Source organism: Eulemur rufifrons, chromosome 16 (genome assembly GCF_041146395.1).
Source record: "Eulemur rufifrons isolate Redbay chromosome 16, OSU_ERuf_1, whole genome shotgun sequence".
Classification (NCBI taxonomy): domain Eukaryota; kingdom Metazoa; phylum Chordata; class Mammalia; order Primates; family Lemuridae; genus Eulemur; species Eulemur rufifrons.
In genome coordinates, this window is record NC_090998.1 from 53,676,511 (window position 1) to 53,748,599 (window position 72,089).

A 72,089-nucleotide genomic window follows, 5' to 3' on the forward strand; every position below is an offset into this window, starting at 1 on the left:
AGTGTTCTGTGGCATTGCCTGGTGGTAGACCAACCTATCTAAGAAAACTCACACCTTTAAAATAAATATATAAGCTGAGTGCAGTGGTGCACACCTGTAGTCCCAGCTACTTTAGAGTCTCAGGGGGAGGATCGCTGGAGCCCAGGAGTTTGGGGCTGCAGTAAGCTATTAATATGATCACACCTGTGAATAGGTACTGCACTCAAGCCTGGGCAATATACTGAGACTCCATCTCCAAAAAAAATTTTTTTAATGTTTTAAAAAATAAAATGTGTTTGCACAACTACATCAAGAACCAAAATCAAACAAGGTGTAGACAAGGAAGTTATGTGTCAAAGCGTGGGAATTGGGTCTCAGTAGAATTTATTCCCTTTCCACTTCAATTTATAAGAGGTTCTGTGGGGAACTGAAAGAGGTTGGAGCTGACCTGAATCCAAACCCCAGCTCTGGTGCTTACTAGCTATATTCTTTTGGGTAAGTTACTCTACCTCTCTGGGATACAGATTATTCACCTGTAAAATGGAAATAATACTTACTCTGTAAGAATTATAGATAATATTTGGAACTGAAAGAGGTTGGAGCTGACCTGAATCCAAACCCCAGCTCTGGCACTTACTAGCTATATTCTTTTGGATAAATTACTTTACCTCTCTGGGATACAGATTATTCACCTGTAAAATGGAAATAATACTTACCCTGTAAGAATTATAGATAATATTTATTAAATGACTAGCACTTTGTAAGCATGCAATTAACAGAAGCTAGTACTGTTTCCTTTCCTTTTATCCTGTATCTCCAAATAGTCTGAGTAATCATGAAGTCTTGACAATTCCTCCTCCTAAATGTCTCTTGAACCCTCTCAGTTCTCTCCATACCCAGTCATCACCTGCTCTCTGGATTATTTGTGAGTTCTCTAGCAGCTCTCCCTGAAGCCAATCTAGTGTAATTTTTAAAAAACATTTTAAGCCTGCTACTCTCCACTTTAATACTCATGAATACTTCCCCATTGTTTGGGGGGTTAAGTCCTAAATCCCACTGTTTTGGGGGTTAAGCACCTAGGTGTGGCCCTTTTCCCCCACTGCCAAATCTCATTTCTCTTCACCATTTTTTCCACCAGACATCCTTGCACTTCATTCAGTGTCTACATCAACCTATTCTTCAAAACCTCTGGGTTTTAGAGCTTGTTGTTTCAGCTCCACTCTCTCACAATTGCCTCCCCTCTTTTGTCTGGCTAACTACAGCTCATCATTCAGGTCTCACCTAGAGCCTCCTAGACAGGTTTATCACCTCCGTTAATTTCTTCCATCGATACTGTGCTTCTATTTCTGTGGTACTCACCACACTTAAAATTACTTGTTTTCAATAAGCATGACTTACTATTCTATAAACTCTATAAGGGCAAGGATATTATTTGCCTAGTTCCTACCAGAACCTGAGTTCCTAGCACAGTGCTTGCCTAGCAGATGGTAGCCACTGGATAAACAAATTGTTTCCCGATAAATACACGGAAGTATGGCACATGACAAAGACAGCTACTATAAGAAGCATATTAAAAGCAATTTAAGAGCTTAAATGCCAGGATGCCTTTTACAAAAGTGTTTTTAAACTTTAAACATCCCTCTAGAAGAGTCTTAACTTTAAATATCCCTTTAACAGCAACGTTCTTACTTTTAAAACCATTTTCAGTGATTCCTCCGAATGTGTCCTACTCTCTTTTCTCCCTGCCTTTGCTCACATTACTTCCTCTCTGCCCACCCAACTCCGCCGGCTGGCGTGCACGTCTTTAAGACTCAGGTGGGCCTCACTCTCCTCCATGCTCACTCTGTTGTCTCAGAATTCACTGCACTTAGCTCATGGTGGTCCAGTAGGCGCTCAGTTTTTGTTTGGTAAGTGAATGAATCCAGGATTGATGAAACACTGAGTCTTTCTTGTTAAGGGATTTGTGCCCTGATGATAAAAATTAGACCCATGATTACAGATATGTTTTTAAAGTCTTCTTCCTAGCTTTAAATCTCCTTAGTGTCTCCAACTCTACCATGATAGCCACTCTAATAAGTGGTTGCCATGCAGGCCTCCCATGTGCCAAGGACAGGGCTAGGTGCCAGGGGAGAGGGAGATAAATTGGAGGAGCTTCTAGTCTAGTAGGAGAAGCAAATAGGTAACCAATTAAATGTAACAGAGATTTCCTGAAAATGTTAGTAGAGTACATAGGAAAGAATATTTTATCCTGACGGCATTCAGTTGAACTTTATAGAATTAGTAGCATTCCACAGGCAGAGTAAATGGGGGAAGAGCACAGCAGATTAAAGAAACAGCAGGAGTGAAGGCAAAGAAGAGAGTGGGTGCACAGCAAATACCAGGAACAGCAAATTCTCCTCTGTGGCTGGAGGTAAAATGTAGGGCAGGATCTTGCTATGCTAGTCCTGGTTATCAGGCTAAGTGATTGAGTGATGGGTTTCAAACACAGTATCTTGTGGCTCTTGCCAAAGACTACTGTAGCCTAGTACTGGCACAACAGTAGAAATAATTCCTGTTGCCCAGCCCCCTGGCGTATGTTGAATAGTATTATTTCCTCTCAGTGTTAACCAGTTACCTGACTCAAAATGCAACAACAGCAAGACCATAGCATAAATTAAAGCTAGATGATTTCTGGAGTTTGGATCACGTCAGAAAACCCAGGAAGGAGATTATCTAGCTTGTTTGATATATTTTGCAATGAGCAGGAGCTCAAATTATAGGGATATTGCATGCTAAAAGAACAGAATGTGATCACTAATCCTTGGGGAAAAAATACACTGGGGTCTCAATTAGGCAAGCCTAAATTACTTACCATTTCCTAGCAACCCATGCACCTCAGGGGCCAACAGAATACCACCTTTGGATTGGGGTCAAGCCCTCCCCCTTGGACCTGTGGCCAGGCTGCTGGACTTGCAGGGGGTAGCTGCTAGGGGTGCTAGTCCTTTTTCACAAGACTGGTACACAGCTAGATAAAGACTAGTTCCACTAGTTGAGAAAGGAATTACTTTACTTTAAACTTTCCGAATCTAGGCTCCCCTGGAGAGCCAGAGAGTATGGTCCCACCCCACTCCAACTTCCCACCCCGCACATATTCTCCTAGCAGCCAACCTGCCACAAGAGAGATGACACCAGGTCCTCTGCACCCCTGAGCCAAACCCCACAGGGGTGGCATCAGTTGAGTACTGAGTGCAGTGCACCTGCCCTACCCACAGGATCCCAAGTTCTTCAGCAGCTTCAGGGAAGCTGCACAACTTCAATGGCAAGTGGTTATTTGTGCCCTTGGACAAAATCCATGTCAATGCCTCCTTCCATTCATACAATTTTGATTTACCTGCACCAGTGACTTTCTGAGGCTATTTTTTTCATGTCTCTCATATACTGACACAAGTAGATTTCAATTATTTAATACTAATAGAGAAAGGAAGCTTGCAGGAGCCAAAGAAATAGTAGCATAAATTATAGTGAAACAAGATTATAAACACAGAGAGGTCTGTCTCACTAGTCTGAGTCACTGAAAACTAAAACACCTAGAATTACATCTGGGGTTAACAGTATCCGAAATTGTGGAAACAAAGAGCCATTTTCAGAAAAATAGTTTAATCTCTAGGGCTACCAGGAACCATCTCGCTTCCTACTTTCAATCACATTGTAATCAAAACAAACAAAATCTAGATCAAACAGTGTAGTGAGTTTACATTTCCTATATCACTAATGGATACAAGAAACATCACATGGCTTTATTTTTCAAAATCAAACAAGATTTGTCTCTAAGCCCCACTTCCCCCTACGTGGTAAGGCAATGATAGTCTTTTTAAAACTTTTCTAGCTGATCCCCTGTCCGGGAGCTTCAAAAAGTCTCAAGAAACTGCAAAGTCCAGAAAAGCTGGGGAAGACATTAGAGCTTCAGTCTGTCATGGTCACACCTGAGATGTGCATACAGTGGTTGTTGCCCAAACTGATGGAGTCATTTAAAGGCAGGAGGCTCCTTTTCCAAGCTTTGTTGACTCCCAAGGCAGGGCAATTAGTGTTCGATTTCCCCAGCAGCTACCTGGCATCCAAGAGACCTCTTGCCATTGCCCTGAGCCCCACATGGAAGTGGGATGCAGAGAGCTGCCATTCTTGGAATCTGCTGCCACTATCACCTTAGATCTGGCCAAATTTGCCCCATCAATACCCACAGCCTCAGAAAATCCCCTCCCTGGCTCATCCCCCCTCAGTGGACTTAGTTTCCCAAACAAGAGCCTGGAGATAGTATTCTAGAAGCTTGGCAACTTGTGTTCTATTCCAGGAAATATAAATGCTATTCTCAAACTCCTGGCCTCACGTGATGCTCCCACACCGGCATCACAAAATGCTAGGATTACAGGCATGAGCCGCTGCATCTGACCATAAATGCTTTCTTGTAAGAGTATTTTTTTGTCTTTAAAAAAAATCATAGCCAATAAAAATGATCCTACCAAAAGAGCATTGTACCAGGATGTTCTCTCTGGTTACTGTTTATATATCTTATCCATCATTTGAATGCAGCTCATAAAACTCTGTGCAAATATCTAACTACTTTCCACTGGACCCACAGATCTGGGTCCAGATGAGTGGCATAGGAGAAAGATGATCATAAAGTAACATGACTGTCTCACAAACATGACAGAGCTCATACATACAGATGAATAATGAAGACTTCAAAATAATCACACTTATTCTGGTAATTCTGCTATTGATTAAAATATTTTTGGAGCTCCTTTCTCAGAGTTCCCTTCAAGGCCTAAAACACATTCCTCTCTTTCTCCCTGTCTCTCTTTCTCTTATCTTTCTGAGATATTCATTATACTTTACATCTTATTTTGGAAGGCAGCTGTGCTCACCACTATACCACCAACGCTGGCACTACATCTTATTTTGTTTTGCCTGTGTTCCTCTGAGTTCCTCTTCTCTAAATGTTTATTTTGATTTGTCTTTCATAATAGGGGCTTTCCTCAAGTATCTGGTGATTGTTGGCTGATTATATAAGAGGAAACACTAAGGAGCTGAGTAGAAAATATGAGCCTGGGTGGGTCTCACTACAGGCAATTGAGCAAGACTGGCCGTTTCACTGTGGGCTCCAAATATTAGTATCTATAGGTCTTTTCTCCTATTTCAGACATTTAGCCCAGAAAGGGTCCTACTGGCTCCTGCCTGGGAGGTAACTTTGGCAGTCGGAAATCAAGGAGCTCAGTAGGGACAGGATGAGAACTAGGGGACTGGCTTACTGCTCAGAATGCAGACTTTTACTTAATCTCCCTATCTTCTTTATGGCCTGGTCCCTTGCCGTTAGCTGTGCCTTGAGTCCCAAGTCCAGTGTCTCTCTGGTTCTTCTCCAAAGAGTGATCTTCCCATCCTTCTTCTGGGGTTGGGAAGGGGCTGCAGCCTGGTTTCCTGGCCTGGAGGAGAAGGTCTGGGGTTTAACTGCTCCACAGATGGACTTCCATCCTGTGTTCCTGTGCATAGCACTGCCATGCAGTCCTGCCCTAGAATTACCTGGTCTTTTCCAGGTTCTAGGGCAGAACCAACTTGCTTTTTATTGGTTTCCCATTTTGCAGGCACTTGGGTGTCAGCGTTCTCCATTATCCTAAGTTAGTTACCATTCATCCACTCTGTATTACAAAATATTGTTAGCATTTCTCATCTATTATCATTTCTTCTGCTTTTCATTTGCTCTTGTGGGTTTAACATACCTTTTAAAACTTCTTTTGCTGATATTTTAATGAGATTTGCGAAGGGAACAGAGATAAACTCGTGTGCCTAATTCACTACTGCTGTTAGAGGTCCTGTAGCATATTTTAAGTTGAATAGAATGTCTTAAATTGTGAAAAATCTTTGTTTTTTAAGGATAGTTTTAGTTTTGGAGAATAGTCAAAAGTCTGAGAGACCCTTGGCCAAATTCCCTTTCCTAGGCCTGAAGCCCCTAACACTTATCATAAATAATTGTTTTTCTCTATTTTGGTAAACAAGCTGAATAAATTATGACTATTGTCCATTGTAATACAACAGAATAATCTTGGATCTGTAAGCAACCTTTCTAAAAAGATAGAATGCACATATGTATATATATTTCTTTTGTTTGTTTGTTTTTTGAGACAGTGTCTTGCTCTGTTGGCTGGGCTAAAGTGCCGTGGTGTCAGCCTAGCTCACAGCAACCTCAAACTCCTGGGCTCAAGCAATCCTCCTGCCTCTGCCTCCCACATAGCTGGGACTATAGGTGTGGGCCACAATGCCCGGCTAATTTTTTCTATTTTTAGGAGAGATAGGGTCTTACTCAAGCTGATCTCGAACTCCTGAGCTCAAGCAATCCTCCCTCCTCAGGTTCCCACAGTGCTAGGATTACAGGCATAAGCCACTGCTCCTGGCCAGAATGCATATATTGTATCAAGTAGAACTTGCAGTATGTCCAAAATTTCTAGGGGAAAACAATCTCCACCCAAAAATCATGCTTACTTTCCATTTTATTTTTAAATAGATTGCTCATTAAACATATCTCAAATGGAAAAACAGGATTATAATTGGACATTATAACTGCCCATAACTTCTGCCTCAAGGGAGATAATTAAGGGGATCAAAAACACCTCTTCTCTTTGTAGTAGTCATATGATATGCTATCAGTTTGGCTCAGGGTGGCAAGCAAACATCTGCTTATTCTACCCCAAGAAAGTAGAAGTTCACAATTGTTCAAACATATGAAAAGAAAAATTAACCTTATCAGCAGAAGGCTGAAACTAGTGTATCTAATAACTGGATGTCATTTAGCATTGAATTGGGAAATAGTATAAAAGGGACGAAAGACTAACTCTTTTAACTGGTTTCTATCTCTTTGGGTTCTGAAAATCTGTCTCAATATTATTAAAGGATACCCCTGGGTCTAGCCTGAAAAATGGAATTATTCTTGATTTTTGGATAGGGTCCCCAAACAGTCATTTAGAGTCAAAGCTGGTAATCTTTAGAGGCCAAGCAGAAAAGGACTACCATTGATGAAAAATAAGGGTCACTACAAAGTGATGACATTTTGTGTGGCTCAGAATCTGTCTTCATAGGCAGATCCAGAGGCACAGTTCTTTTTGACTCCTTGTGCATTGTTTTTAAAAATGTGCACAGCCTTCTGAAATGATTATTTTAGTTGGGTATATGTGTTTGGGTAGGTTTGATTTTAAAAGTCCTACTGCTCTATAATGACCTCATGTTCTAACATGGAAATGGGGGGGGGGAGCAAAACGTTGTGGAAAGGAGTTAGAAAAGTTGTTCACATGAGTCTTATTTATAGTAGTAAAATATTGATTTATAACAAAAATTTACACAGTAACAAAAAATGTCTAGCATAGAAAACTGGCTGAGCAACATGGTGTCATGCTATGTACCCATTAAGACAACAGACACATGTGTCATGTCCATTTCATGGAAAAGTGTATATAGAATAATTTTAAGTGAAAAAGATGAATACAAAGAGTGAATGCACACAAAAAGATTTCATGAAAATTAATGTTAGTCAACGCCACAGCCCATTTCAAGCTGACAAAATAGTCATTGTGATTTTTTTTCTTCTTAGTTGCTCAAATTCATAATGAAATAGAAGAAAGTTCATGTCTTGCAAGCAGTGCTACTTCTCACTTCTTCCTGAGCCAGGTCTTTAAACAATGCCATTTCATTATTTTCAAACATAAGAAAACCCTTCTGAAGCCAATGGATCAATAAACAGTTCCTGCTTTTCACACAGCTCAAAGGGTGGAGCCCCCAAACCACAAGGGGAAGAAGGAAGTTAGAAGATGTTAAATACTGGGGCCGGCTACACCGGTCAGGCTGGTTGTCTGGCTGCGCAGTCAACATGAAGGCTCTCCTCCTTCTGGGGCTTGTCGTCCTGTCCGTCACAGTCCAGGGCAAGATCTATGAAAGGTGTGAGTTGGCCAGAACCATGAAAAGACAGGGAATGGATGGCTACAGGGGAATCAGCCTGGCAAACTGTAAGTCTGCGCACTCCTTCATACTTCCAAAGAGTTAGCCAGGTGTCAAACAGACAATATGAGAGAAGGAATAGTAAGAAAGGGCTCTGAGTGAAGAGACGTTTTTATTTCTTTGTGGGTTTGTGAACAAATGGTTGAAGACATCAGTTTGGTCCTTTATAATCAGAGATACCAGATGAAGGAATGAGGGCAAGGCAGGGGAAAATTCTATGCTATTCTAAGTGAAACAGGACCTGTTGTACTGTTCTAGTGCCACTAAGTCTGCCCATTGCCTCAGACCCCAGGGCGCACACAGGCTGACTGACAGATGCCTTTGGGGACCTGGCAGAGCTCCATCAGCGTCCCTGGGACTTAACTCCAGTTATTTCTCATTTAAAACTTGAGCTCTGAGAGCCTAGAGCAATGCAGTATTTTTCTTTTTTTTTTAAATTCCCCTGCCACGACATGGGATTTTTAACAATAAAGTTTTTAAAAATTATGTTGAATTCCCCATGCAAGGGCAGTAGGAACCAATGTCCCCTCAGTCATTGTGTGTATAAGGATCCCTGAAACTCAGCATGAAATGTTTTATTATTTTATTCACTCGAGTGGTTTAACAATTTTTCATTTTCCTCAACACAATTCGAGATGGGCCATTAGGAAAAGTTACTTTGTAATTTGGTCCATATTCGTTGATGTAATCACTGTACTTTTCAGCTTGACTTTAAACATTTCCCTGGAGTAACTATTTTTGAATGAATGAGTGAATGGATGAAATCACAGGACAGTCTTTCCTATTCTATAACTCTTGTTTTCAAGATTCTAACTTGATATCCAATTGTAAGAAAATATCTCTCACAGAAAATTCTCATTTTTTTCTGATAAAAAGCATTCTGTTATGAATTTACAAAATCCACTCAACAGCTCTGTTGGTTTTTCTATTCTAGGCTGAATGTTGCCTGAGGGAAGGGTAAAAGCAATGGAAGAAATGGCTATTTTTATATGTTTTAAAGGACCTTATATTGTTTGGTTAGTATTATAAAATGATTTGCATTACAAAAGGATTGTCTTACGGGGCCTTTAACACTAAAGTGTTAAAAAATTTAAAAGTTAAATACATCTTTATACTTATAACGTAAGTCAGTAAAATAGAAATAGCCAAATAGAGCTGATTTTGGTATACAGCATTACATCACTTAGTGTTACTGTTTATTACTAAAAATATGTTCTTTTCAGGGATGTGTTTGGCCAGATGGGAGAGCAATTATAACACACGAGCTACAAACTACAATCCTGGAGACCAAAGCACTGATTATGGGATATTTCAGATCAACAGCCGATACTGGTGCAATGATGGCAAAACCCCAAGAGCGGTTAATGCGTGTGGCATACCCTGCAGTGGTAAGACAAGATAATATCCAAGTGATGGCACAGGACCTGTCTGGTTATACCTACAAGGATAGGGATCCAATGTACGTGAAAAAGCCTGGAAGGGTTCATCAGGGACCTAGAAAAACTCCATCTCAACTTCTAGAAAGCCGTTATAATTCCCTAAGTAAGAAACTAAAGAGCTGGTGTCGGCCGGGCACGGTGGCTCACGCCTGTAATCCTAGCACTCTGGGAGGCCGAGGTGGGCGGATCGTTTGAGCTCAGGAGTTCAAGACCAGCCTGAGCAAGAGCGAGACCCCATCTCTGCTAAAAATAGAAAGAAATTATAGAGACAGCTAAAAAAATATACAAAAAATTAGCCGGGCATGGTGGCACATGCCTGTAGTCCCAGCTACTCGGGAAGCTGAGACAGGAGGATCCCTTGAGCTCAGGAGTTTGAGGTTGCTGTGAGCTAGGCTGACGCCACGGCACTCACTCTAGCCTGGGCAACAGAGTGAGACTCTGTCAAAAAAAAAAAAAAAAAAAAAAAAAAAAAGAGCTGGTGTCATAAAAGATTAGTGTTTTTTAATATATAAAAGTTTCTGGAATGACCTATTAATTTATTATAAATGTCCTTACTGATGCATTGTCCAGAACAATGCCATTCCTCCTATTCACTTTGGGAAGGTTTAGGGATAATTTGGTTGTGTGGTCCTTTTTCAATTGTTTCACTTTTTATTATGAAAGGTTCTAAATATATAGAAAATTAGAGACATTAGTATAGTAAATAGCTGTATGTCCATCACACACTTTTAATATTTGTTAACATTTTGCCAGAGTTGCTTCTTCTAGATGTATTTTTTTGCTTAGAGATTTTTAAGTGAATTGGAAACATTATGACATCTCATTTCTAAACTTTTTAGTTTGGATCTCCAAAAAATATAGTTCCTAAATAATCATTGTCACAACTAACAAATTAACTTATGGACTAGTTTATTTGGGGGAAAACAAATATTTTATTGAACTACTATAAAAATAGAAATAATATGTGAAATCCTTATAGCAAAAAATATTGCATGAATATTGTAAACTTGATATTGTTAAATTTCTAAATATTAAAATTCCCAATAGAGAAGATTAATCTTAGAATATTCTTGTAAAAATCAGTTAATTTTAAAATGTTTTATACTATATAATAATCTGTGGTCATTAAAGAAAAATCAGAAAATACAAATAAGAAAAAAGAGTACCCATAATCTTACTCCCCAGAGATTTATGACCATTGGTAAATTTTGGTATATATTCCTCCAGAATGTATATCAATCATGTATATGAAAGGTAAGTTATATCATGCACATATGTACCCACATAAAAACATGTAAGCAATGTGTATTTTTACAAAAATTAAATTGTATTATCTGTACTGCTTTACAATTTTCTTATCACCCAAAATTATTTCCATTTCAGCAAATACAAATCTGTGTTATCATTTTCAAAGAATGAATAGAATTCTAATATGAATATTCTATAATTTACTGATCCAACTCTTACTATTAAGCATGCAGGTTGTTTCCATTTTTACCTTTTATAAATTGCTATGAACGGCTTTTGTAATTTTTTTTGAGACAAGCTCTCTCTGTGTCTCCCAGGCTGGAGTGCGGATCAGAGATCGCTGTAACCTTGAAATCCTGGGCTCAAGCGGGCCTCTGGCTTCATCCTCCTATAGAGCTAGGATTACAGGCATGAGCCACCATGTCCAGCTGCTATGAACAGCTTTGTGCATACATCTTTGTGACACAGGAAAGTAATTCCCAATGCTGGGAATCACTTGAAGTCTAAGTAGGTCTTTGGCTTCCAGTGAGAAAGAATTCAGGAAATGAGCCAACAGTGTAAAGCAAAAGCAAGTTTTATTCAGCAAAGATAGAAGACCTACTCCACAGAACAGAGGTAGTTCTTCCTGCTGGGGAGAACAGCCCTGTGGTTTTTTCGATTTCTTTATTTAAGCAATGGCTTAATCATGAACTACTACGCAGGGGAGGAATATTCATATTAATTTATAGAAAGGGGTGAAACTTTCTTAGAACTAGGAACCTCCCCTTTCTTTACTTCATAAGGTCCCTCCTGGGACTGTCATGGTGTCAGGGGAGTTTCTTTTAGCATGCTAATGTATTAGAATTAAAGCATAATGAGCTACAAGCTTAAGAAATTACCCATTTCTTTGCTACTTTGATTCCAACTGGTTTTACCTTGTCACCACATGCTGTTTTTGATCTGGGAGATTAGCGGCTTTTTGACTGTGTGTTAAGCAGTGCCTGCTGATTCCCTATCTCATGTTGACATTTTTGGGTGCATTTCTTACTTCTTTAGGACAAATTTACAAAAGTAGAACTCCTGAGTAAAAAAATTACTAGGCGTCTTTTTTTTTTTTTTTTTTGCAGTGTCTAGTACAAGGAGGACTCTCGTCATATTAGTTAATAATTCCAGAGTTTCAAATGACTTTGGCAAATGAGAAACAGAATGTTTTATTTCATGTGGAATGGGACAGAATGAAAAGAAGTTTCCCCCAACAATCACAGAGATACAGGGACTCTTGGGAAATAAATTCTGAGCGGGCTTGGTGGCTCACGCCTGTAATCCTAGCACTCTGGGAGGCCGAGGAGGGAGGATCGCTCAAGGTCAGGAGTTTGAGGCCAGCCTCAGCAAGAGCAAGGCCCCGTCTCTAGGAAAAATAGAAAGAAATTAGCCAGACAACTAAAAATAGAAAAAATTAGCCAGGCGTGGTGGTACATGCCTATACTCCCAGCTATTCAGGAGGCTAAGGCAGGAGGATTGCTTGAGCCCAGGAGTTTGAAGTCACTGTGACCTAGGCTGACACCACGGCACTCTAGCCCAGGCAACAGATGGACTCTGTCCAAAAAAAAAAAAAAAAAAACTGAAAGAAGAATTTCTTGGTATTCTTTCCTCAGCTTAACAGAATACAGCTGGCTAAACCTAAACCTAAAATGAAATTTCTATAAAAGTTGTTTTCATTCCTTACCATCTCTCTTTCAGCTTTGCTGCAAGATGACATCACTCAAGCCATAACTTGTGCAAAGAGAGTTGTCAGGGATCCACAAGGCATTAGAGCATGGTATGTTTTAAGTGTTAAACGGGAAAATGATTTTACTCTACTGTTGATACAAGCAGTGAGAGAAGACCTTCAAAGACCCAAGTATGCTACTGAGAACGGAAAATTGCAGCTTTTGGCGTATGCTAACAGTGTGTTACCTAAATCCTTGAAGAAACAGTTACCTTAATTGACTCAGAATCTTACTCTTCTATTCCTCAATTTATTTTAAGGGATTTCTAGAGTTTTTAAGATTCTTCACATTTTACCAATTCCCTCTCGTGTCTTGAAGTCATTCTTAGGATAAGTAAATGTGGAATATACTTTGCAGTTACTGCTGTGCAGTGCACATCACTCGGCCTTTGCGGTCGGCATTCTGGGCTCCGCTAAGCGCATCGAGGAGTCGTCAAGCACTTTCTATACGTATCTTCATCTGATAAATAGCAATATGTGGGTCTATCTGTAGGCTGTATTTCCTCTCTTGACAAAATATTTTGTTTCCCCAAAGGGTTTGAAGTAGGTATATTACAATGAAGATTTGTTTTAACCTTTTCACTGTTTGTTTGACCTTTCTCTACAGGGTGGCGTGGAGAAATCGTTGTCAAAACCAAGATGTCTCTCAGTATGTTCGGGGTTGTGGAGTGTAACTGCGGAATTTTCTTTCTTCAGCTCATTTTTGTCTCTTTTTCATATTAAAAGAGTAGTAGTTAAGTGAAAGGCACACTGTCATTTTCCCCTTCAAACAAATCACATTCTTTACAGAAGCAGGAGCAAACTATGGTATTCCTTCTAAAAGGCTTAATGTTCACTAATGTGTAATTATTTGATATTAAGCCTCCAATATTTTTCAGTTTACAAATAGAATTAATGCTGGTGAACATTTTGTCTAAAGCCTTGGTTATCAAATACATCTTCAGTACATTCATTTCTTATCAAAGAAATAACCCAGACTGAATCTGGAATGGTATAAGTACTCCCCAATATCAGATGAAAATATAACAAAAGACTATCTTACATTGCTCTTAGGCAAAATCCCAGCTGTGTGGGCATCTGATGGCTTCACCTGTTCAGTCATCTCTAAAAACAGGAAAAATAGCCCTCTTTGTTGGGCAGTATAAAATTTTTAAAGGAGCAGAATGCCAAATGGCTAAAAGTGGAGACAACCTGAATTGAGAATTTTGTTTTCGTAAGGCATATTTCTTACTAAGTTGCTATTCCTTAATTGTATTAACTTGAGGATTCACGCATTATGACTAAATCTGAGGCAGCTGAGCTTACAAGTATTGAAATAATTGCTATTAATGATTAACCACAGTTATGAAATTATGCATGTTATAAAAAATACAAACATTACCATTAAAGGCTTTGCAATGCATTCTTTGTCTTTTTTTGTTTAGACCCATCTAGTGTCTCTGTAGAAAAAATATATGTATTTGAAAAAAAAGATTTGGCTCTCTTAATATCTCCTATATCCTCCTCCAGCTGAATATTGTTGGAGAAAAATCCACAAGCATGCTGACAGGTCTCACTTTAAATTCATAAACACAAATATCAAATGGGCCCTCAAGTGTACCTGGCCATCTTAGTCATTTCTCTGCAATCTTCTGTATTGGTGTCCCTGATCTCCAAAATGACTATTACTATATTTTACTTTTCCTCTTCTCTCTTCAAAGCTCAAACATCCACATCCAACCCTCTCCTCTGCCCCCTCATCCTCCACCCTCCGCTGCTCTCAGCAGATAACCTGGCCTCATATTACACTGAGAGAACAGAAGCAACTTCACACACAGTTTTCCCCTCCACGTCACCAAAACAGCACTCACACCTTCCCATGGACCCATCCACCCTTCCTTCCCCTGTATTACCGGGATGAAGGGCCTCTGCTCCTGTCGACGGCAGTGTCAACACATGCCCGTTCCACTCACTACTCCAACTTAGGCTGAGTGTTTCCTGCATCCTGAGTTTCTACCTCTTCACTGGGTCACCTCCATCCTCCTACACTCTGCCCTAGTAACCTCCCATCTTACAAAGAATACTCCACTGACCCTACATAACCCTCCAACTACAACTTCATTCTCTGCTACCTTTACAGCAAGACTTCTAGGAAAAGATGTCTGTACTCACCAACCTCACGTCCTCACCTCCCATTCTCTTTTCGACTCTCTCTAATCTGGCTTCTGTCCTCATTCAACTAAAATCACTCCCCCAGGATTTCTCCCATGATTCCTTAGTGCCAACTCCAGTAATCACCTCTCTTCATCTCAGCAGCATTTGACAAAGTGAACCATTTCCTAATTCTAGCAAACTTTCCTCCCTGGGCTTCTCCTCATTTACATCCTACTTCACTGACTGCTCCTTCTCAGGGCTACCTGCTGAAGGATTTTCTAGGCTATTTCCTTTCTCTTTTATTTGAGACAGTCTCACTCTGCCTCCTGGGCTTCAGTGCCGTGGCGTCAGCCTAGCTCACAGCAACCTCAAACTCCTGGGCTCAAGCGAGTCTCCTGCCTCAGCCTCTTAAGTAGCTGGGATTATAAGCGCATACCACCACGCCTGGCTAATTTTTTCTATTTTTAGTAGAGATAGGATCTTGCTCTTGCTCAGGCTGGTCTCCAACTCCTGAGCTCAAGTGATCCTCCCTCCTCGGCCTCCCAGAGTGCTAGGATTACAGGCGTGAGCCACTGTGCCCAGCCTTTAATTTCTAAATGTGGAAGTGTCTCAGGGCTCAAGCCTATAACCATTTGATATACTACATTATTTTACTTATTTGTCTCTTTTCACCAAAATATAACTTCCAAAGAGACAGTTTTTTCCCACTTTTTAAAAACGTTGAAATAATTTCAATCTGCCAAAAATTTCAAGTATGGTAAAAAGGCTTTTTATTTTTTCTGAACTGTTCGAGAGTAAGATGCCAACACAGTACCCAGTGACACCAAATATTTAAGTGTGTAATTCCTACAGAAATGTTTTCCTACCTAGCCTCAAAACAATTATCCAAATTAGGAAATGATTAATAACACAGATACATTACTACCACCTAATCATCAGCTGCCGCTCCATTTCATCAATTGTCCCAATAAGCCTTTTGCAACAAATAGATCTAATTCACAATCATGTGTCGTATTTGCTCTTCATGTTTTTTTAGTCTCCTCAATCTGGATCATTTCCTCAGTTGTTTTTTTCTTGACTTTTATGACCTTGACTCTTTTGAAGACCACAGACCAGTTATGTTTTGGAATATCCCTAAGGTTTTTCTGGTGTTCTCTTGATTTGATTAAGTATCTTTGGCAGGAGCACCTCAGAAACGATGCTCTTCTTATTGCACCCTTTTAGGTGGCATGCAGTTTGTATTTCTCCCATCACTGATGATGTTTACTTGGATCACTTGATTAAGGTGGTGTCTGCAAGCCGTCTCCACCATCAAGTATTTGGGGGGAGGTACTTGGAGACTATTGCTTATCAAATTTTCGATTTATGTATTTAGTATGTCAGTATGGACTCATGGCTTCTGTTTTATATTTTAAATAATAATGAGTTATAATTCATTACTATCATTTGTTTTGATGTTCATATTGTCCCTGATATGGCCAGTGAGCCCCTTCAAGTTGACTTTTGTGTCATTTTGACATGTTCCCATCATTCTTTGAGTACTTTCTTGTTTTCTGGCACAAGATATTCTAAGGCTCACTTTGTTCTTTCCTTGCTTCCAGAAACAGAATAGCCAATTCTCCAAAGGACCTTGATCCCTCAAAGTGTATAAGAGTCTTTTAAAAGCAAGATCTAGGCACTAGGGTGTCAATGTTCCCAGGCCAGAACAGAGCTAAAAGATTCACATATTTACACTATATTTATCTCTACATCTACTTATATTGAAAATCATGAGTTTACAGCAATACCTCCAATTCCAATCCACAACATCAGGTTCATTGTAGTTTTCTCCTTTTCCGTGTTTTAATTACCTTCTCTGACAGTGAGAAACTTGGCATCCCTTTTACCTAGGATCCTTAAAATATATCTTTAGTACACTTACGAATTTGATAGCTTTGCCTATAAGTAATCAATCTCCCATCACTGCCACACCATGTATTAGATGCCCTCCACTCAGGCTCTGAGACCCCAGCGGGGGGTGAGGGGCTGCTCCCTCCCCCTACTCCTGGATGCCTTTCTTATTATGTTACACCTCTGACACACCCAGCTGAGCCACTGTCCTGTTAGGAAGGAGAGCAGAATTTTCGACGGGATCATTTCTGTATTCCAAACACCCAGAACAGTGACTGGAACATGGTACATGCTCAAAAAATATCAGTTGATTGAACAAATCTTTTGATGATTATTTAGTACATTCTCTCCATGCTGAACATTCTAAGATTTTTCTTACTCTTCAAGGCCCCATGATTCCAGTACAGCAGCTTCTGGGATTCCAAGCCATGTCTTGTCCATGTAAATGTAGCACAAAGACCAGCCATGGGAGGGCAGCAAAGGGCCGCTACACAGGTGCAGCCTTACGCTTCAAGATCCTTGGAGCATTCTAATGTGAATCAACTCCGTAAGAATATGAGTTTATTCATAGCAGGATACCCTGAGGTGTACAAAGAATGGGTCAAGGTAGGGGAGAGAGACTTGAAGAGTGACAGTTGAGAAGCACAGATGGAACACGTCCAAGAAGTGCCAGGAGAGCCCAATGACAGAGGCTAACCGAAGAAACTGCCAGAGATTAGCAAAAGTCGATTGCAGAGGAAAAGCAATGTTTCTTGGAGGTTTTGTTTCAGTGTTTTTTTTTATTTTTATGTTTTTTAGAGATGGGGTCTTGCTCTGTCACCCAGGCTGGAGTACAGTGGCAATAGAGTGAGATCCTGTCTCTTAAAAAAAAAAAAAAGTTGCTAAATGGAAATACTAAGTTACAATCAGTAGTGACTTTCCACCTTTAGCTTAATATTTTTATATTTACCCCCATGCTTTTAAATATTAGGCTCATATTGCTCCTTCTTGACTGTACCATTTAAGGATATTGACTTCCCACTATGGAAATTAAAGATTAAGCTCTATTTCCTCCTCCCCTATCCCCATCACACGTGGTACCCTTATCCAAAGCTCATCCTTCCAAATGCAATTATACCTTTTTTTTTTGTTAGAGGAATACACAGTATTTATGTTGCCATAAATACAATTACTTTCTTTTCTTATACAAGATTTTGTTTTCCCTAGAGTTAATAGCTGTATGATTCTTAAATCTGCTCAGTTTTCTATGTATCTGTCATCAGTTCAACTCCCAACGTCTACCTCTAATATTTAACTCTCCTCCGAAGGCTTCAATGGCAGCTGGAATTTTGTCAATTCCATCCTTCTGAAGCGGTATCTCTCAAAGACTTCTGACAGGATCTAATTTGGAGGGGTTACTGTCTATGCCTGCACATAGCTGTCGTAGCTGTCTTCCTGGGCTCTTCCTTTCAGCATCATCTTGGGATTCTATGATTTTCCATGTTTGATATTTATTGTGTTCCTATATTTCATAATTTCCTCTTTCTTGGCTTATTCCCTCACGTTGGTGGATCACATCTGCAGGATCTTCCTGGAGATCCTGAGAAAGGGAGCATGAGGTACTTCTTTTTTTGAGCATTAGCATGTCTGAAACTGTCTTTATTCTGTTCACAAACTTGGTTTATAGTTGGCTGAGTATTGAAGAAAATTGGAAGTAGTCTTCCTCTAGAATTTTGAAAGTAGTACTTTCTAGATCCAATATTGCAGTTGAGCAATCTGAAGCCATTCTGATTCCAGAGTCTTCCAAACCTGGAAGTGTGTGCGGTCTTCTTTTTATCGCCGATGTTCTGAAAATTCACAAAGTGACACGCCTTGACGTGGATGTTTTCATATTTGTGCTAGGTGACTGATAGGCTCTTACAGTGTGGAAATCATATCTTTAAATTCTAGAAAGCTTTCTGAAATCACTTACTGATCATTTCATTGCCTACAACTTCTTTGTTCTCTCCGGAACGCCTACTACACCGGTCCTCTCACGGCGCGGCAGCGGCCAGGCGCGTGCGCAGTGTGCGCGGCGTGCGCCCGCCCCCGCCAGCCGGTCACGCCTGCGCACGGCGTCGCCGTCGCCGTCGCCCCTCCTTCCGCAGGGCTCTCCACTGGCGCCGGGCTGAATGGCCTTCCGGAACGCCGCGAGCCCCGGTGACTCGCCCTCTTTGGGCCAGAAACCCTCCGCCTGGGCTCGCGCGGGAGGAGCGGGGCCTCTGAGGGGAGCGGCGACCGCGCCGGCCCCGGTCTCTTTCCTTGGCGGCGGTGGCGGCTTCTTCCGTGGGACAATATGTTCAAGAGAATGGCCGAATTTGGGCCTGACTCCGGCGGGAGAGTGAAGGTCAGTGCCCGGCCCGCGCTCCCTTTTTGGGCGGCTCTTCCGTCCCGGCTCCTCCCTGTGCGGCGCGGGGAGGGCCCCTTTGGTTTCCTCTGGCGCCTTTTCTCCTTGGTTTTGAACCGTGGTTTCATGGTGGAGAGCGAGTCAGAGCCATTGAGCAGAAAGTCAGTGTTCGTTGGGCTTCAACTGCACCGCGTTGCTGCCACCCTCCCATCCCCGCCAAAGGACAAACATAAAGCAGCGGTGGCGAGGGGAGACCTACGTGGCTGCCAAGGAAATAGGCCACTCTGAGGGCGAGGAAATCTTGGCGTGGTGCACATTAACTGCCAGCTAAAGTCATCAGTTAACCGGGGCATGCCACCCATCTGGTGAGGACAATAATAACAGTAGCAAATAGTCGATGAGTGCTTCCCCGCAGAATTTACAAGCGCAATAACTGAGGCACCGAGGCGTAGAAAAGTTCAGAAAGTTTGCCCGAGTTCGTGGTGTTCACAAAGCCCCAAAGCTATGGCCAAGGCATGCAGAGAACATAACACCGTACCTGACACACAGGGAACATTCAATAAATCTCAGCTTTTGTTTTTTATGAGAGTTACAGAGCCTAACATTAATGTTTGACATTGTGACACTTCTCTCACGTTTTCCTGTATCCCTTGGTACGTTAATTTTTAAGGCAGACCCACTAGTTCCTGATATAACACCTATTTTTACCCCTTCTGATTTTTATTTGTAGCAAGAAGGAAATTTTTAAATTTTAAATTTTTTAAAAAGAAATCACGCACTTTCGCCTCAAAATTGTTAATCTGTAGATTTTTTAGTCCTTATCTATGTCATTTTTACATAATTTTAATTATAGTGTGTATACAGTTATCATACAGAGTCTTTTCATATCACATGTAAAGTGGGAATTCTTTGAAACTTTCAAAATCTGCTGAAATTTAATGGAAGAGAAAGAGATGCCAAGTAAAAGTTCATAGTACCAGAAGCTTTGTGAACATACATTTTGCCCAAGATTTTGGGAAAGGTTTTGGACTGTTAGGAAACTATGTTAGGACAAACGTTAGATTTTGGGAAAGAAATTACAGAACTTTCTTTGCTTGTAATCATACTGAGTTTTAAAAGTTTGCAAGTTTCAGCCCCTAGTGACGACGTTAAGCCTGTGGTCCTCAAATGCTTTTCCACCAAAAATAGTAATGTAAAGCTTCAAAATTGGGGATTGATTTCTCCTTGCTGATTCTTAGGCATTTTTTTGCAATTTAGATACATTTCATCCAGGTAGAACATCTTGAAAAGTGATCCCCTTTTTCATCATTGAGAAGCTCTGCAAGTTCCTAGGAACACAGTAGCAGCTATGACATCTTTTTTTATGCACTCACCATGTTAACACCTTTGTGGTCATTCAGTCAGGCCTTGAACCAGAAGCCCAATCTATGGTTCCTACAAAAGCCTCATTATTATCACTTAATCGTAATTAAGTTCTCACATAAACTGCTTGCCTTTCTTCTGAACTAACTTTAGGTTTATAGGTATTGGATTTAGTTGTTAATTATCCAGCCACAAGTAAAAGTTTTTCTGTTTTACTTTTTCTCATTTCTTATTAATTATGGTCGATTACATTGGCACAGCACTTTTCACGTGTAGTATTCTTGTTCTTTGTCCTTCAGATACATTCCTACTATTCAACAGTTCGTTTCAGATGGTCTTTCCTGTCCATCGTGATCTGTCAACACTCCCTGCCTTTACACTTACCAGATGTAATGAGAAAAATGTATGTACATCTCAGAAGTGAAGACAAATGTAGCAAACATGCCACTGGCCAGTGTTTACCAAGCTTTAGTCATCCAGATGCCACTTTACCATTTTTGCCATACCTGAATCCAACTGTAATATTTACTGTAACATTTACATTTAAATCAATTCAATTTTTAAAAGCCCCCTCCTAAACAATATTTTTGAAATTGTGGGTTTGAATTTCTAGTTACAGTTATGGTTTTTCTAATACTAATTAAATACATAAGTAATAAAATGAAAAGTGTTTACCCCTATTCTACCTCTCACGAACTGCCTTTTATGTTTGTACTATGCTTTGGGAAACATTACCATAGGCTGGTTAATAAGGATGTTACCATCAGATGATGCCAGTCAACATTGACAATTTTTATTCCAACACTTAGCTTTCAGGTTTGTAATTTAAGGGCTTTTTGCGTTTCTTTTTCTCTTTCCCTGTGTTTCTTTCTCTTTGAGGAGAATGGAAGAGGAGTTTATTTAATTTGCCAGTAAGTGAGGAGGTTGGCAGACTCCTGTGTCAAAGTACCAAAGTCCTCCTTTTTGCATTTCTTTTAATAAAACTTTAAAAGTGCTTTACATGGTGATTTAAGTAAAACCATTTTCAAAGTGGGAACATTGTAATTAATGTGATGTTCATTTATTTCTGTTAATATGAAATGAGGATAAGTGTCTAAAATTGATTTGAGAGAAATCCATGTCATAACCAAAGTCTGGATTGTTAGACTGCCATTCCTTGAAACAAGTTTTCAGAGCTCTCATTTTGTTTACTTAGATAATGGTACAATGTTTATTGGTTTTTAAATTATTTTTCTTTTAGGGGGTTACTATCGTTAAACCAATAGTTTATGGTAATGTTGCTCGATATTTTGGAAAGAAAAGAGAAGAAGATGGGCACACCCATCAGTGGACAGTATATGTAAAACCATACAGAAATGAGGTAGGCACTTGTTTTTTTCTAGAACTTTTTTGAACCTACAGTTTGTTTTGCTTGAAAATAAATTGTGACATTCTTTTGCAATAACTTTCTGATTATAAAATTGGCCTATTGTAGAACTGTTAACAAAAAAATTTTGAAAAAATAAAGTGCAAACTGTCATCTTCATTTAATTTTATTAGTAGAAATCACTTTTCTAAAAATGTTTCCTAATTAAAATTAAGGTAACAGGAACTATCATGCTATAAACACGGTACAAGTACACCATCTAACATCGTATCTTAAGTTAACATAGTATTTAATCAGGTTTTGCAGAACAGCTAATACTTAAAGTGATAATGCAGTAATAAGACCATCAGAGAATGTGAATGACAGTACTGCCATGTAACCTGGTTGCTGATAATTTTCTTTTGCTACTGAATCTCCAGTGCCTAGAATGCAGCAAGTACATAGGTATTCAAGAGATGTTTATTGTATAAAAAATTGCTCTATTTAAACCCTTCAAAGTCCGCACAGAAACTTGTATATGAATGTTCATAGCAACACTATTCATAGTAGCCAAAAAATGGAAATAACCCAAATGTCTTATGAACTGATGAATGGATAAATGTGGTATATCCATACAATTGAATATTATGCAGTAAAGAGAAACAAAGTACTGATACCTGCCACCACATCCATGAATTTGGAAGCATTATACTAAAGTGAAAGAAGCTAGATACAAAAGACCACATATTGTATGATTCCATTTATGTGAAATGTCCAGAATAGGCAAATCCATAGACACAGAAAATATATTAGTGGTTGCCAGTGGGTGGGGGGGGAGAGGGAACAGGAAGTGAGTGCTAATGGGTGCGGGATTTCTTTTTGTTTTATAAAAATGTTCCAAAATTGATTGTGGCAATGGTTGTGCAACTCTGTGAATATATTAAAAACCATTAAATTGTACACTTTAGGTAAATTGTGTGGGATGTGAATTATATCTCAATAAAACTATTATAAAATCTTCAATGACTACTTATTGCTCTGATGATAAAATTCAAATTCTTTATTATGCTTTAGAAAGCCTGCCCTGATCTTTCCTTACTTTACAGCCTTATCCCCTGTCTGTGCCTCCTTTCGTCATACCTTGCATTCTGCCAATACTAAAATAGTCTCAGTTTTCCAAAAGAACACTCTTAAACCACTCCACTCATTCCTTCCCACCCACTTTATTCCCATTCCCATTGATCCTTTTGGTCTTAGTTCAAGTATCATTTTCTTTGAAACTACTTTCTCGACCTCCAAAAGACTAAATGACCTATGGACTTATATTCTTACAATATAGTATAATAGTGACAAAGCAAGGTATTAAGATATCATGACAGTGTGATCCCAGTTTTATTTTTTAAAAATTAAATGTATGAAGATATAAGCACATAAAACATTCCTGAAAGCAAATAAAAAGGTTAATAAAAATTATTTTCACGCCTGTAATCCTAGCACTCTAGGAGGCTGAGGCGGGAGGATCACTTGAGGTTAGGAGTTTGAGACCAGCCTAAGCAAGAGCGAGACCCAGTCTCTACTAAAAATAGAAAGAAATGATCTGGACAGCTAAAAATATATAGAAAAAATTAGCTGGGCTTGGTGGCACATGCCTGTAGTCCCAGCTACTCGGGAGGCTGAGGCAGAAGGATTGCTTGAGCCCAGGAGTTTGAGGTTGCTGTGAGCTAGGCTGACGCCATGGCACGCTAGCCCAGACAATAGAGCGAGACTCTGTCTCAAAAATAACATAAAATAAAATAAAATAAATAAACATTATTATTGAGTGTGACTTATTCTGTTTTGCATGTCTTCTTTTTCTATAATGAATTATGTTCTTTTTCAAAAGCCACTTTCATCAGCAGAAGCCCTTTTATGTGTTAGAACTAATGAATGGGCTTCAAAATAAAATTAAGGGGGAGTTTTTGTACTCAACAGTTTTAGGTTGCTTTAGATTAGTTGTCCTTAGCTTTATGTAATATTATTTTGTTCTTTGGAGGTGACTATAGATTTGCTTTGGTTTATATGGTTATTTTTGTAAAAATACCAGAAATGTATTGTTTTTATGGAAAAATCAAAATTGATTTAGAATATGGTCTAAAGAGGTATATGAAAATAGGGTTTACAAAACAAGGGAATTAGGGACATATATGTTATATATTATGAATTCAGCATAAGCTTTCTTTGTTATATATTGAATTATATATTATGAATGATATATTGTATATATTATAAATTATAAAAGAATTCAGCATAAGCTTCCTTTGTTTTTTTAAAAAAAAGTAAAACCACTTCCCAGGTATATAATTCATGTTTTTTAGAAAATTTGATTCCATAAAATTTGAGGGGAAGTATGTTTTATAAAATCACATACATAACACTATGCTCAGTGTATTTCTTTGCTAGTTTTCATATGTAGATGATAGAACTAATTAATTTCTTATATTTTAGGATATGTCAGCATATGTGAAGAAAATCCAGTTTAAATTACATGAAAGCTATGGCAATCCTTTAAGAGGTACAGTACAGTCTTTTGAGTCATAATATACAAAGTTAAAAAGAGCTAGGAAACTAAATCATTTTTTTTTTTCTCTTCAGTTGTTACTAAGCCTCCATATGAAATTACTGAAACAGGATGGGGTGAATTTGAAATAATCATCAAAATATTTTTCATTGACCCTAATGAAAGACCTGTGAGTAACATTAATCTTTGCAAATATATGTTTTAGTAAGTGTGAAAACGTGTGATAATAATGAATATGTATCAAGATATAAGCACGTAAAATACTCCTAAAAGCAAATTTTTTTAATATTATTTATTAAGATGTACTTTATGTAAGCTTATGGGATAATGTATCTTGCCATGAGTTAAAATTTTCCATTTTTAAGTGAAGTGCTTTTCAAAACTTTTTTTTTTTCAAGCATGGAAAGAAGGGTATAATAGGAATATATATTGAAAGGGAACTGTGGAAATCAGATGATTAATATAGCAAAAAAAATTTAAAATTCATTAGTATCATTTGGTTGTTAGTAATAAACAAGTTGAGTCCATATGCTCTTAAGAAATTAAGCTCTTAGAAATAGTCCTTTTTTTTAAGCTGCCGTCAGTACTACCAGCTTTATTTTATATCTTTCATGAATATTTATAACCACTGACTTTTTCATCTTTTGATCTTTTCTTATCAGATTATTGCTTGATAACGTAAAATATCCCTCCAAGGTTTCACTTTGATCCTTCAGCAGCTTTGTGAGGTTAGTGATATCCTCATTTTAGAGATGAGGATACTAAGGCTCAGAGGTCAAATCATGTGCTCAGAAACACTCAGTTAATTGTGACAGAGCTTGTTTTTGAACCCAGGTATTTGCCTTCAGACCTTCTCTTTCTTTTGACTAAAACCACTAAACTTTTAAAAAAAAAACAAAAACAAAACAAAAACAATCTAAAAGGTCACAACTCACTTATGGCTCTCTCTTATTCCACGTACATGTGGCTAGGAGTTAACTCCAGTTTCAGGGCCTTAACATTCATCACCATTAATTTGCATCTTGTTAGCATCAGCTCGTTCTTTTAGCACCAAATATTTATGCTTCAATTATCTATGTGCTTTTTTTTTTTTTTTTTTTTAAGAGGGTCTTGGCCGGGCGAGGTGGCTCACGCCTGTAATCCTAGCACTTTGGGAGGCCGAGGCGGGTGGATCGCTTGAGGTCAGGAGTTCGAGACCAGCCTGAGGAAGAGCGAGACCCCGTCTCTACTAAAAATACAAAGAAATTATCTGGCCAACTAAAAATATATATAAAAAAAATTAGCTGGGCATGGTGGCGAATGCCGGTAGTCCCAGCTACTCGGGAGGCTGAGGCAGTAGGATCGCTTAAGCCCAGGAGTTTGAGGTTGCTGTGAGCTAGGCTGATGCCATGGCACTCACTCTAGCCCAGGCAACAGAGCAAGACTCTGTCTCAAAAAAAAAAAAAAAGAGGGTCTTGCTTTGCTGCCCAGGCTGGAATTCAGTGGTTCAGTTCACTGTAACCTCGAACTCCTGGGCTGAAGGAATCCTCCTGCCTTAGCCTTCTGAATAGCTAGGAGTACAGATGTGCCACCAGGGCTCATTGCTTTTTTAAAAAAATTTTGTAGTGACAGGGTCTTGCTGTTGCCCAGGCTTGTGGATGTGCTTTTAAAGGAGTTGAATATCACCTGGGCCAATGGTTCAGCAAACCATTTCCTAACTGGCACATCGGAAACACTTGAGGTGCTTTTTTTAAGAACTCAAACTCTGAGACCTCCTTTTCTGGAGAATCTAATTCAGTAGGCTTGGAGTGGGGCCAACAACCCAGGTGATTTTGATACACAGTGAGATTTGGGACCTATTGATGTAATCATCATTCTTCCTATGTAGGAGTGTATTTAGGCAGTCTCTCAAATGAGAATCTAGTTTGGGCTTGCATATCTCCAGCATGGAAGATTAACTTTAATCCTTAAGTGAAACATCCTATTCAGGTTTGGGGTAGTTCTGGTTGTTTAAGAAAGCTGTTACTTTATGGTACATTTCGTTAAACTTTTTACTGATAGCTGTTCATATATTAGTTTTCTCCTGAATAAATATTTATGACTCATTTAAATATTTTTCATGTGATAGGGTTTTTAGATCTCCTACCATTCTTGTCCTTCTTTAACACTCTCACACGCTTTATATTCTGTTTGGCAAGAAATTATTAAATATTCATTGTTTGCAAGATATTGTTTAAGGGATTGAGAAGGATACAGAGAGAAGATGCTGTGCCTGACCTTAATGAGTATAGTCTGTTAGGGAAAATACAGCACAGAATTCAACAGATGTTGAGAAGGAGGGAAAAAGAGATGCCCATAATGTTACTAGAGCAGAAGCTCTTTTTAACTTTGTGAGATTGCTGTATTTTCATTTTTATTTTGAGAATACGCTGTCTTACCTTTCTGTTTGCTCATCTGTCACCTCCCACCCCCAATTGGAAAATACACCTACAAAAGAAATCATCATGAGACAGCTCCCAAAGTCACTCTTAGAAAGGTAAAGTAATACAGTCTATTATACTTCTGTAGTGATTGGATCTATTTGATAGGTTCCCATATAGACTTACATAGGCCTGAATTTTATTCCCTAAATAGTTTTATAGTATTCTTACAGTGTAACGAAACCATTATATTTTAATAGTGAGCTATTACAGAAAATAAGTCATATGAAGATTTATTTAAAATATGTAAGAAAGACATAGGTAACTTCTGATTTACTTCTCTTTTTTTTTTTTTTTTTTTGAGACAGAGTCTCACTCTGTTGCCCGGGTTAGAGTGCCGTGGCGGCAGCCTAGCTCACAGCAACCTCAAACTCCTGGGCTCAAGCAATCCTTCTGCCTCAGCCTCCCGAGTAGCTGGGACTACAGGCAGGTGCCACAACACCCAGCTAATTTTTCTGTTTTTGGTAGAGACAGGGACTCGCTCTTATTCAGGTTGGTCTCCTCGCCCCACCTGTGACTTACTTCTATTATCTAGTAACCTATCATATAGTCAAGCCAATGTAAAAAAAAAAAATAGTTGTTTCTAAAAGAAAAATGCTGAAATTGGGATTTCATTCCTGGAAAAGGGGATTTCTAGGCAAGAATAGGCAGTTTCATTCTGTAAGAATTTTCACATTCTGATCAAAATTAGGGACATCTGTCTTGAAATTTTTTATTGCTTATAACTGCATGAGTGACTCTGAAGTCTGAATAATAAATTTAAGGAAGGACAGTTTTATGATGTAATAGTAAGAAAATTTTAATTATAAAAGTCAGACTTGCACATAGTTTTAAAAGAAGATTTCTAAAATAAAAAGTGCAAGTCTCCTATGTTACTTTCCTAGTATACAAACTGGGTGGCTTAAAACAATAGAAATTTACTCTCACAGTTCTGGAAGCTATAAGTCTGAAATCAAGGTGTTGGCCATGTTCTTTTCCAAAGTTTTTTCCTAGGGGAGGATCTTGCCTCTTCCAGCTCCTGGTAGCCCCAGATGTTCCTTGCCTTTTGGCAGCATAACTCTAGTCTTTGCCTCCATTGTCACATGGCTTTATCTCCCTCCCTGTCTCTGTATCTCTATATTTCTTTTAAGGATACCAGTCAGATTAGGGCCAACGCTAACAACTTCATCTTAACTTGATTACATCTACAAAGATCCTATTTCCAAATAAGATTACATCCACAGGTAATAAAAGTTAGAACTTCAACATATCCTTTGGGGGGACACAAATCAACCCATAACATCTTTCCCCCATTCCCAGGAAAACCACCTTTTAACAGTTACCTGTTTCATGACCAGGCACGGTGGCTCATGCCTATAATCTTAGCACTCTGGGAGGCCAAGGAGGGAGGATTGCTTGAGCTCAGGAGTTGAGACCAGCCTGAGCAAGAATGAAACCTCTTCTCAACTAAAAATAGAAAAATTAGCTGGGGGTTGTGTTGCACGTCTATTGTCCCAACTACTGGGGAGGCCGAGGCAGGAGGATTGCTTGAGCTCAGGAGTTGGAGGCTGCAGTGAGCTATGACAACACCACTGCACTCTGCCCAGGATGACAGAGTCAGACTCTGTTCCCCGCCCCCCCCCCAAAAAAAACAGTTACCTGTTTCAATTTTTCTAGAAATTACTCCCATGCATCTCATATATATAAACACTTAATTTTGGGTTTCTCAACTTTTAGACAATATCTTTTAATGATGACAGATGGTCCTTTTTCTTCCTTTTTTAAAGTTTTTTTTTTCATTTTGCTGGAGGAATTTCTTCAGAAAGAATGCCTGAGAAATAAACTTTTGGAGCCATTGCCCATTTGAACATGTCTTTATTTTTCTGTCATACTTGATGGTTGGGGTTAAAAATTCTAGTACCAAAGGAAGGATATTCTTTCTTGTCTGTGAGTGGAGGGGGAAGAAGGGAAGGCTCAGCTACACCACAGCATCCTTGATTTTGATACCTGCCAACTGTGAGGTTGGAGCCTCTCTGGGGCTCCTGGGAGCCCTGGCTCCCTCTTCTGATGCCGTTTTCTTTCTTTAGTTTTCAGGTTGTGATTTTTCTCTGTTAGTGGTTTTATTATTCTTCCTGGTAGTCTCATCTGCTTTCTGTCTGTTCCAGAAATTTGTCAAATTATCTGCTTTAAATTTATATGTAATTTGTGCTCTCTCATTTTCAGATTGTCTGTCTTTACTGTTATTTCAGTGGAATTCTGCATTTCTCTCCTCCCTTTCCACGTTCTTGGTACACCATCTTGAGCCTAGAGGATGTTCTTTAAATAGGATATTTTGACTTATTGAGCCATGTCCAGGGAAATCTGACATTTCTATAAATTGAGCTAGATTGTCTTTAAAGGGAGTTGATGCTTGTTCAAATTCGGTTGCAAGAATTTTTATATTTTCTGACTTTATTGTATCCTTCCTTGCTCCCTATTTCATGAGTGTTTTGAAGAATAGCATTCCCATATAATGATTTTAGCTAACTTTTTTAGAAAATTCTCTGAGGCTTCTGAATGGGTTTCTACAACTTCATCAACTCTGATGTTTTTGCCAGCTAGATTTTATTTTGCTAAAATAATCACATTGTGCTGCACAGCTTTTCCTTTGATTTCTTAGTACACCTCTTCTTGTTTGAAGACATATTGCTCTTGCCACAGTGAACTATCACTGACCAACTTCTTACTTACGTTTTTTTATTATGTCACATATGTAATAATCTTATAGATCCCCAAGGAGATTATCTTGCCCTCACTGAAAGTTTGAATATTGGTCATTTCTTTTGAAAGTATCAAATCTTTTTTTCCTGCAGTAAAGTTGTAAACTCTAATCTTCAGGGATAACTGTCACAAATTAATCCAGTTTCACTTGTGTGAGTAAAAGAATATATAGTGATTTCCCAGTTTAATTTTCATAGATGTATGTTGTGGAGGTTTTTTGTTGTTGTTTTTTGTTTTTTGTTTTTTGTTTTTTTTCTGGAGACAGAGTCTCACTCTGTCACCTCAGCTAGAGTGCAGTGGCATCATCATAGCTCAGAGCAACCTCAAACTCCTAGGCTCAAGCGATCCTCCCACCTTGGCCTCCTAGAATGCTAGGATTACAGGTGTGAGCCACTGCTCCTGGCCTTGTGTTATTTTTATACATAGTTAGTTGCTAGAGAATTTGAACAGATTTTACTTACCTTCTTCAGAACATTCATGTTGAGTAGATATGGATGGATAGTGGTACCTAACAGGAAAATAAAGATACAGAGAGTTTGAGTGACTTGTCATAATAAGTTAAAACAAGATCATGAATTTGATATGTCTACTTATTCCAGTCTCTAATTTAGTTAAAGAAATGACAGTGTCTCACAATGATGATGAAAACCATTGCACAGATGTGACATCTGTTTTTATTTCACAGGTAACCCTGTATCATTTACTAAAACTGTTTCAATCAGATACCAATGCAATGCTGGGAAAAAAGACAGTGGTTTCAGAGTTCTATGATGAAATGGTAAGAAGATTTTATAATGAGACTTTTAAAAGCATTTTAAGCTGGAGAACTTTGAAGTTATTGGGCTTTTTTTATTCTATCCTATTAGATATTTCAAGACCCAACAGCAATGATGCAACAGTTATTAACGACATCTCGTCAGCTAACATTAGGAGCCTATAAGCATGAAACAGAATGTAAGTGCCATGTGTTCACAATTAATCCTGAAAAATAGTGTATTCTGTAATATTGAGAGGATCGTGTGATTAGTGGTTACTAAACTGTTTTATAATGATATGTGTTAAAAAAACAAGGTATGTGTTACTGTAAAACATGTAAGAAGGATGTTTTCAATTGTTCTCAAAGTAGGCCTACTTTCAGAAAGGTAAAAGACGGCCTCTCATTCTCTGAAATACCGTTTGTCTATTTTATTCCCTAATTTGGTTTTAAGTATAGCTTTTCATTAGTCTTGCTTAGGCTGTCACTCAGTCATTTTGTTTACTAGTCTTTGCTAACAAAATCTGCTTGAAGAACCTTGTAGGACATAATTATACTTTTGTGTACTGTGAACTAGTTTATCTCATGTTTTTACCTATGTCATTTTACATATAATTTCAGATTAATGCTCAAGTGGTGAATACCTCAATGCCACATTGATAATCAGTCATATTATATTTTCCCCCTAAGCTGACATGGCCTCAGAATCCTCTACATGTCCCTTTATGCATCTATTGCCAATCATTTGCAGTTGGCATTCAAGATGAAACCTAGTTGCCATCCCTCTGTTAACATTTACGTCACTGTTCATTTAGTTATTTCTTTGATCTTTCTTTCATTCATTTAAGTATATATTGAGCACCAGTTATATGCCAGGCTTTATTCCAGGCACTGAGGATAGAGCAGTGTCTAAATCAGACCAAAAGCCCCGCCTTTGTGGGGCTTACATTCTAGTGGGAGGAAGATAAGTATTAAATAAATAGAACAATGAACTACAAAGTAGTGATTGGGTGCTAGGGAGAAAAGTAAAGCAGGGAAGAGCAGGGAGCAACTGTGGTGGAAGGAGATGATGGAGTTTTAAATATCAGGTCAGAAAATGGTTCCTGAGATTGTAGCATTTGGGGACCAAAGGTGTAAAGGAGAGATCTGAGGGGAGAATATTATATGTAGGGGGTGCAGCAAGGGCAAAAGCTCTGACCTAAGAGCATGTCTGGCATATCTGAGGAACAGCAAGAAGGCCAGTGTGACTGGAGTAGAGTGAATAAGGGGCCGAAGAGTGGGAGGAGAAGCCAGAGAAGTCTGTATAGGGACTTGTGGGTAACTGTAAGGACTTTAGATTATTAAACTGATGAGATGTGAAGTCATTTGTGGGTTTTGAGCAGAGGAATAACATTATCAGTCTAACATTTTAAAAAGATCACCCTTGCTCTGTGCTGAGAATAGACTGTCAAGCAGAACTGGTAGAAGCAGAAAGCATAGTTAGGAGGCTGTTCCAGTAATCCAGATATGATAGCATGGTGGCTTGGACCAGAGTATTAGCAGTGATGAGAAGAGGCCAGGTTCCAGACTTATTTTTAAGATAGGTGCAATAGGATTTGCTGATGGTTTGAATATTGAGATGTGGGGGAAAGATGAGCAAAGGATGACTCTTAAGGTTTTGGGCCTGAGGAACCCCCCAAAATTAATTGCTTTTTGTGAAGATGGGAAGTCTGGGAAGAACGGGTTTTTAGGGAAATACTAAGGGTATAATTTTGGACATGGTGCATGTGGGATTCCTGTAAGACATGTAAATGGAGATATTCAGAGGGGTGTTGTACCCTAAAGTCTGATATTCAAGGAGAAGTGTAGACTGAAGATACGAATTTGGAAATTAATAGAATTATAAATTTGTGAGACTAAGTGGTACTGTCAAAGGAGTGAGTGAAGATTTCTATGGAGAGAGAAAAACCAGGTGCATGGAATGTTCTGAAAACCAAGCGAAGAGAGTGTATAAAAAACTAGAGTCATTCACTGTGTCCAATACTGCTGATAGGTCAAGCAAGATGAGGGCCAAGACATTGGATATAGGAGGATGGAGGTCCTCAGTGACCTTAACGGGAATAGTTTATGGAGAATAGCAAGGACAGATCAATTGAAGTGGATAAGAGACAATGAGATGAGAGAAATTGGAAATGGGCCCTGTAGACAAGTCTGTGCTGGAGCTTGCCTGTAAAGGGGAGCAGTCGCCCTTGAAGCAGAATCAGGATATGGGGTCAACAGGGTATTGTTTTCATGGGGAAATAAACTAGTATATTTGTAATCTGAAAGGAGTGATCCAATAAAAGAAGGGGCAGAGGGATGGTCATGCAGAGGGAAAGGGATTGCTATTTAACCATCAGTGGTTATAGCAGTGCTTATATTTTCATAAAACACGTGACTAGGAGTTAAAAAGTCGGGATGTTAATGATACTTTTGCCACTTGATGGTCACTGAAAGTTGGTATGCTTCATTTTCTACACCTGCAAAAACATTTGCCTGGCCTACTTTGTTATGAACATAAAACAGATAAGTTTATGATAACTCCGAAATGGTAAAAAGCACTACTTGTATGCATTTAGAAAAACATTTTAAATTTCAATAGATGAATGGGCAAAAGACATGGGCAGAAGGATGGAAGAAGAGATCACCAGTAAATAAAATGGGAAAATATTGGTCCTGCTAGTAATTTTTAAAATCTTGACCAAATAGTAATGAGTGACTATATTTGTCCTATCAAATTAACAAAAGGAGTTTTTAATAGTGTACCTATTAAGGATGTGGTAAACCTTGCATTCTCATGAATTGTTTGAGTATAAATTGTTTTAGTTTTTAGGAAAGCTATTTGGGAATATTACTCAAGGGCCTAAAAAAAATGTGTACCTTTACCAATTTGAAGGCATGATACTCAATATTTCTTAGTAATAAATTATCAGATTTGAGTGCTTACTCTGTGTACTATTCTAAGTCTATACATGTATAAACTAAAATAATTTAACTCTACAACAACTTTATTGAGTAATCCCATTTAGAAAAGTAAACTAAGGCACAAGGAGGTTGAAGTTAAGAAGTTTGCCCAGGGCAACACAGCTAGTTAATGGTAGAATCAGAACGTGATCCCAGGCAGTCCTCAAAACTTAGGCTCTAAAAATTTAGTGATGTTTTGAGATAGAGTAATATCTGGGATAGAGGTTGATCATTATGGAACATATTAAAAGTTTATAAAGATGCTTTACACTGTAAACCAGTGGAATTTTACTTAAGCACTAATGATCTAGCTTTTAATAGTAGTAATTACTTCTACAAGGAGTAATAAAAATGATAGTGAACATTTACTGAGAGCTTAGTATGTATCAGACAAACACTTTACATTTCTTAATTTATTGAGTACTCATAACAACCCTAGGAGGGAGGGATTAGCCTTATTTTGTATGTAAGGACCCTAGAGAGATTTGATAACTTGCCCAAAATTACCCAGTGGAGCCTGGATTTAAACCCAGAGTCTGTCCTCTTAACTAATAAGCTACTCTGTCTCTGTGTAAAAGCCTTACAGTCTGTGCTTCTAACCAGTAAGTTATACTTACTCAAAACAAGTAATAGTCCCTTTTTTTTCCCTTAAGACAGGGTCTTACTCTGTCGCCCAGGCTCGAGTACAGTGGTGTGATCATAGCTCACTGCAGCCTCCAACTCCTGGGCTCAAGCAATCCTCCTGCCTCAGCCTCTCGAGTAGCTGGGACTACAGGTGTGCGCCACCACACCTGGCTAATTTTTTTATTTTTTGTGGAGATGGGGGTCTCTGTAAGTTGCCAGGCTAGTCTCAAACTCCTGGCCTCAGGTGATCCTCCCACCTCAGCCTCCCAAAATGCTGGGATTACAGGAATGAGCCACCACACCCAGCCATTAATTCTTTTTTGGAATGACTTCCTCTAAATTGAGACTTCACTGTAACAAACTTTTCTATTTTACATGAGCATTTAATATATAGGAAGCAGAAAACTGGAATAAGCTGAAAGAAGTTTTAAAATGTTTTTCCCCGGGATCTCATTGCTAATTAACTCAGGTCTTCTTCCAAATATATCATGCCCTTTGCAGTCTTATGAATTGTCAAAAATAAAGTATTGTGACTAAAACAAGAATCTCTGTTATATCTACAGTGAATGCTGTCCTGACAATTGAGTTAAATTAGGTCTCCCTGACTAGATTTAAACTACCTTTTACGATGATACAGGACCACTTGTTTGTATGCTGTTTGCAGGGCCTGCTGTGTTCACTTCATCTAACTCCTTTCTCATTCTTTAAAACTCAGTTCAGATTTTACTTCTGACAAGAAGTCTTCCTTGATAATACACACCCTTTCTCTTTGATATGAAGCTAGTCTTCTCTCATGGCCCCCTGTGATTACCTTGTGACACTATATGGCATTATTTTTCTTGCCTGTTTCCTACCTCTATACCCCAGCATCTAACAAAGTGCCTATCACTCAATATATGTTTTTTTAATTGATGTAGGGAGAGAGGGTACGAAAGACTAAAAATTTCTGCATAGTAAAAAGCACTGTGAACAAAGTCTAATGACAGATAAGCCGTGAAAAAATATTGTACACATGTCACAAATGACTAGTTTCCTTAACATATGGTAGTCCCCCACTTGTCCATTAGGGATGCATCAAAGATCCCCAGGTGGATACCTGAAACTGTGGATAGTCCCAAACCCTATATATACTGTGTTCTTTCCTGCACTTCAAACATATCTATGATAAAGTTTAGTTTATAAATTAGGCACAGTAAGAGATTAACATCAACAACTAATAATAGAACAATTGTAACAGTATACTGTAATAAAAGTTATGTGAATGTGCTGTATCTCTTAAAATACCTTATTGTACTATACTCACCTGTTTTCAGACCACTATTGACAGTGAATAACTGAAACCGTGGAAAGCAAAACCTCGAATAAGCAGGGATTACTGTATAAAGAGCTCCTACAAATCAATAAGAAAGGTCAATAATACAGTAGGAAAATGAGCAAAGGAAAAACAGAGAATTCATAGAAGGGAAGGGAGAAATGTCTCTTAAGCATATAAAAAGATTAGCCTCAACAGTAATAAGAGAAGTGCAATTTAAAATTACTCTGAAATACTGTTTTTGACCTTTCAGATTAAGACCAAAAAGTTGATGCAATAAGGAAACACACATGTAATGCCAGTGGAATTATAAATTGATAGATCCTTCTAGGAGTTGCTTGGCATTCTTCCAAAATTACAAGTACATACATTCTTTAACCTAACAATTCCACTTACAGAAATTTATTTTACAGGTATACTGAAATGATTATGCGCTGCATGCACATTATTGCAATGTTTGTAATAGAAACAGTGGAAATATTCTGAATGTACATGAATAGGGGACAGACTGTATACATTCAATGAAGTCCTCTGCAGTCATTAAGAATGAGAGCTCTGTGATACAGAATGAGCTTCCAGATAGAATGTTAAGTGAAACAGCACAATGCAGAACAATGTGTATAATATGATACCGATTACATTGAGGGGATAAAAAAGAAACTGCACTTAGGTATATGCTTGTATATCAACAGACTGTTTCTGGAACGATATCAGAGAACCCTGATTATCTCTGAGAAGAAGCACTGTTGATTGCAAGGATAGGTGGGGGGCAGAAGTACAAAGAGTTTTTCGCTATCCACTCTTCAGCCTTTTAACTTGTATCCTGTATGTACTACATTGTTTTTTAAAAATAAAAGCAGTGAAAAATTACAAAGAAAAATATGGATTGTATTGGCAATATAAAATTTATTGTATTGCAAAAATTTATCACAGGCCGGGATGATGGCTCATACTTGTAATCCTAGCACTCTACGAGGCCAAGGCAGGAGGATTGCTTGAGCTCAGGAGTCTGAGACTAGCCTGAGCAAGAGTGAGACCCCCGTCTCTACTAAAAATAGAAAAATTAGCCAGGTGTGGTGGCACACACCTGTAATCCTGGCTACTTGGGAGGCTGAGGCAGGAGAATCACTTGAGCTCAGGAGTTTGAGGTTGCTGTGAGCTAGTGCTAACGCCATGGCACTCTAGCTCAGGTGACAGGGCGAGACTCTATCTCAAAAAAAAAAAAAAAAAATTTTTATCACAAAAAGCAAGTCACTGGCAATGAGCATTAAAAGGAAAGTACTCACTAATATTTATTGCATATTTTTTACCTGTTAGATGCTTTACATATAATTGTTTCACTTAATCCTTATAAATCCTCTGAAAAATATCTAGTTTTAACTATATGGTATAGAGGAAAAGACTGAGGGAGACTTAGAGGTGTCAGTTTCAGCTAATAAGAGACCAAGTATTTATTTGAGTCTTAAGTCTTTCTGATTTCAAAGCTGGCTCCATCCAACTATCCTGCTTCTAACTAGTGACCGTCTTATATTAGTTAGAGTGCAACTTTAATAGTCAGCAGCAGCAATTACCTAAAATGTCCACAAGATGGAAATGTTGGATTCAAGCAGGCATTTTTCTTTGTAAAACATAGTGCTACATATTCGAGTGGCATATTTAAATAGATGTATCCTATTTTACAATAATGACATTTTCTTTAGTAATTTGCTGTATAGCCAGCTAGATGTTTAAAAATCATTTAATGTTGGCTGGGCGCAGTGGCTCACACCTGTAATCCTAGCACTCTGGGAGGCCAAGGCAGGAGGATTGCTTGAGCTCAGGAGTTCGAGACCAGCCTGAGCAAGAGTGAGACCCTGTCTCTACTAAAAATAGAAACAAAAAATTATCCAGGTGTGGTGGCATGCCTGTAGTCTCAGCTACTCGGGAGGCTGAGGCAGAAGGATTGCTTGAGGCCAGGAGTTTGAGGTTGCTGTGAGCTAGGCTGACGCCACGGCACTCTGGCCCAGGCAACAGAACAAGACTCTGTCTCAAAACAAACAAACAAACAAAAATAATAGTTGATAGGGCTTTTTATGTACCAGGCATTATTCTGGGCACATTACATACATTAATTCATTTAAAATATTCTCAATAAATAATATTATGAGGTATTTGCTATTACAACCTCTGTTTTATAAATGAGGAAATGAACGTAGGTTAAATAACTTAGAGTATCACAGCTAAGAAGTGGTAGAACTGGAATTCAAACTTAGTTAATGCTATAGTTTTTGAAAAAAAGATATGGGCTTGTTTTGATAGTGTGATTTTGTTTATGTAAGTTTCAGTTGTTCGTCAATTTAAGAATACTTCTAGTTAGCTCTTCTTATTAGCTGATATCTCTTAAATTTGTATGTCCTCTTATTTCCATGTTAATATATATATGGTGAAAAACAAGGACATTGTGTCTTCAAATGTTAACTGTGAGTTAGTGACCAGAATTTCATTCTTAATTGTAGAAAACATCTTAGATTCCCTCTTGAGAATTCAGAAAATTTTCTCCCACCCCTCACCAGCCCATGTTTAATGTTATATATCTTAAGTTGTCCATATTTTATCATGGAAATAATGACCTAAGGAAATGCCGTATTTATTATTCCGTGACATCTTAGATGTGAGGAAAATTAAATAATTCAGTAAAAGTATTTGTTTTTCTTAGTTGCAGAACTTGAAGTGAAAACCAGAGAAAAATTAGAAGCTGCCAAGAAAAAAACAAGCTTTGAAATTGCAGAGCTTAAGGAGAGATTAAAAGCAAGTCGTGAAACTATAAATTGTTTAAAAAATGAAATCAGGAAACTTGAAGAAGATGATCAGACAAAAGATATATAAACAGTTCTGTAGAGAACTTAGTAATAAGCCAGACTGAAAATAAGGTGGACTTTAATGGAGAAATAGACTTAGTGCAAATGTTGTGATGTTTCTTAGTGGAACTGTATATACAGTGATCGACAGTGGATTTCTCAGCGATGGGGGTCAAAGTATTTGTACTGTTCCAGCAATCTTTAATGGAAAATATATGTGTGGAAGAGCAGATGCTGTATAGGCATTTTACCAACCCATTTTAGGGAAATTCCGATGTTAAGCACAATTTAAAAATATTTTTATTGGAATATGTGTATAGCTTCTTATCTTTTTGACAGGCATCAAAATTTCATTATAAAGTATAACTTGTACAAATTTTGTACTTCTCTAGTAGTTATTATTAGTGATAAAATTAATGTATATATTTAATTTCTTCAAATTCTTACCTATCCCCATCCTACTTTTTTGTATATGATGTGCCCAGTCAATATTCAATAAATGTAGTGTACGGATCCTGTTTCTGCCTCTTGATGTGTTTCTTCCTCTTTGAAGACTACCTGAAATTCCCTCAGTAAAAATAACATATCTCTGTAGTATTGTGAGCTCACTGTTGAGTGAGCTATAGGCACTGTTGAGTGCCTCTTATTGGCACTCATAGCATATAGAAGCTCTTCAGTGACAAAGATCAGATCTTAAGTTTTTTTTTTGGTTTTTTTTTTTTTTTGAGACAGTCTCGCTTTGTTGCCCAGGCTAGAGTGAGTGCCGTGGCATCAGTCTAGCTCACAGCAACCTCAAACTCCTGGGCTCAAGCGATCCTCCTGCCTCAGCCTCCCAGGTAGCTGGGACTACAGGCATGTGCCACCATGCCCGGCTAATTTTTTCTATATATATTTTAGTTGGCCAGATAATTTCTTTCTATTTTTAGTAGAGACGGGGTCTTGCTCTTGCTCAGGCTGGTCGTGAACTCCTGACCTCGAGTGATCCACCTGCCTCGGCCTCCTGGAGTGCTAGGATTACAGGCGTGAGCCACAGCGCCCGGCCCAGATCTTAAGTGTTGTTCTGCTTAATTATCACAGTGTCATTATTCCTCAGATATGAAAACATTAAAGCCTTTGTGCATGTTGCAGAGACACATGGAAAACAGCTGTGCATCAACTTCATGCAGCACCCCTAATTTCTCTACCTTCTCCTCTTGGCCTCTCTTGTTCAAGTCCACATAGTGAGTCCTCTGTTTTTGGACTCATCTACTTTGAACATTCAGTAATACTTAATCTTTAAAGGCATGTTGGCTGAACCATCTTGGCAACCTAGGGACAAAATAGGTAGGAAAGTATTTTGGGCCATTCGAGGTGGCTCATGCCTATAGTCCTAGCACTTTGAGAGGCCAAGTCGGGAGGATTCCTCGAGACCAGAAGTTCAAGACCAGCCTGAATAAGAGTGAGACCTCATCTCTACAAAAAATAGAAAAATTAGCTGGGCATGGTGGTGCCTTCCTGTAGTCCCAGCTACTCAGGAGACTCAAGCAGGAGGATCGCTTGAGCCCCAGGAATTTGAGGTTGTAGTGAGCTATGATGATGCCACTATACTCTATCCCTGGCAACAGAGCAAGATCATGTCTCCAAAAAGAAAAAAAAATAAAGAAGAAGAAAAAAGTATTTTGGCAAACGTGATGTTAACAAGTTACATGGCTCCTAAAAAGTGGCAACCATCCCTGTGCCTAATGCAAGGTTTTTGTATTCTCTCTAGTCATAACTAGCTACTCTGACACTTTAAGATACTTTTTAATCTATCTGCCTTGGTAGATTGGTTACTTTTTATTTTGTTGCTTTATTTTTTAAGTTGTGGCATTTATAAGCATTATGAGCTTGTGCAAAGCTCTCTGTGATTTAAAATTTCTGCCAGGGCCCTCAGGAACTTGGGAGTAGCACTTAAAATTGAGGCAGGCATCATTCAGCTTTTTCCCACCTCCTAGCCCCATGCCTGCCAGGCCCATCAAGATAAGATTCCCCACAGTGTAGGGCAGGGCCTGGGGATAGTTCAGAAAAACTAGTGAGAGGAAAGCCCCATTCTACTTGAGGAGCCTTGACATGGAAGATCATCCCTCTATTCTAGTAAGATTAGGCCCTGAGAATGTATTGGTTCATAAAACCAAAGTCCATGTATGCAGGTCTGACTTTGTGCATACATGGATACAGGGGATCAGAATATGTCATCATGGTTCTGTGTTGGCTTTAATCTTGGTAAGATCTTATGAGGTTACAAAGAACTATAACTCAATAATAAAAAGGCAACCAAAGCTAAAAATGGGCTAAGGATTTGAATAGACATTTCTCTAAAGAAGATGTAGAAATGGCCAATATGCACTTAAGAAAATGCTTAACGTCGTTAGTCATTAGGAAAATGCAAATCGGGACCACAGTGAGATACCACTTAACATCCACTAGTATGGCTACAATTTTAAACAAAACACAAAAAAGTTGATGAGGATGTAGCTAAATTGGAACCCTCATGCATTGCTGGTGGGAATGTAAAATGGTATAGCCACTTTGGAAAAACAGTTTGCTAATTCCTCAAAATATTAAACATAGATACCCAATGACCCAGCCATTCCACTCCTAGTACCTAAGAGAAATGAAAACACAGTCACACAAAAACTTGTATACAAATGTTCATAGCATTATGCATAATTGCCAAAAAGAAAACAACCCAAATGTTTATCAACTAATGAATTAATGAACTATGATATGTCCATATGCTGAAATATTATTCAGCCTTTGTAAAAAGGAAGTACTGGTCAGGCACAGTGGCTCACACCTGTAATCCTAGCACTTTGGGAGACTGCGGTGGGAGGATCACTTGAGGCCAGGAGTTTGAGACCAGCCTGGGCAAGTGTGAGACCCTGTCTTACAAAAAATAGAAAAATTAGTGGGGCATGGTAGCACGTGCCTGTAGTCCCAGCTACTCAGAAGACTGATGAAAACATGCTAATTGAACAACGGCAAACACAAGAAGCCACATATTGTGTGATTCCATTTATATGAAATGTCCAGGAAAGGCAAATCGGTAGAAAGAGAAGGCTCAGTAGTAGTTACCAGGGCCTGGGGTGGGGAGAAGGCGGAGTGGAAAGGGTTTCCTTTTTGGGTGATGCAATGTTCAGGAATTAGTGGTGGTAGTTGCACAACCTTGTGAATATACTAAAAACACTGAATTGTATACTTCAAAATGGTTAAAATGGTGAGCATTATGTGAATGTTTTCGGTAAAAATATTTAAAAACATTTAGGTGGCAATTTTTGTTTAGAATTCTAAAAGCCTTTAAAATATTAATATTTTATAAGGTCTTGATTTCTACTTCCCCATTCTTCTACAAGCAGAGGAGAATATTTATTTACCAAGGAATAATTTCTTTTTTTTTTTTTTTTTTTTTTTTTTGAGACAGAGTCTCACTCTGTTGCCCAGGCTAGAGTGAGTGCCGTGGCGTCAGCCTAGCTCACAGCAACCTCAAACTCCTGGGCTCAAGCGATCCTCCTGTCTCAGCCTCCCGAGTAGCTGGGACTACAGGAATGCACCACCCTGCCCGGCTAATTTTTTCTATATATATTTTTAGCTGTCCATATAATTTCTTTCTATTTTTTTTAGTAGAGATGGGGTCTCGCTCTTGCTCAGGCTGGTCTCGAACTCCTGAGCTCAAACGATCCGCCCACCTCGGCCTCCCAGAGAGCTAGGATTACAGGCGTGAGCCACCGCGCCCGGCCTACCAAGGAATAATTTCTTCATCGAGACAAGAACTAAGAACAATTAAAGGAAACTCAGCTAATTAGGCAGCTCACTTTGAAGAAGATCAAAGTATAAGTCTCATTTTTCTAACCAATGTAGGTAGGTGGTGCTGTTATCCATATTTTAGAGATAGGAGATTAAGGGGCTACATGATGTTGAGTCAACCAGCAGTGACTCAGACAAGTAATCTATAGCTAGGCTTCTCTCATGTTCAAAGTGTTAGCATTTTTAATTGTCTGTTGCTCATGCTTAAATACTTCTCAAACCTCCTTCCTTTAACTAATTGGAGTAATTTAAGACTATATCAAATATGAACATCAGGCAGCATAAAGACAACACTGTAGATAAGAATCTTGCTGGCCGTTAGTAACGTGTAAGAAAGTTCTGGTGTTAAGTCCTGTTGGATGGAATGCTAAAGAACAGACATTTGAAATGTCTTGCAGAAGACATTTCAGGTACCTATTCCTTAGCATTACCCGTAATGTCTCCAGTTTTGTTTTTTAATAATACAGACTTCAACTCTTGAAATTAAAACCAAAGAAAATGAGATCATACAGATACTAGCCAGAAAAAAATCAGTATTTTCTTGGAGTTGAAAAGAACTTTGTAAGCACAATGCAAAACCCAGAAATCATAAAGTTTTGAATCTCAAATTTGAGTGAGTTTAGGAATCTCCTGAGATTTGCTTTAAAATAATCTGGGGAATGGGGGATAGAAGGGGGAATGGGATGTACAGATGAAATGAAATTGGCTGTATGTTGGTAATTGTTGAAGCTTGGTAATGGGTACATGGGAATTTACTATATTATTTTCTCCACTTTTTTATATGCTTGAGATTTTCCATAATAAATTTTTTTAAGTGTTAGAGAAAATCACTATGATTTTTTCTTCTCCCTGAAGTCAACTAATAAAGAATAAGTCATTTGATCTTATTTAATCAGCACACTCTCTCAGAAGATGACAATGGCTTCTAGTTGCATGGTTAACATGTTTACTTCTATATTTTATTGTAGCAAATTCTTCAGTACTGATCATTGAATATAAGAAAAGTTTGGAAGGATGGATGAAAAGGAGGGAAAAAGAAAGGGTAGGAAAGGGGAAAGAAAATCCCCTAGAGAGCTTTTTAAAAGTACAGAGTCCTAAAGTTCACCCCCAGAAGTTTAACTAAGTCTGGAATGGGGCCCAGGAATTTGCATTTGTACAAGGCATCCAGGAGATTTGAGAAACTGTCATAGTGGCACAACTTGGTCAGTGGACTACATAAAAATGCAACACTTTTAGATGGGGGAAAAAACAATAAAGATGGCCTAAAGGAAAACTGGGACATATATAATAATGTCTAATTTCTTATGGTAAAAAAATTCTTATAAATCATTAAGGAAGATGAATGAACCACTGGCAAAAGGAGCAAAGATTTAAACAGGTAGTTCACTAAAGAGGACATAAAATGTCCTATTAATATGCTTGAGCTCACTAAATCTTAAGCATTTGCAAAATTTAAATAGCAAATATTTCTCATCCATGTAGGGTGAGGTAAATAGTACAGATGAATATTGATAACAGAAGACAGCATTGATGATACCTAAGAGGAGACCAGAAATATAGGCCATCTGGCAGATGGAAATGGATGGTCTTTTTATTTTTCATCTGAAATTCAAATTTAACTAGACATCTTGTATTTTTATTTGCTAACTCTACATTTGAAAGTTTAGATTTGAAAGAACAAAGCAAAACAAAAGCAAGACTGACCAGTGCTAGCAAGAGAGTGGAGAAACAGCTACTCTCATACAGTGGTGGGATTATAAATTAATTCAACATTTTTGGAGAACAGTTTGGCATTAGCTAGTAAAATACTCTTTTAACTCAGCAATTTCACTTTTAAATTTTACATTCGTGTAATTTTTTTATTTAAAGCAATTCAAATTTTAAGAATGTATTATTTAGGAATAGTTATCCAAATATGCAAGATACATACAAGAATGTTCACTGCAGCATTGTTTACAATAAACAAAGGGAAAAAAATTGGAAACAAGGCAAATGTCTGTCAATAGAAGCTGTGTGAATTATGATATGTAGTGGTATAGTGGAATCCTCTTTGATTGTCAAAATGAATAAAATAGATCTGTATGCCCTGACATGAAAAAATAGCTGGATTATGCATCCTGGTTAGTGAAGGGGAAAAGGCAGTTTGAAAACAGTGTTTCTGATCCCATTTTTGTAAACCACATATTGGGGTATACAGAGAAAAATAACTTGGAGGAATTTTCACCAATCTTTTTTTTTCTTCTCTAGCCTACTTCAGAGAAAGAAATTTTCACTGATCTTAACAACAGAATTATTATAAGGGACTCCCACTATCTACATTACGTGCCTAAATAGTAATACTTGAATTTTTTACAAGAAGATGCATTTGGCCGAGGTGGGCGGATCGTTTGAGCTCAGGAGTTCGAGACCAGCCTGAGCAAGAGCGAGACCCCATCTCTACCAAAAATAGAAAGAAATTATATGGACAGCTAAAAATATATATAGAAAAAATTAGCCGGGCATGGTGGTGCATACCTGTAGTCCCAGCTACTCGGGAGGCTGAGACAGGAGGATCGCTTGAGCTCAGGAGTTTGAGGTTGCTGTGAGCTAGGCTGACGCCACGGCACTCACTCTAGCCTGGGCAACAGAGTGAGACTCTGTCTCAAAAAAAAAAAAAAAAAAAGCTAAAAAAAAAAAAAGATGCATTTTATTTAAGTGAGAGAATTAAAAATAATTTAAAAATTAAAGGGAAAAACAGATGTCTTGATTCTCAGAGCATTGCTTCCTATGAACCAAATCATGATGAAGTATCATGTGACAGTTCAAAGAAATGAGACATGATCTGTAAATGATATGAGGGATTGAGGGACCAGGACTCTTTCAGGGACTTTACTGGAGGGTAAAGGTCCTTATGGGTAAGGTCCTTGCTTTTCAGTGTGTTATCCATTGAACTGGGATAAATAACATCATGAGCGTGATGTAGAAAGAGGTGGTTAAAAGTATGAGTTTCATCTATCTTCTGCCCTAGCCTGGACTCTCTGATCTGGCTTTTTAATTATTTTTAATTAAAATAATTTTTAATTAATTGACCACCTAGATACCAGTAGCCTTATATAATATGCCCCATGCCAATCCCCAACTCTAGGTAGCCCTACCCCTCTCCCACCACCACCCCAGTCTGTTTACTCTTTCTCACTTTCACTGGCTACCCACCCTGCGTTAACTATTCTCTACCCTCAACAAGGCTTCATTGCTCTTTTTTTTTTTTTTGAGACAGAGTCTCACTTTGTTGCCCAGGCTAGAGTGCCGTGGCATCAGCCTACCTCACAGCAACCTCAAACTCCTGGGCTCAAGCAATCCTTCTGCCTCAGCCTCCTGAGTAGCTGGGACTACAGGCATGCGCCACCATGCCCGGCTAATTTTTCTATATATATATTTTAGCTGTCCATATAATTTCTTTCTGTTTTTAATAGAGACAGGGTCTCACTCTTGCTCAGGCTGGTCTCAAACTCCTGAGCTCAAACAATCCGCCCGCCTCTGCCTCCCAGAGTGCTAGGATTACAGGCGTGAGCCACTGCGCTGGGCCCTCCTTGCTCTTTAGTGATTCCTTATTCTCCCCTTAGTTAATTCTTCATCATTGCTGTTTGAAAATTCCAGTCAACTGAGTCACCACTCCCCTTATTCACTAAATGAATAGAGTCATAAAACTGGAAAGAAGCTAATCATCTCATTCAATTCCCTCATTTGATAAAGGAATAATGTCTTGAAGAAGTTAAATGACTTTCAAAGTCATACAATCCTTTGGGCCAGAGAAAGCATTTGAATTCAGCATTTCCTGATTGAGCAGTAATGGTACAGCTCCGCTAAGACTTAGAGAAGGGTGTGTGAACTGGAAATCAACTTGGAAACTAACTTTCCAAGAAACCAACTTTCCAAGAAAGAAGGAATCTGTAAGCTGGTGTTTACTGTTAACTGATACAGTCAAATCCCTATCATTAAAATTTTGGTTTGTTCTCCCTCCAATTAATCTGATCAAATCATGTTCTCAAACTTACTGAGAATGTCATCCCTACTTGGTTTAATTACATGCATGAATTGAAACCACAAATCTATTTAATCTTATTCTGCACATCAGCAGATGACCTCAATTCTTACATCATTGAGACCATTGATGCTATTCAAATTGACTCTGTAAACTTCCATCCATGCAAAGTTTCTCTTTGTTCTCACCAAATCCTGCTTTCTTTCATCTCCCTAAATGTTCTCCCCATCTGTAATTTTAATTCCAATTTATACTATGTGCTACTGCAAATTTATAATTAGTGGAAAATCAACATTCCTGAGCATCAGTTTGCTGTGGTGAATATGAGTATACTATCTACCTTGCAGAGTTCTGTTTAAGGGTAAATGAAATAGCACATGTAAAAGCACTTTAAATGATAGGAATAAAAAAGATAATGCTAGCTGTTCACAAAAATCCTCAACAAACCAAATCCAGCAACATATAAAAAGGATGATAAATTCCATTATCAAGGGGAATTTATCCAAGGAATGCAAGGTTGGTTCAACATATAAAATCAATCTGTGTAATACACTGTTATGAGCTGAATTCTGTCTTCCTCAAACTCATATGTGGAGGTCCTAACCCCCAGTACCTCAGAATGTGACTGTATTTGGAGATAGTGTCTTTTAAAGAGGTAATTAAATTAACATGAGGTCACTAGGGTGGGCCCTAATCTAACATGACTAGTGTCTTTATGAGAGGAAATTAGGACACAGACACACACAGAAGGAAGACCATATGAAGACACTGGGAGGAGATGGCCATCTTACAAGCTAAGGAGAGAAGCCTGAGGAGACATCAATCCTGCCTACACCTTGATCTGACCTCTAGCCTCCAGAATTGTGAGAAAATAAGCTTCTGTTGGGTTTTTTTGTTTGTTTGGTTTTTTTTTTTGAGACAAAATCTTGCTCTGTTGCCCTGGCTAGAGTGCTGTGGCGTCAGCCTAGCTCACAGCAACCTCAAACTCCTGGGCTTAAGCAATCCTTCTGTCTCAGCCTCCCAAGTAGCTGGGACTACAGGCTACCTGGGACTACAGGCATGTGCCACTATGCCTGGCTAATTTTTTTCTATATATATTTTTAGCTGTCCAAATCATTTCTTTCTATTTTTAGTAGAGACGGGGTCTCACTCTTGCTCAGGCTGGCCTCGAACTCCTGACCTCAAGCGATCCACCTGCCTTGGCCTCCCAGAGTGCTAGGATTACAGGCATGAGCCACCACACCCGGCCGCTTCTGTTGTTTAAACCACCCACTATGTGGCACTTTGTTATGGTGATCCTAGCAAACTAATACATACACCATATTAATAAAGGACAAAGAAACAAACGATCATCTCAATAAGTGCAGAAAAAGCTTTTGACAAAATCCAATACCACTTTATGATTCAAAAAAAAAAAAAATTCAACCAACTAGAAACATAGGGAACTTCCTCAACCTGAAACATTGGTGAAAGAATGGATCCTTTCCCTATAAGATCAGGGATAAGGCAAGGATGTTTGTTCTCTCCACATCTATTCTACATTGAGCAGGAGTTTCTAGCCAGGGCAATTAGGCAAGAAAAAGGGATAAAATTCATTCAGCTGGATTAGAAAGTAAGAAGTAAAATGATCTCTATTTGCAGATGACATGATCTTGTACCAAGAAAATCCTAAGAAATCCACACACACACATACACACACAGTCACACTCTTAGAGGTAATAAATGAGTGTAGCAAGGTTTCAGGATGTAAGATCAACACACAAAAATCAGTTATGTTTCTATACACTAGCAATAATAATCTGAAAATTAAAATTGAGAAAAAATTTTTATTTGTAGTGGCATCAAAAAGAATAAATACTTATAACAGCTAAAGCACAAGCAGCCAAATAAAAAATAGATAAATAGGACTTCATCATTAAAAACTTTTGTACTTCAAAGGACATTTTCAAGAAAGTGAAAAGACAACCCACAGAGTGGGAGAAAGTGTTTGCAAATTGCAAATCTGACAAGGGCCTGGTATCCAGAATATATAAAAAATTCTTACAACTCAATAATTAAAAGACAACACAATTAAAAATTGGGCAAAACATTTGAATAGACATTTCTCCAAAGAAGACATACAAGTGCCATTAAGCATATGAAAAGATGTTTAGCATCATTTGGAAAGGCAAATCAAAATGACAGTGCTGCTAGAATGGCTGTAATAAAAGAGACAGACAATAACAAGTGTTGACAAGGATATGGATAAATTGAAACTTTTAATATATTACTGGTGAAAATGTAAAATAGTACAGCTGCTGTGGAAAAAGTTGGAGAGTTCCTTAAAAAGTTAAACATAGAGTTACCATAGGACCCCAAAATTTTACTTCTAGATATACCCAAGAGAATTGAAAACATATGTCCACCCAAAAACTTATACATGAATATTTATAGCAGCATTATTCATAATAACTAAAAGTGGAAACAATCTAAATGTTCATGAACTAATGAATGAATAAATCAAATGTGTTATATCAATACAATGGATTGTTATTTGGCAATATAAATGAATTAAGTGCTAAACATGCTGAACAAAAATATGAATGAACCTTGTAAACATGCAAAACGAAAAGTGCCAGACACAAAGGCCACATATTGAATGACTCCACTTCTATGAAATGGTCAGAATAAGCAAATTCATAGAGACAGGAGGTGATGAGTGGTTGCCAGGAAATGGGGGTAGGGTGGGTGGGGGGAGGTGACTGGGTACAAGATTTCTTTTCGGTGTGATGAAAATGTGTTTTAATTAGATGGTGGTGATGATTGCACAACCATCTAATTTCCAAAAACCACTGACTTGTACAATTTATGGTATGTGAATTATATCTCAATTTAAAAAATAATAATGCTAAGTGTTACTATTTGCTGAGTACTTTATGTGCCTCACACTCAGCTAAAGACAGCCCAGTGAGTGCATATTATTATTCCCCCTTAAAAAATAAGAAAACTGAGGTTCAAGGCGATGAAGTGCTTTGTCCAAGGTTACATACCAGGAAGCCATTGAAGTGAACTCAAGTCTAACTCCAAAGCCCTAATACTCAAGTAACCACCAAGCTGTACTGATCAAAAGTCTTTAATATTTCCCATTACATATCTAATAACACTCAAAATAAAGCTACTTATTTTTTTTGCATATATAAACATTACTACCATATGTATGTCATATATCTCTCTCACAGATCAATGGAAGCAGTCAATTCAATAGAAAAATGGGTAAAGTCTATGATCAACTAATTCACAAAGGAAAAAATACAACCAATTAATATACCTTTAAGAAATACAATAAATTCTATCAAATTTAAAATCTGATTCTGATAGCCAGGCTGCCTACTAGGTAACTGGTGGGCAGGTAGCATAGACAGCGTGGATCTCCTGGACAAAGGGATGTTCATGCACTAGGAAGGATGGAGTGGGACTGTGAAAGATTTCATCCCACTACTCGGAACAGTGCAATTTAAAACTTATGAATTGTTTATTTCTGGAATTTTCCACTGGATATTTTTGGACTGCAGGTAACTGAAACTGAAGTGGAAAACAAAACCTGGGGTGAAGGGGGACCACTATATTAAATTCCATCTATTGAATTATCTACGTGAGTTTAGTGTTCCTCGCTAGATCCTGACTGATGTAGGTATCTTTGCAAATAAGCACATAGACATCTACATCATTTATTTGAAGAACTGCTATGTTCTACTGTATGAATGTATTACCATTTATTTCATAATTTGGTTATTGAGGAATATTTGTTTATATATATTTTTTGCTACTATAAGCAGTGGTATAATGACCATCTTTGCATATGCATGTATTTCCACAGGACAAATATCTAGAAGTAAAATTGCTAGGTCAAAGAGGGTACACATTTTTAATTTAATTTAATTTAATTTTTTTTTTTTTTTTTTTTGAAACAGAGTCTCATTCTGTTGCCCTGGCTAGAATGCAGTGGAGTCTTCATAGCTCACTTTAACCTCGAACTCCTGGGCTTAAGTGATCCTACCACCTCAGCCTCCCAAGTAGCTAGGACTACAAATGCGTACCACCATGGCTGGATAATTTTTCTATTTTTTGTAGAGATGGGGTCTCACTATGTTGTTCAGGCTGATCTTGAACTCCTGGCCTCAAGCAATCCTCCCACTTTGGCTTCCCAAAGTGCTGGGATTATAGGTCTGAGCCACCATGTCCAGGCTAGTTTTTAATAATATTGCCAAATGTCTCCCAAAAGCTTGTACCAATTAATACTTTCAACAATTGTGCATACAGTACTTGCTTCTCTATATCCTGCCCAACTCTTTGCCAATCTCTTTGATGAAAAGTATTTCATTATTTTGCTTTGCATTTATTTAAATTCTGAATGAAATTGAGTATCTTTTCATACACTTATTGTCCACTTACATTTCTTTTTCTGAGAACTTCCATGTAACTGGTTTTATTTTTTGCTTTTTTCACTTAATATTATGTCATGAACTTTATCTAGAACAATAACTAAAAACATCATCAATAAGAACTGCATGTTGGCCAGGCGCGGTGGCTCATGCTTATAATCCTAGCACTCTGGGAGGCCAAGGCGGGTGGATTGTTTGAGCTCAGGAGTTGAAGACCAGCCTAAGCAAGAGCGAGACCCCATCTCTACTAAAAATAGAAAGAAATTATATGGACAGCTAAAAATATATATAGAAAAAATTAGCCGGGCATGGTGGTACACGCCTGTAGTCCCAGCTACTCGGGAGGCTGAGGCAGGAGGATCGCTTGAGCCCAAGAGTTTGAGGTTACTGTGAGCTAGTCTGATGCCACGGCACTCTAGCCTGGGCAACAGAGTGAGACTCTGTCTCAAAAAAAAAAAAAAGAAAAGAAATGCATGTTATTCCATTCTATGAGTACTTCATAATTATTCTTTCATTATCAGACATTTAAATTGTTTCCAATTTTTCTTAACTCTTATATATTCTTTTTTTTTCCTTTCTAGAAGTGAGAATGATTGAGAATAAGAATAGCTCAGGGTGAGATGTTCACAACTAAGGTGGTAAATAGCTAGGAATTCCCCTTAAGAGCAAGAGCGTTGTCATTTGACAGATCACCAGCAGTGTGAGTAACTACCGTAAGCCTCTGTTTCCTTCACTGAGGACTGAATGAGAAAATGTATGTAAGTACTTTGCACAGTCCGGGATGCATGGTAGGTGCTAAATACATATTAGCTAATGTAATGTAAAATGAGCCTGTACTTCATGAAAAAAAATGTGAAATATACCTTTGATCTAGATTTCTTTTATTCTTTTTTAGGATTACCATATACTTACACTTGGAATTGTTTGCTGTCTCCCTGTTTCCTGGAAAGCCACTATGAAATCTTTCAGTGTTATTGTTATATAACTGGACCTGGGAAGGACCCAGAAAACTCTGTGCAGCGTATCAGGAGCCAGAGCACTGGGAATTCCATGACGCAGGTGGAGGCTTCCGATGCTGGTAGGCTGGTGCTATCTGCTGTCCCTAACGGCAAATCTCTTTGTCTTAACAATGGTTCTCACCGATGTGAGTTATGGATTGTCGTAATATGGATTGTTGTAATGACCACTGGGGTGGCCAGTCGAATCAGAAGAGGACTGTGAAATGTATTTTCGTGTGGAGAGGGTCTTGCACTCTACAAGCTTCTAGGAAAACTACTCCTGGGAGATGCTGTTGGGCATTATTACAAGATCGTCAGATTTATCAAGGATCCTTCAAACTTACTAGTGACCCCTGGGAGGTGGGGACTGAGAAGAGTGTTGATCTAGTGCAAGTAACGTACATTTCTTCAGATTTGATACGAGATTAATTTCTCGTTTTTATATATTTATTTATTTTTATTTTTTTGGTGACAGAGTCTTGCTTTGTCCCCCGGGGCTGAGTGCTGTGGCATCAGCCTAGCTCACAGCAACCTCAAATTCCTGGGCTCAAGCAATCCTCCTGCCTCTGCTTCCCGAGTAGCTGGGACAACAGGCGTGTGCCACCACACCTAGCTAATTTTTTCTACTTTTAATTGAGACAGGGTCTTGCTCAGGCTGGTTTCGAACTCCTGAGCTCAAGCGATGCTCCTGCGTTGGCCTCCCAGAGTGCTAGGATTACAGGTGTGAGCCACCTCGCCTGGCCCGGTTTCTCATTTTTATAGACAAGTGAATTTGGGAGGGTGGCAGGAGAGAGGTCGTAATGATGGAAGCATAAATGCATTGCTTGCTGTAAGTTGAGTGTAGCGTGCTAAATGGTAGTAGGCTAACACATAAATCCTTAGATGAGGAATTATTGGGAAATAAAGAATGTGTGTGTGCATTTGCGTGTGTGTGTGGTATGTGGGTAAAGTTTTTGATACATGTTGCCAGCTTGCCCAATGAGTTCACTCCAGTTCACCCTGGCACCAGCAGACTATGAGGGTGGCCCATTTCCTCAGACGAATTTATTCTGTCAAGAGGTAACTCCTGGAGAATTGTATCTTGAAATCCACATGCAAGATGCTCTCCTGAGGCCCAGCTGGTCTCCAGAATCGCAGACTTCAGGCAGTTCTCTTCCGCTTGAGCAGATTCTTTTGTGTGTCAGTGTGAAGTTAAAACTACAGACCAGCCCTTTCAGTATGTGCTCATTCATTCCACAACTCTGGAGCATCTATTGTATGTCAGGAGGCTTTTTCCTGTCCTAGAGCTCTCCCATCAAAAATAGTGAGAGCCACAGTGACACCTAATTAGAAATGTCAAATATTTAGAAACGACTTGAGTTTTGGAGAAGGCCAATTTTAGACTGTGTGAACTTCAGCAGGTTACTTGATCTCTCTGAGCCTCAGTTTTCTCTTGTGTGCAATTGAGATTATAAAATTTAGATCAGAGGACTGATTTACAGTGCCTGGACATTGTGGGTATTAGCATAAGGATTCTTAGTCTGGGCTCTGGAGTCAGGCTACTTGGTTTGAATTATGGCTTCATTGCTTACTAGCTTTGTGACCACAGGCAAGTTATCTAACCTCTCTGTGCCTTAGTTTCCTCATGTTTAAAGTGGGTGTAATCATACTTACTTCATGGTGTTATTGAGAAGATAGCATGAGATCATGTATGTAAAGTACTCAGCATAGGATTTAGAACCTAGTAAGTACTCAGTGTCATTTTTTTTTTTTTTTTTGAGACAGAGTCTCACTCTGTTGCCCAGGCTAGAGTGAGTGCCATGGCGTCAGCCTAGCTCACAGCAACCTCAAACTCCTGAGCTCAAGGGATCCTCCTGTCTCAGCCTCCTGAGTAGCTGGGACTACAGGCATGCACCACCATGCCCGGCTAATTTTTTCTATATATATTTTTAGCTGTCCATATAATTTCTTTCTATTTTTAGTAGAGATGGGGTCTCACTCTTGCTCAGGCTGGTCTCGAACTCCTGAGCTCAAACGATCCGCCTACCTCGGCCTCCCAGAGTGCTAGGATTACAGGCGTGAGCCACCGCGCCCGGCCTAGTGTCATTTTTTAAACAGTTTTTATTGAGGCATAATTTACATACTGTTATGAACTGAATTGTGTCTCCTTCAAAATTCATGTGTTGAAGTCCTAACCCCTTATACCTCAGAATGTAACTGTTTTGGAGACAAATTCTTTAAATATGTAATTAAATTAAAATGAGTTTGGCAGGGTGGGTTCTAATCCAATATGACTGGTGTCCTTAGAAAAAGAAGAAATTTGGGCCAGGCACAGTGGCTCATGCCTATAAATCCCAGCACTTTGGGAGGCCGACGCAGGCGGATCACGTGAGGCCAGGAGTTCAAGACCAGCCTGGGCAACAAAAAATATTCTTATTACAAAAATTAAAAAATGAGCTGGGCATGGTGGTGCACCCCTCTAGTCTTAGCTCCTTGGGAGGCTGAGGTAGGAAGATCACTTGAGCCCAGTACTCCAGCCTGGGTGACAGAGTGAGACCCTATCTCAAAAAAAAGAAGAAATTTGAACACAGACACATACAGTGGGAAGGTGATATGAAGGCAAAGGGAGAAGATGGCCGTCTGCAAGCCAAGGAGAGAGACCTGGAACTGATCCTTCTCTCACTGCCCTCAGAAGGAACCCACATGGCAGACACACACCTGGATCTTAGACTTTTCAGCCTCCAGAAAATTAATTTCTGTCATTTAAGCCACCCAATCTGTGACATTTTGTTATGGCAACCCTAGCAAACTAATATACATACCATAAAAGTCACCCATTTTAGTGTATAATTCAATGATTTTTAGTAAATTTACAGGTGTACAACCATTACCACAATCTAATTTTAGAATATTTTCATCACCTCTAAAGAAGCCCCATCCCCATTTGCAGTCACCTCACATTCCCACCTGCAGCCTGGGGCAACCACTCATAATACTTTCTGTCTTGATAGCTTTGCCTTTTCTGAAACATTTCATATAAATCATCTCGAATGATTAGGAAATTTTATATATTGAGAATCAACCCATGTTATATCCTTACCATGTTCTTGTTAAAATTTCTTATAATGAGGCCGGGCGCGGTGGCTCACGCCTGTAATCCTAGCACTCTGGGAGGCCGAGGCAGGCGGATCGCTCAAGGTCAGGAGTTCGAGACCAGCCTGAGCAAGAGCGAGACCCCGTCTCTACTAAAAATAGAAAGAAATTATATGGACAACTAAAAATATATATATAGAAAAATTAGCCGGGCATAGTGGCGCATGCCTGTAGTCCCAGCTACTCGGGAGGCTGAGGCAGGAGGATCGCTTGAACCCAGGAGTTTGAGGTTGCTGTGAGCTAGGCTGACGCCACGGCACTCACTCTAGCCTGGGCAACAAAGTGAGACTCTGTCTCAAAAAAAAAAAAAAAAAATTTCTTATAATGAGCCCAAATGTTCTGCCCTGTAACAACTTCTGCAGAGTAACGTATTCCCATCATAGTTTAGTTGTAATATAAGTCAGAGGAAAATTATTATATGTGCCTCAGAATACTTGGAATGAAGATTGATATATGCAGCCAAAATGACTGTTGCAATCATAACTTGAGAAATAACGACTTTACTTTTAGCAATCAATAAGGAAAAAGATTGACAAAGAGACTATCAGGGAGTGTGCTGTTTTGAGTTGCCAGAGGATAGAGACAGCCCAAGAAGAATTTTGAGAGGACTGCTAAGGAAAAATCTGAACTGACAAGCTATTCCCCAGGGCTGGTCGGGCACATCTGATAACTAATCGGGACATTCCATCAAGGCCACATGTGCAGGGCCACAGCCTAGACGGCGGAGTGTCCAAACCACCAAAGAGAGTGTTGAGGCCACACAAAGAAGGGGCTTAGTGCAGCACCCCTGTTGTTTAAAGACCCTTTAAGTGAAATCTAGTTGGGGCATTGTGTCAAAACTGCAACTCGAAAAGTCTTTGCTTTTCTCACCTAGAAGTGTGACCCCTCCCCTCCATAAACTACCAATCATAGTAACTATAAATGGAAATTATGTATAGCTGACCATATGCGTGTGTGTATCTATATGTCACCGTTTATTCAACAATATTCATTAAGCACTTTGTGTGTGCCAGGTACTATTATAAGCACTTGGGAATATGTCAGTGAAGAAATAAATGTCCCTGCCTTTGTGGTATTGACATTTTAAAAGGGAAAGTCAGAAAATAAAAGATAAATGTAATAATAAATAAGTAATTATGAGGCCGGGCGTGGTGGCTCACGCCTGTAATCCTAGCACTCTGGGAGGCCGAGGTAGGCGGATCGTTTGAGCTCAGGAGTTCGAGACCAGCCTGAGCAAGAGCGAGACCCCACCTCTACTAAAAAGAAAAAGAAATTATATGGACAGCTAAAAATATATATAGAAAAAATTAGCCGGGCATGGTGGCACATGCCTGTAGTCCCAGCTACTCGGGAGGCTGAGACAGGAGGATCGCTTGAGCTCAGGAGTTTGAGGTTGCTGTGAGCTAGGCTGACGCCACGGCACTCACTCTAGCCTGGGCAACAGAGTGAGACTCTGTCTCAAAAAAAAAAAAAAAAAAAAAATAAGTAATTATGGTGTTAAGTTAGAAGATGTTAAGTGATATGGGAAAAAGAAAATTAGAGCAGGATAAGAGGGTTGGGAGTCCTGGGGGAGAGTATGGACGAGGCTGTGACTTTACATAGCGTGGTCTACGTAGGCCTTATGGAGAAGGTGGCATTTGAACAAGACTTGAAGGAGGTGAAGGAGTGAGCTGGCAATCCCCTCCAGCAGTAGTGGTCCCGGCAGGAGAAACAGCCAGGGTAAACCCCCTGAGGTGAAAGCATTCCTGGTGTGTTTCAGGAGCATCCACGAGGCCAGTGTGGCTGAAGCCACGTGAGCGCGAGGAGAGGAGCAGAAGATGAGGGCAGGCCGGACCCCAGCGAGCCAAGCTACGGAGGGGCTTGGGGCTCGTGGTAAGGACTTTGCCTTTTAGTCCAAGAGAGACAGCAGACCAGACCAACAACATGATCTGAGTTAAGCTTGGAAAAGATCCCTCTGGCTGGTCCAGAGGGGATTAAGGATAGAAGCAGGCATAATAGAAGAGCCTATTTGAGGGTCCAGACAAGACATGTTGGTGGCTAGCTCAGGAGCAGAGGGCCGCTGGGAGGAGGTGACACTGCAGCTAGTCAGGATAAGAGTGGATGCAGGGAGAGGAGAGAGCAGGGCTGGGAGGGGAGTACTCCAGGTAGAGGGAAGAGCGTGTGCAAAGAAAGGCCTAGAAATGAGAGAGCAGAACACTGGAAAGACTGAAAAAAACCCACAATGTTGTTGGATCCCCAGGTGTGCGAGGACTGGTGATACAGAATGAGCCAGGAAAACAGGCAGAGAATAGAACTTTGAGCTGATAAATCTATTGATCAAAAATCTACTAATTGCAGATTCATCTTTAACATCTTCCTGGGATCTCACATTGTAAAATATATCAATTGAAAGAGAGTGGATCTTAGCCCAAGAAGTAGCTTGCAGCGGGAGGCTAACCTTCCCCTGACCTCCACCTCCCCCTCCGTCTAACCCAAGTACATGTGCTAAGTAAAGCAATGGGCTAACTACTTGCAAACGTAGCTTCGAGACAAGTCCCTGCCCACATTTTCACCAAACAGCTGCCTTCACCCTCATGATACAAAAATTTTGGAGCCACTGTTATGGACAAGTCTAATCGAATCCTGCTCTGCTCTTCATAAATAAATGACCTCTATAAACCTCATTTGCCTACTCTGTACAATTGACATGACATTGCTCCTAAGATCATCATCACTCTTAACTGAGCTAATGCATACAAATAGCATATTTGCAAAATGCAAATAACTAAACAATGATTGCATGTTCTGATAGAGTACATTTTTAATTATCTCCAAAATTGGGCAAATTGTTTAGTCTTAAGTGATACAAGAATAGGAAAATATTCAAATGTTTGAGTTCCACAATCTCTATCCATTTCTGTCCAGAACATTCTATTTAGTTTACTTCAAAATAAGATGGGAATTTCTTGCCATATGATGTCTAGAAGTAGGACAATGCACCGTCTTCTTAAGCAGAGAATCCCCTCGACTTCCGCGGTGAGAGCTGGCTTGGGCCACTGAGAAGTGCCAAGACTTTGAAGCCAGACTGAATTGGGATGAAGCCCAGTGATGTAGCTGATTTCTCATCAGTGACATTAGGAATGAATTAGCACTGCCTTGTACTTAACATGGCCCTTTTTCTCAGCAGAAACATTGCTGTCTGTTGTTTTGCGGGACAGCAACAACTTGGCAAGAAAGAAAGTCTTCAACAAAGTATTGTAGACGTTCTGAGGGCAAAACTCTGAGAAATCCTCCCCTAGTTCTTACAGGATGTGGGCGGGTGTTCACAAAGAACATCAGCTGAGTAACTCAAAAGCCATAGAGTCATGATGGTGCCAAGTGTGCTCTCATGTACAAAAGGAGCAGCACTTTGGCCTAGGAGCCAGGGACCAGCAAGGCAGTAGGAGAGAAACATGGGATCTTATTTCCCCAGTTGGCCTTTGTACCCCTCTACTCAGTATTTCTTGTTTCTTTTCTTTTTTTTAGAGACAGCAGTCTCACTATGTTGCCCAGGCTAGTCTTGAACTCCCAGCCTCAAGTGATGCTCCTACCTCAACCTCCCAAGTATCTACTCAGAGTTCTAAGTTAAATTGTTAAGTGGGCAAAAGTCCAGCATACTCCGTGATTCCAAACCAACATTTGGTGTCAAAAAAGTATTTGGAGCTAGCAACAGACACAGTGACAGTGACAGTGACAATTTCAGAGCAAGTATGGATCCAATAGCAACGGTGGGACAGCAACAGCCTCAACAGGAACAATGGGACGGCGACAGGCCCAGCGCTTAGTGAAAAGTGGCCACAGCTAGGAAAGCTGAGACTGTGCATGGGGACAGGCGGGGGAGAGGAGCGAGTGTGAGAAGGGCGCTGAGGGAAGCTGTCTGACAGGGCAGTGGGGAGGACCGCAGGCAGAAGCACCAGCCCTGCAAGATGCCATGCCCGTCGCTGCCTGAAGGTGGCCTTTCTCACTCCGAAGGATCCCTATGAAGATTAAGAAGTCTTGAAATACATTTTTGGAAGGTCAATTCACATCTGTTTTCTATTTGTCATGTTCTGTCAGCACTTCTGTGAGAACAGAGCAATTACACCAGCCTTGGAAGCCAGAGGCGGCTGGATCCCGGAGGATTTCAGGCCTGGCACCTCCCGGCCCGCGGTCCCACCTTGGTGGAAGAAGAGTGCAAAGCGCTGTTGCATATGGGCTTCAATTCCCTGTGGCTGCTGCTGCCACCACCTCCCACCTGCAAACTGTGCTTCAAAGAGCAGAGGGTACAAAGAACCCAACCTGGTTAGTCCCTTGTGCTCCCCCTCATAAAACAACATGACATCAACACAAACAACTTAGAGGCTTTTCTAACCTCTGATGTGTTTAATTTATCTAGCAAGCAAGTAAAAGAAACTCCCCTGATTTTTATGCTGTTTACAGTCCTCTAGCTAGGGAACTTGGAGTCTGCCCTAGAGACATATTGCAAAATGATTGGCCCCAGGGAAAAACCCAGAACTCAGTCACAGGCATAGTCACTTTGCAAATGATGCTTATCAGTGTGTGGAGGCACTTATCGAAAGTAAGGAAACATTTTCATTGATTTGGTTCAAATCAGCCCCCCAAACACCCTGGGTCACATTCCTGCTTATCTCCCTGCAGTCCTCATACCACTCGGTGACCCAGGCTGGTGTCATCAGATTTTGTTTTTGTTGTTTTTTTGTTTTGTTTTGTTTTTTTAAATGGGGGTCTCAGTATATTGCCTAGGCTGGGTCGAACTCAGGATTGGGATTTGAAGTTACAAGGCATGTACGACAGCCTGTCTCCCTCTCAGATCATTATGTAATTAATGGCCAATCTCCAATGCTTTTTTTTTTTTTTTCTGGTAAGACAGAGTCTCACTCTGTTGCCCAGGCTGGAGTACAGTGGCACGATCACAGCTCACTGTAACCTTGAACTCCTGGGCTCAAACAATACTCCTGTCTCAGCCTCCGTAGTAGCTGGGACTACAAGCACATACCACCATGCCCGGTAATTTCTTTATTTTTGTAGAGACAGGGTCTTGCTATTGCCCAGATTGGTCTCAAACTCCTGGCCTCAAGTAATCCTGCCTCCTCAGTCTCCCAAAGTGCTTAGATTAGAGGCGTGAGCCACTGTGCCCGGCTTTCCAATGCTTAATTTTGATAAGCATGCATTTGATGAGAGATGGGTAGTCGATGCCCAGTTACGTCAGGGCTAAATCATCAAGACCTTGGGTGAATGCTTTGAAGCTTCTGAGCAGATGAGAAAGGATAACCAACTACTGGTGCATAAGACTGCCTGGGTGAGAGGCTAAAAATCCCCTGACTCTACATAAATCCTTTGCTTTTCAAGTCTAATTATCTGTATTCTCCACTAGTAATTCTGTGATGTTTTAGAACTAGCTTTTTTTTTGTTTTTGAGACAGTCTTGCTCTGTTTCCCGGGCTAGAGTGCGGTGGCCTCAGCCTAGCTCATAGCAACCTCAAACTCCTGAGCTCAAGTGATCCTCCTGCCTCAGCCTCTGGGGGAGCTGGGACTCCAGGCAAGCGCTACCACACCTGGCTAAGTTTTTCTATTTTTAGTAGAGACAGGATCTCGCTCTTGCTCAGGCTGGTCTCGAACTCCTGAGCTCAAGCAATTCTCCCACCTTGGCCTCCCAGAGTGCTAGGATTACAGGTGTGAGCCACTGCGCCTGGCATAGAACTAGCTTTAAAATGAAGAAATATTTAATTTTATTGATCACTCTATCCATGTGCTCTGTTTCTACAAGTTTATTTATTGATGTTTCTGTAAAAACAACAGCAACCACTTGTTATTGCAGAAATAATCCTCTGGGAAATCAGCAGGACTTAGTTTAATGTTGGCATTTTTGTTGCATGCCTCCCCAGAAATGCTTGACTTAATATTTTTACAATAGAAAGAAAAAAGCAATAAAAGCTTTTGAAGCCAGACGTTCCTTAAAAAAACTGCTGATGAGAAAATTTTTTCTTGTGTAAAAAGAAATTTCAGTTAAAATCATCAAATGAAATAAGTTACATTTAAAGTTTCTGGCTTTTTTGATTATCATAGTCAAATAAAGCTGTGTAATTTACAGATGAAATCAAAGGTCATACTTCTGATGGAGACAGAGTCTGGGGATTGTCTTGCATTAGAAAAGCCATTTTAGCAGTGATTTCAGCCTTGGCAGGTACTACTGCTGTTCAAGTCATGTTCAGTGAATGGAAGAATTCCAAAGTCTAAGTCGTTTTTGGACTGCAGATACTGTGCTTGCAATATGTATAAGACCTTTTCAACTTGTTTTCTGATCTGCATCAAATCATCTTCTTCTTCTTCTTTTTTTTTTTTTTTGAGACAGAGTCTTGCTCTGTCGCTGAGCTAGAGTGCTGTGGCGTCAGCCTAGCTCACAGCAACCTGAAACTCCTGGGCTCAAGTGATTCTCCTGCCTCAGCCTCCTGAGTAGCTGGAACTACAGGCAGGCAGCACCACGCCTGGCTAATTTTTTCTATTTTTAGTAGAGATGGGGGTGGGGGTGGCGTCTTGCTCTTGCTCCGCAGCTGGTCTTGAACACCTGACCTCGAGCCATCTTTCCACCTCAGCCTCCCGGAGTGCTAGGGTTACAGGCGTGAGCCACCACGCCTGGCTTGCATCAACTCTTGATTGTCAATTTGCTATCCCTCCTTTCAAATGTCTGTGATAAATAAATGCTTGTCTAAAGCATTCACCTGTCAACAAAGTGATATATGGATTGGAGGGAGTCAGCAATTGAGAATTCGAGCGACTTAAGGTAGGTTTTCATATTAATATTTCCCTTGGTAGAATCCATCCTCGTGTGATAAAGCTAACTCATTTATCTGTTTCATATCAAACGAAAACCTATAAAGTCTAAATACATCTGGGCTAATCCGTCAACTTTGCTAGCTTCACCATAATTGCCAATAAGTTATAAATATAACTGGCTTAAGCTGGACACAGTGGTGAGTGCCTGTAGTCTCAGCTACTCAGAAGGTTGAGAAGGGAGGATCATATAAATCCAGGAATTTGAGCCTACAGTGAGCTATGATCGTGCCATTGCACTTCAGCCTGGGTGACAGAGCAAGACACTATCTTTTTTTTTTTTTTTTTTGAGACAGAGTCTCATTCTGTTGCCCAGGCTAGAGTGCCATGGTGTCAGCCTAGTTCACAGCAACCTCAAATTCCTGGGCTCTAGTGATCCTCCTGCCTCAGCCTCCCAAGTGAGTACCTGGGACTACAGAGGTGCACCACCATGCCTGGATAATTTTTATAATTATTATTTTTATAGAGATAGGGTCTCACTATATTGCCCAGGCTGATCTTGAACTCCTGGACTCAAGCAATCCACCTCCCTCAGCCTCCCAAAGTGCTGGAATTACAGGTATAAGCCACCATGCCCACCAATACTTTTGGTTTCCAAAACCACCCTGGGATGGCCTGCCTTGAACTTATCAAGTCAATAATGAATGCCTTTATGGTTTAAGGCATGATTAGTTGGATTTTTTGTTAATTGCCACAATACTTCATATGGAGCCATCACTGTTGAAAGTTCAGGGAGCAGAAGATCCTAATCTGCTGCAGGGGGTCACTCATGGATGGCCTTATTTCTGTGCTCAGGAGACAGGACTCTTGGTTAACCTTCTACGTCTCTCACCAGTCTTTATCTTTCCCTTCCACATGTCTCAGCTGGATTAGACAATGCTGCTTTACTCATCCATGTTTTTTTCTTCCTCATAGCTTTTCTTGCTCTCTCCCAGACATAATTCATTTCTCTCATTTAAAGTCTCAGGGTCTTAGTATGAATTATAATAACTTACAGTTAATAATGAGACGAAGGGCCTTGTTTTCTTTTATCTTAGTGCCCATGGAAGAAAGGCTGGCAAATAGTAGGTGCTCAAAAAGTATATTTTAGGTGGGTTGCAGTGGCTCACGCCTGTAATCCTAGCACTCTGGGAGGCCAAGGCAGGAGGATTGCTTGAGCTCAGGAGTTCGAGACCAACCTGAGCAAGAGCAAGATCCTGTCTCTACTAAAAATAGAAAGAAATTAGGCAAACAACTAAAAATAGAAAAAATTAGCCGGGCATGGTGTTGTGTGCCTGTAGTCTCAACTACTTGGGAGGCTGAGGTAGGAGGATCACTTGAGCCCGGGAGTGGGAAGTTGCTGTGAGCTAGGCTGACACCACGGCACTCTAGCGCAGGTGACAGAGTGAGATTCTGTCTCAAATAAATAAATAAATATAAAATAAGTAATTTTAAATGGAATTTTGAGATGGGGGCCTGAATAACAATAAAAGGACTATTGGACTTTTTCATGTGCTTCCCCAGATTTGCCTCACTGGCTTCCAAGCTGCTCGCTAAATATACAGGCCTGGTGGTGCTCACCTTCTCTGGTGTGAGGACAGCTCAGGCATGGCCTCCATTCCACCCACGCAGGGAGAGTTGAAGTGAAACCATTTTTCCAGCCAGCCAACCTGGGTGGAGTTTTTGACTCCTCCCACCACTTCCAGACTCAGAGACAGCACTGCCTCAGGCTGTGGCTTCCCCAGGAGCTGCCTGGAGGGGTCTTGGGTCACACAGCTTGAGGAGTGCTAGGGAGTTTTCACCCTGTGGGGTCTAATTTGACCAAAGAGAGACAGGAGGTGCAAAGGAGCCAGCACATTAACTCATTCCCCTTCCTCCTTGGTGGACCACTCTAGGTGCTGTCATTCCGTATGGCCCAACCAGGCAACCCACCGTGTGTCCTCATGAAGCTGTAGCCAGCTTCCTAAGGCACCACTTTGCTTTTTCTCCGTCCCTGATTGACTTTGTTTTTACTTATTCTTCCTATCCTAAAATTATACCCCTTCCCTTCTAATAAAACATTAGCATATACCCTTGCCTAAACCTTTGTTTTCTAGGCTAAAACAAAGAGTAGTGGCTATTATTCAGAATTGATTTTCTTGTGTATTTGTGGCTACTATTTCAGTTTAAATTCCCTTTTAAACACGGGCAGCCAGAGGATGCCAAAACAGCACAGGATTTTTGAACATTCCATTTGTTTAAGTAAACCCTTAACCATGAGAGGCATTTCTTAAAAATCAGTCTATTCATTTAAAAAACACTCTTAAAGGAGACAAAGTGAGGTCTCAAGGGTATCAAATTAACTCCTAGTATAAGCAAACATTTTAATTGTCCTTGATTTTAAGCATTGAGTTGTCAGTTTGAACTTGATAATGATTTCTTTAAAGTGGCATTTTTTCTCAACACGCCAAGCCTGTGTTGACAAGTTTCTTGAAAGAGAGTTGGAAGAATAATTGAAAGACACATAATTACTCTTCGCTTGATGTTTGGTTATCTTAATGCCATCTAATATCAATACAAGTTACAGCAAATGATAAGAGTATCTGAGTTATTTTCTTTTGACAGATATGGAATACTATATTACTTTTAACCATTATTCTGCTTATCATAGACATATTTTTGATGCAGTTAAATTTGTTTTATATTAAATACATGTAGGAGTTATACGTAATTAATGGACATATCCTCAAGGGAAAAATGAGGTTTGAATCTCATTGGCAGCACGATCATCTTGGATTTGTGGATGCCTCTGCGTGTAGGGATCAGGAATCATTAACTAAGATAAATGAAAACATAATTTAAAATAGAGATACTAACCTACATAATCTTATCTGACGTCAGAAACAAAGTCTAAAAATTTTAGCATATTGCTAAACCACCCAGAACAGACACACATATGCAAACTGAAAAAGGACCAATAGGGGAATTGTACAAGTTGAGAGGGACCTACCAAGATAAAAATGGAATACAATAAATCTTTCAAAGATGATATTCTTGAGTATTTGAATTTCAAATTAGTCAACCATACTATCTTGAGAACTCCCCCACATGAGATTAAGAAATAATAGCATTCATACTGAAATACAAACACGTTAAATAAACACAACCAACTCTCAACCATCCTACTAACAGATAAGTACCGTGAGCCCCAAATCAATCAACAAATATTTGTTAACTGCTAACTGTAGGGATTAAAAAGGAGACTTTTGCCTAAAGACCACTGCCTAGGTTCCTCCAATTACATCCCCTGATCAAACTGGAAATTGCCAGCCTCAGCTACGACCTGCTTTGTAATTGAGCTTGCCACTCGCCAGGCCCCCTGGAGAAAGATAATAACAAGGCAGGAAAGAGTAGTAGGGAGAGTGGAATGGTTCAGGGAGGGCAGTTTTAAGAAGGCAGTGGCCAGGAACCCAAATGTTGCCCTAAAAACAAGAGGAATAAGGAAAAGCCTTTGGATTTACTTAGAAGCAGTTACCGATGTTTTTCAAAAGAACGTTTTCAGACACTCCAACTTCTGGCCATAATGAAGTAACTGGAACTGGAGTTAACATTGAACAACTAGAAAAACAGGTGAACAGAGGATACTAGAGACCGGGAAGGGTAGGAAGAAGGGGGAACAGGGAGAGATTTGTTAAAGGATAGAAAATTACAGCCAGGTAGAAGGAATAAGTGCTAGTGTTCTGTACCACTGTAGGATGACTATAATTAACAATAATATATAGTTTCAAACAGCTAGAAGGAGGATATTGAATGTTCCCAACACAAAGAAATGATATATATTTGAGATGATGGATATGCTAATTACTCTGAGCTGATCACTATACATTATATGTATGGAAACATCACTATGTACCCCATGAACATGTGTAATTATTTATTTGCAATTTGTAAAAAATAAAATTAAATAAAAAATTTAAAAATATATGAAACAGCTGTTTTCAGACTTTGAACAATAGGTAGTATGGGAATATGATCCCTGAGAGAAGATGGCCTTGAGATGCCTCTGGCTTTCTGCTTGGAGATACGTATCCACAGAGCAGAGAAGGGGACCTCGTGTAAAACACAGCAGTCTTATTGAGTTGAGAAGACAAAGATCAGAGTTCAGGAGAGATGAAGCAGCTTAAAGTTGTAGGGCACAGTTGCAGAGAGGAGAGAGGTGGCCAGAAAGAAAGTTCCAGAAATATGCATGGAGTCATTTTGAGTCTTATTTGAATATAGTGAAACTCCACAATTTGGGAAAAGAGAGATTAGGCTCTGTGAATTGAACAGTTTCTGAGTTTACAAAGGGCTGCAAATTGCTCAAGTTCTGACTAGCCAGAGGGGAGTGTCCTCCTTGATCACAAGGAGTATTAAATAGAAACAGTAGAAGGGCCACGCCTTAGTAATGTTCCTAAACTGTACCTAGAATAAAAGCTACTTTAGGTCTGCCCTAACAAAGCTTTAAAACAAACCCCAAAAGGATCATACTAAACCAAAAGTAACTTTACTGCTTGCTACTACAAAACAACAGTCTTTGAAGGAAGATAATAAGATCTAGACACTCCACAGCTTAAAGCTCACAATGTCCAGCATCCAATAAAAAATTACTAAACATGTCAAGAAGCAGGAATATGTGACTCATAATCAGAAAAAAAAAATTGTCGGCCGGGCGCGGTGGCTCACGCCTGTAATCCTAGCACTCTGGGAGGCCGAGGCGGGTGGATTGCTGGAGGTCAGGAGTTCGAGACCAGCCTGAGCAAGAGCAAGACCCCGTCTCTACTAAAAATAGAAAGAAATTATATGGACAACTAAAATATATATATACAAAAAATTAGCCGGGCATGGTGGCGCATGCCTGTAGTCCCAGCTACTCGGGAGGCTGAGGCGGTAGGATCACTTAAGCCCAGGAGTTTGAGGTTGCTGTGAGCTAGGCTGACGCCACGGCACTCATTCTAGCCCAGGCAACAGAGTGAGACTCTGTCTCAAAAAAAAAAAAAAAAAAAAATTGCTCTAAGGAAACAGAAATCATAGAGATAGATAGAATTAGCAGATAAGCATATTAAAATGGCTATTGTAACTATGTTTGTTTATTTAAATGAAAACATGAACAAAATGAGAGAAATGGAAGACACAAAAAGAGAGGGAGAGAGAGAGAGAGAGAAGTTTCAGCACAATGGCAGAGAATGACACCAGGTTGAAAAAGAAAAAGGAATGAAGAGGACAAAAGGAAGGTCGAGAACAAAGACGATTTATCCAGAAGTGCAGTTGCAAAGATAGAAAAGGGCAGCAAGGCTTATCAAAGGCTTAGGTTGTTGTTGGGCTTTTTCCTAGAAAAAAATATGAGAAGCTAAAAATGAAAGCTAACGGGAAGAAGTAAGTTGAGAAAGATTGATTTAATTGTTAGAGGAAATTATGTGAGGTTAATCCTTCTAGGAAGGTTTAGGAGAGAAAACTTATCTCTAAAGAGAAGAGCAATGATTTTTCCCTGAGGTAACGGAAAGAGGTAAATATAAAATAAAGACAGAAAGTTCAAGGGAATTAAACAAGGCTGGGGTAGTTCAGGGAGTTTCAGTGAACAGGAAGAAAAATTTCTCACTAAGAGGTGGCAGGCTTGGGGAATCCAATGAGTGAAATAATGAGAAGGGGGAGCCTGAACCAGAGACTGTGGGAAACAAGCCTCAGAGAAAATGTAAGAGATGAAGAGAAGGATTAAAGGTGCACCCCAAAATAGCCCATTTCCCCAACCTTGATTGGATGCCAGAACTAGTAGGAGGAAATCATAAAATGCAAAGGAGGATGGATTTGAGTTTAAATGTTAAAAGGAAAATACTTTTCCTTTGTATTTTAGTGTGCTAAATCCTGGTGAAACTTTATGGGGGAATAATGATTCTGAGAGGGTAAAATTGTGAAGAAAATGTGAATTGAGAAAGAAGGAAAAGGAGAAGTAGAAAAAACTTTGGATCTACTGGACAAGAGTAGAATGTAATCTTTAGACTACTAAATTTTATTTTTATAAAATTATGTTCATAAACTTCAGTAATAAAGTTATGCATAAGTGACAATTGGTTGTAATAAAAACTGCAAAGTCAGTTACATTTCTGTGTTGTGTGGTAAAGTGAGTCAGGTCAAGACCCAGAAGACATAATGTGTGTGACCTCTGACCCCAACCATCTTTATGGACTGATCGTTCAATCTCTCTGAGTCTGTTTCTACATCTGTAAAATGGGTAACATGCCAGTTATGCCTACTCCATATGAATTTGCAGAAATCAAATGAGAGTATCAATGAAAACACTTTGTATGCTTCTGGATGCTATAAAACACAAGCTACGTGTAGACCTTTTTCAGGATACTGAGAAGTTGGCTCTTTCTCTAAGAGTTGGCTTTCTACTCACTAGGATGCCTCCATCTCCCAGTGGGATTTACTACATCACTCTGCCCACCCGCCTACAATTGATTGGACCAGGATTGAACCCCTGATCCTAGATGGGCCAATCAGATTCTCTCTCAAGAATTTGGAATTGGGACCAAAACTATTCAATTTCAACTGGTCATTTGAACGGAAACGTAAACTCTGGAGCAATGGGTTGGCCGTCTGCTGCCTGCTGAGGGCATGGAAACACAAAAAAAGCCAGTCTGCAGAGAGAATGATGCTGACGGGCAGGGGGGACACTCGGATAAGAGGAAGAGACGGAACTAATACATCTGAGAGCTGCACAGTCTCTGCTTCCTCGTCCTGAGCCTGATGGATTTACTGCCCTGGGATTCTGTAAAACACTCTTGTGTCCTATTAATAAAATCTTTTTTTTTTTTTTCATAATCTGGCTCAAATGTTTTTCTGTAATTTTCAACTAAAGATTTTTAACTAAGGCAGTATAGAGGGTTGAACAGTGTCCCTCCAAACTCATGCCTACCCAGAACCTCAGGATGTGACTTTATTTGGAAATACAGTTTCTGCAGATGTAATTAGTTACGTTCAAATGAGGTTATACTGGATTAGAGTGGGCTTTGATCCAGTGGCTGTTGTCCTTATAAGAATAGGAGACGACAAACAGAAATGCACGCAGAGAAGGAAGCCATATGAAGACGGAGCAGACAGAAATCGGAGTTATGCTCTCACAGGCTAAGGAGTGCTGGGGCCATCAGAAGTTTGAAGAAGCAAAGAAGGATTCTCCCTTACAGACTTCAGAGGGAGCACAGATCTGCTGATATCTTGATTTCAGACTTCCAGCCTCCAGAACTGTGAGGGAATAAATTTCTGTTGTTTCAAGCTACCAAGTTTGTGGTACTTAGTTACAGCAGCCCTAGGAAACTAATACAAGCACTAGAATAGGAGAATTTCAAGCTTTGTTGTCATGGAAAGGGCAAGAGTTTACACTGAGGAGAAACCCTTGAAGCTCTTAAGTGCCTGCTAGGCCCACAGCCCCCTTCTAAGAAACAGGCCCCTAGTGGTTTGTTCTCTGTTGTCATATTTCTTGCCATGTAAAACCAAACCTACCACTCCAGTCACACTTGGTTGGAGCCAAAGTCCCCTGGGAATGAGCTAGTCAGAAGGAGGCCAAAAAAGAACTTGGTGTCAAATTGCCTAATAGGGACACTCTCTATTGGACAGCAGGAAATCTACTCGACCAGGAAATGTAAATAATAAATGAACAAAGAATAGGCAGTATCCCAGTCCACGCTGAAATTTTATTTCACTTCTTCATGAGCCTGTAGACATCCCGGGGAAGCTCTGAGACCAAGAATGGCTGCCCAGCTAAGGAGGCAGAGGACAGACATCCCATGCTGCCCCCTGAACCCTAGCAATAAACCTCACTATCAGGGATCCTGTGGGCGTGCTCCCTGTTTCAATCTGTTTCAGTCAGCTTGGGCTACCGTAACAAAATACCGTAGATGAGGTGGCTTAAACCACAGAAATTTCTCACAGTTCTGGAGGCTGGGAAGTCAAGATCAGGTGCCAGTCAATTCCTATGAGGGCTCTCGCCCTGGCTTTTAGAGGGTCACCTCACTACGTTCTCACCTGACCTTTCCTCTGCATGGAGAGAGAGAGAGAGGCAGGGGGAGAGAGAGAGGAGAGAGAAAGAAAGACCGGGTACGGTGGCTCATACCTGTAATCTTAGCACTATGGGAGGCCCAGGTGGGAGGATCGCTTGAGCTCAGGAGTTTGAGACCAACCTGAGCAAGAGTGAGACCCCATCTCTACTAAAAAATAGAAAGAAATTAACTGGACAACTTAAAATATAGAAAAAAATTAGCCGGACATGGTGGCGCATGCCCGTAGTCCCAGCTACTCGGGAGGCTGAGGCAGGAGGATCCCTTGAGCCCAGAAGTTGGAGGTTGCAGCGAGCTAGGCTGACACTAGCCCAGGTGACAGAGCAAGACTCTGTCTCAAAAAAAAAAAAAAAAGAAAGAAAGAAAGAAAAGAAAAAAAGATTGTTTTCTGTTCCTCTTCTTAAAAAGCCACCAATTCTATTGGATTAGGATCCTATACTTATGATTTCATTTAATCTTATTTACCTCCTAAAAGCTTTATCTCCAAATATAATTACGTAGGGGCTTAGGGCTTCAACATATGAATTTGGAGTGTGGGGCAGGGCACAATTCAGTCCACAGCAAACCTTAAAGGATATAACTACCATAAGTTAGGCCAAAGGAACTCATGTATGTATACAATGGCCACAGAGATTTACTATGCATTTTGAGGAGTGAGGAGGAAGCAAGTAAAACTTGTCCTAAATTTTGCCACCACTTCCTCCTTCATGCTCTGGTGGTGTCACATGAAATCCCCAGCCCTCTGAGGTCTCCTTTTCAGAATGTCTGCTGGGGAGCTTGTTCCATGGGATTGGCCCAGCCCTGCTGGAAGGTGAAATGTATGAAATGTATTCTGGAAGTGTGTTCACAGGCTCAAATTTATTATTTCCCCTTAATACCTTGTTAGAATCGTTTCACCGAACAGCTGTATCATTTGTGATTCCAATGCAGGGGTCACACTGAAAGACAACCTCAGATAATTTTTGTTACAAAGACACAAATTGCTTCTGATGACATAGTATATATGTATATATATATAGTCATGCTTCCTATGTGCCAGGTGTTATGCCAAGTAATTTATGTGTGTGTGTGTGTGTGTATAAATTCACTTCATCCTTGCAACAAACTCATGAGACAGTAGTATTATTCTCATTAACAGGCCACAAAATTGAGGCACAGAGAGTTTAAATAACTTGCCCAAGATCTTGCTAGTAAGTGCTAATGCTGGGACTTGACGCAATAGAGCTTCAGAGCCTGTGTCCTTGTCTACTACACTTTGCTGCCAAGTTAATAAACCATAGTCCCAGGTATGAGAGACTGTGAGTGCGGTGGTGGGGGCAAAGGATGAGCAAGAGAAATAGATGGGAAGATCAAAACATAAACAATGCCAGTGCAAAATGTGAAAAGTTCACTATAGAAATTATGTGCGAAGAGAGATGGAATCAGAAAATTATTATGGGAAATACATTTCTTTGGATGAACTATCTGTTAGCCTATTAGCCTCTATAGACTTTCATGGCCATATAGTAACTAACAAACAGTCCCAGAAGTAAACATAACTTGCCTCGGAATAAATCTATATCAGTGTACGGCACCCTATGTTAACTGTATCTGTCTCTGGACAGTGGGCAAGCTATTTGGTGTATGTGGAAAGAGATGCAAGGTCTTACTTGCTACATTCTGCCTGTCCTGAGCAGAGAGCTGGTTGCCCTGAAGTTGTGTCCCCAGGGCAGAAAGGGAAGAGGATTGTGTTCCTTCCCATTGCTCATACTAATCAAGTGCCCCTGTGTGCTCCAACAAGAGGTTCTTCTTAGTTGGATGAATGGATGTGTAGAGAGGCAAGAGGCCAGGACTTATGGGCTCAAGAATGTGTAAGATTTATTGGAGCTGCTGGTTAGAACACTGCCGTTTTCGTGAACTAGACCAAAATGCTCTCACATCAAGCTTTCACCAATAAAATAAATAGCCTCAGGTGTCCATCGACCTAAGAGGACCTGCTAGTAGTTGATATAATTGCCAAACCACTCGCTGGGAACTTGACAGATGAGTTCTTTAGCTTTCAATCTGGGGTGAAAATTTGCACCAAAAAAGGAGACCAATGCTTTTTAAAGAGAAATGCACATTTCTATTTCCTTAATCTTGCATTCATTCAACAAATATTTATTGCATGCCTATATTCTACTGATTAGAATATATCAGTGAGCAAAACAAAGATTTATGCCTCATGGGCCTTATACTCTGGTGTGGGGAGACAGGAGATTAATAATATTAACAGAAATACTGACTAAGTGAATAATGTAATGTATGCTAGGAGGCTATAAGTGTTATGGAAAATAAAAGTATACAGCAGAATAACGGGAATTGAAGGGGTGGGGGACTGCTTGCAGAATCATCATGGCAGGACTCATTGAAAAGATGATATTTGAGCAAAGACTCAAAGATGTTGAGAGGATTATCCAGGTGGACACCAGACAAAGGAAACAGCAAGGCAGGTGTGCACCTGGTGTGTCAAGGCACACAAAGGGGGGTAGAGCACAGGGAGGGAGGGGACCAGGAGGCTGGAAGAGGTAAGAAGGACCTGATCGCATGTGGGCTTCTAGGCCATTGTAGGGACTTCTACTTCTACGTTGTGGGACTTTTACTCTGAACAAGATGAGACTCTGTTAGAGAGTTTTGAGCAGAGGAGTGACATGTTCTCTCTTATGTTATAACCAGTTCACTGTGCCTGCTGTGTTGTGAGTTGACTATAAGAGCAAGAGTGGAAACATGAAATCCAGATAGAATGCAATTGGAATTATCTAGAAGAGAAATGATGCTGGCTTGGACCAGACTGTAAATAGCAGAGGCGGTGAGAAGCAGTCAGATTTGGGGTAGAATTTGAAGTTCAAGTTAGTTGGAGTTGCTGTGCATTGGATGTGGTGTGTGAGAAAAACAACAACAAAAAGATGATTCAGATGACTCTGACCACCAAGATGAAGGAGGCACAGGTGGAGCACGTTGTTGGATGTACAAGTCTGGAGGTGGGAGAGAAA

At 39.7% G+C, this 72,089-nt stretch overlaps 2 protein-coding genes across 3 annotated transcripts; both read left to right on the forward strand.

The window, feature by feature from the left end:
- The first annotated feature begins 7,856 nt into the window (after positions 1-7,856).
- On the forward strand, positions 7,857-13,825 carry LYZ (lysozyme). The gene is made up of 4 exons (XM_069489976.1): positions 7,857-8,003; positions 9,219-9,383; positions 12,402-12,480; positions 13,037-13,825. The coding sequence occupies exons 1-4, from the start codon at positions 7,868-7,870 to the stop codon at positions 13,101-13,103; spliced, it is 447 nt and encodes a 148-aa protein (XP_069346077.1). The 5' UTR covers positions 7,857-7,867; the 3' UTR covers positions 13,104-13,825.
- Positions 13,826-18,593: 4,768 nt separating this feature from the next.
- Positions 18,594-38,162, forward strand: YEATS4 (YEATS domain containing 4). 2 transcript variants are annotated; one of them, XM_069490660.1, is made up of 7 exons: positions 18,594-18,817; positions 21,420-21,539; positions 24,009-24,075; positions 24,156-24,250; positions 29,965-30,057; positions 30,146-30,233; positions 37,647-38,162. In XM_069490660.1, exons 1-7 carry the CDS (start codon positions 18,767-18,769, stop codon positions 37,814-37,816), a joined length of 684 nt encoding a protein of 227 aa, XP_069346761.1. In that variant the 5' UTR covers positions 18,594-18,766; the 3' UTR covers positions 37,817-38,162. The 2 variants fall into 2 exon arrangements, with proteins under 2 accessions (XP_069346761.1, XP_069346762.1); XM_069490661.1 differs by lacking the exons at positions 24,009-24,075; positions 24,156-24,250.
- The last annotated feature ends 33,927 nt before the right edge of the window (positions 38,163-72,089 follow it).

Bases quoted from the DNA above. Each gene is read 5' to 3' on its own strand.
- LYZ (XM_069489976.1), top strand. From the start codon at position 7,868: ATGAAGGCTCTCCTCCTTCTGGGGCTTGTCGTCCTGTCCGTCACAGTC. The intron at 9,384-12,401 runs GTAAGACAAGAT...TCTCTCTTTCAG, and splicing joins GTGTGGCATACCCTGCAGTG to CTTTGCTGCAAGATGACATC. The intron at 12,481-13,036 runs GTATGTTTTAAG...CTTTCTCTACAG, and splicing joins CCACAAGGCATTAGAGCATG to GGTGGCGTGGAGAAATCGTT.
- YEATS4 (XM_069490660.1), top strand. From the start codon at position 18,767: ATGTTCAAGAGAATGGCCGAATTTGGGCCTGACTCCGGCGGGAGAGTG. The intron at 18,818-21,419 runs GTCAGTGCCCGG...TTTTTCTTTTAG, and splicing joins ACTCCGGCGGGAGAGTGAAG to GGGGTTACTATCGTTAAACC. The intron at 30,234-37,646 runs GTAAGTGCCATG...TGTTTTTCTTAG, and splicing joins CTATAAGCATGAAACAGAAT to TTGCAGAACTTGAAGTGAAA.